General features: G+C 36.8%; 1 protein-coding gene across 1 annotated transcript; it reads left to right on the top strand.

Annotated features, from left to right (window-relative positions):
- The first annotated feature begins 44,346 nt into the window (after positions 1-44,346).
- On the top strand, positions 44,347-45,511 carry LOC145117159 (CASP-like protein 1). Its single transcript, XM_079053463.1, has 3 exons — positions 44,347-44,877; positions 44,967-45,096; positions 45,248-45,511. The coding sequence occupies exons 1-3, from the start codon at positions 44,510-44,512 to the stop codon at positions 45,446-45,448; spliced, it is 699 nt and encodes a 232-aa protein (XP_078909589.1). The 5' UTR covers positions 44,347-44,509; the 3' UTR covers positions 45,449-45,511.
- Positions 45,512-72,089: the final 26,578 nt, after the last annotated feature.

Raw genomic sequence — 72,089 nt, 5'->3', positions numbered from 1 at the left:
AACAACCGAAAACCAAACATCAAATTTTTCCATATTTTTGGTTGTCGATGCTTCATAAAGAACAATAAAGATCACCTTTCAAAATTTGAATCAAGGTCGGACGAAGGAATTTTCCTTGGTTACTCGTTTTCCTCAGCTGCTTATCGAGTACTGAACAAACGTACCAGAGTAATTGAAGAAACTACCGATGTTCATTTCGATGAATTTTATGTCAGGAAATTTGATCGTGAACATTTTGGTTCAAAAATGGTTGAAAATATTTTTCAAAATCCAATTCAACAAACACCTTCTCCTGACATAGACATTAAAATCGATCTTGATTTGCTTTTTGAACAACCAAAAACCGCTTACAATTCTGAACTTCTAACTACTTCAATTGACCCTACATGATCACCCAGTGAAGTTATTCCACAAACAAACCAAAATGATGCAGATTAATTTGAGGGGGAACCACCAACACATACTTCCTCTTTGGAACAAACACCAAATCCTCCTTTGAACACCCCATCCCCAAATAGCCAAAACAATCCCGATGCATCATTTATGGGGGAACCTTCAAACCTATTCCAAGATGAAACACCCGGAGAAGAACAATGGGATATTGAAACTCCAATTATTATAGCGGAAGAGAATCGCTTAATAAAGTGGACCAGAAATCATCCTACAGACCAAATCATCGGAGATCCCAACTCAGGCATTCAGACTAGAGCCGCATGCACAAATGAATGTTTATTTGGAGCCTTCTTATCCATGACTGAACCCAAAACCATACATTCTGCTATAAAAGATCCAGACTGGGTAAAAGCTATGCAAGAAGAGCTAGCAGAATTTGAAAGAAACGACGTATGGAATCTTGTTCCTACTCCACCCGATGTTACTGTTATAGGTTCAAGATGGGTATACAGAAACAAGACTGGCGATCAAGGAATCATTTGTCGAAACAAGGCACGTCTTGTAGTCAAAGGATATTCACAACAAGAAGGAATCGACTACGATGAAACATATGCTCCAGTTGCTAGAATTGAAGCAATTCGCATCTTTCTTGCATATGCTGCACATAAGAATTTCAAAGTATTCCAAATGGACGTTAAATGTGCATTCTTACACTGAGAGATAGATCGCGAAGTAATAATCCAACAACCACCAGGTTTCGAAGATCCCAAATTTCCAGATCATAGCTTTAAATTGTTGAAAGCTGTATATGGCTTGAAACAAGCACCCCGTGCTTGGTATGCCACGTTGTCAACCTTTCTCAAAGAATCAGGTTTTAAAAGAGGTTCAATCGATCAAACCCTCTTTCGTAAAATCTTTAATAAACATCTATTAATCGTACAAATATATGTTGATGACATTAGTTTCGGTTCTACTGATGAATCTTTGAGTGTTAAGTTTGCAGATCTAATGAAGAGAAAATTTGAAATGAGCATGATTGGGGAGATGACTACTTTTCTCGGACTTCAAATCAAACAGTCAACTGATGGCATTTTCATCAACCAAGAGAATTATGTCAAAAACCTACTCACTCGCTTTTCAATGGACAAATCCAATACCGCAAAAACCCCAATGGCCTTTGGATACAAAATTGATGCAGACTTAAATGGCAAACCCGTTGACCAGAAAAGATATCGTGGAATGATTGGATCACTCTTATACCTCATTGCCAGCAGACCTGACATCATGTTTTCTACATGTGTGTGTGCCAGATACCAAGCAAATCATATGGAATCCCATGTAGTTGCTGTGAAACGCATCTTCATATACCTTAAAGGCACCCCCAAACATGGCCTTTGGTATCCAGCTAAATCCGATTTTCAGCTGAACGCTTTCACCGACTCAGACTACGGAGGATGCAAGCTAGATAGGAAGAGTACATCTGGTAGCTGTCAATTCCTAGGAGGTACACTAGTGAGTTGGACTTCAAAGAAACAGACTTGTGTATCCACATCAACAGCAAAAGCTGAATACATCGCTGCCGCCAGCTGTTGTTCACAAGTCATATGGATGCAAACTCAACTGCGTGACTATGGCTTCAAAATCTCACAAACTCCCATATTTTGTGACTCAACCAGTGCAATTGCCATTTCTCACAATCCCGTTCACCATTCCATGACAAAGCACATCGACATTCGATATCACTTTATCAAAGACAACATTCAAAAGGGTCATATCGAACTACACTTCATAAACTCCGAGGATCAAATTGCCGATATCTTCACTAAGGCTCTCAATGAAACAAAGTTTCAATACTTCCTAGGCCGTCTAGGAATGTTAAATCCATATAACATCCATCCTTAAACTTTTACTTTTTGTTTGTATAAAAGTGTGTTTACTTTCATTCAAAAAGAAAATTCAAAAACAATTGAAAAGTGCTTTCTTTTCAAAAATACAAAAAACATTCAAATAACCAATACTTCCAAAAACATTTAGATAAACAAATCTTCAAAAAGATAATAAAAGACTTACCATAATAAGCTTTTATAGAACCTTGTGATTAATCGTCTCTTGACTTAATTTTTAGATGCTTATGCTCGATGAAGATTTTAAGTCATATTGATTCTCAATTGGAGTGAAGGTTCAAATCTCCTACTTTTCATAATGTATATAACTTTATTTCCTTCAGTTTTATTTCATTATTGATGATTTTAAAAAGGTACATAAGGTTAGGAGGTTCAGATGAAAACAAAAACTCATGTGAGAATTTGTGCCTCGTCAATCTGAATCATTGTGGAATTCCTTTCTTGTGAGCTTAGGTGTGTCACTATTGCTTATAAGGTATATCCGATTATACCTTGTCACAGTCTCATTTTGGCTTAGATATCAAAATGATCAGGGACGATAAAATCATTTCTTACATACTAGACAAAGTGTCTTTTATGCCACATATCCCTACCTAGGTAAAAGCCAACCAAAAATGAAGACTTGCGATCCCAGGATCCATCAATAAGAATAGATGAAACGAAAAGGATTTCAAGAATCATCGTTCAAAGACAGCCTCAAAACAAAAAGACTCCAAGCTACGACATATCTTTACAAGAAAACTAGAGGAAAAACAATGATCTATCAACATCCAATCCTCAAAGATGAATCTAGATAAAGACGAATCAACAAGAAAGCCAAATCATTCACCGAAGAAATACCAAACAAAACAAAAATATTCTACATTTGGTATTTTCATACAAACTTTCAACCAAATGGATATTTCAAAAAAAACATCATAAAATCTTGTGATTTGTTTTTAACCATTTTTCACAAAAGAAGATATCTTAATCACTCAAGACGGATACTCTCAAAACCCCAATTTTCTAAAATGTTGCAAATTCTCGATGCTAAAACAAAATATCCTTTTACAGTAAATCGGTATTGATCAACAAACAGGATACTATCAAAAAACAAGCCGCAACAACATTGGATTTCCCGGGATACTGTAGCCTTCATCACTGAAGATTCTTAGATGCAAACTGCACTATGAAAATTGCTAAACCCCTCTACATGTATTTCCCGACGGAGAGAGAGTGAAATTTAATGGCATGAATGAAGAAACCCGCTGAGTAATGCCGAAACCAGTCTTATGTGATTGATTATCTAATAATGAGACTAAGTGACTTTCAGGAAAAGCATAGTTGAACACCTCCAATATGAGTGTGAGTTATCAGAGAGAGATATCACTTATTTTTAGTGATCATTAACTTGTTCTGCTGCCAGAACAACCAAACACCCAAGTGAAGTGTGAGTTATACCTATGAGTGTTCATCTGAATCGACCTGTTAGACCACTTGTCGTTGTTAATAATGCTATAAAATCCTAGGAAATTTCTTTAGATACATATATGGCTACCCTTTGATAACCGAACCCGAGACTTTGATTCGGAAACAAATTTCTGAAAATCTTTTACATAAGATATGTTAAACCAAGTCACAAACTTTCAAAACAATCACTATGTTTTATATATCTTATCTATTGACAAATCTTTTATCTCGAATCTTCAAAAGTTCTAAACTGTCAGTATGATTAAATCATAACTGTCCTTATTCCAGTAATGATCACATAGGGGGAAATTGTTGAAAAATGTTTTTGTATGTGACCTTGTATGTGACCATCACTTAAATAAGACGAGCTATTTTTGTATTATCTAACAAATATTATCAGTTATTTCAGGTTGCATAAATTGGTGATCAAACAGAAAATACGAAAACACGCGAATGACGAAAACGCATAGACGAGAAAATTAGTTGTGCGACTGAACAGTTTCAACAATATATATATATATATATATATATATATATATATATATATATATATATATATATATATATATGTATTATATATGTGTATATGTATTATATATATATATATATATATATATATATATATATATATATATATATATATATATATATATATCATTGTATGAAAAGTCAACAATGTTGAATAGTCAAACCAAGAAAAGTCAACAAAGCAAAGGATAAGAAGCAAAACCCCATCACACGTTTTTTGCTCCTAGACCTCTACCACAACTTGCATCACCAGCCATTACTCTTTCACTAACAAATCAAGTGTTGGAAGATATTTGTTTCTCATATATATACATGTGTATGTAGTGTGTGTTAGTGTTGGTGAGAATAGAAGAGAGTAAGAGAGATTCATATTTTATAGTGAGTTTTCCTTTGTAAAACCACACCATCTCAATCTTCATCCCTGGAGAAAGTGAAGAACACAAAGATCAAACAACAATGAGGTGAAGAACACCAAGATCATCAACAAGCTAAATGAAGAACATCATCAACCATCTTCATATTCTTCATTTAAACTTAAGGTTCTTCATCTTCACCATCTTTGTTCATCACACCATACACCACAAAACACCTCCCTTACATCAAAACACCAAAACACAACCATAAAACACCCTAAAACCTTCTACATCAAGATCAACAACAAAACCCATCGCTATTCATCATCATCTTCATAAAACTTTCACCACCATGACCACCTTATATCAACCTTCTTCCAACCTCTAAACAACCTAGAAAACATCCTCAAAACACCATAACACCATTACCCTAGCCAAAACATCACAAACAAAACTTACCTTCAAATCACAAAAATCCCGAAATTGACTCCTGCGTGAACACGGCCCATGTCCAGCATGCCTTATATCAGACACGACCCGTGTACTCATCTGTTTGCCTCTGGTACTTCAACACGGCCCGTGTTAATCCAAGCCTAAATCCAACACGACCTGTGTTCAGGATTTTGACCTTGAAAACCTTCTAAAACCTCCTACACGACCCGTGTCACTTGTGCCTTATCTTAGACGACCCGTGTGCATGTTTTTACCCAAAAATACCTCAAATACAAATACATAAACTTATGTATTTTGTACTATTATGTAAACACCTTTTTTACATAAAAACCGAGCTTTGAATGAAATTTTTGTTACTTATCAAATACCGGATTGATCTTTGAACAAATATCGACCAGTCGTTCCAAGAGTCCCAATATCGACCAGTCATTCAAAGAGTCCCAATATCGACCAGTCGTTCCAAGAGTCCCAATATCGACCAGTCATTCCAAGAGTCCAAATATCGACCAGTCGTTCCATCAGTCCAGTTCAGTCAATTTATTGACGAACCTACTTGATATATATTTATATACTTATATACTTTATCATAGCTTTATGTCATTTAAATACAGTCATTTATATTATTTATAGCTTTACGTCATTTAAATACAGTCATTTATATTATTATAGCTTTCAGTCATTTATAGCTTTCATATTTATACTTATTCAGCAAGTATTATTCTTTATATATATCTACATCTTATATATCTAAACATATCTGTCACACAGTAACTGGTATCTGAGCCTTTTGTTGTGGTGATCAGATTTTTTATATTTCCAACAATCGGTATCTAAGCTGATATAAAAGGAATAATATACAACATAATGAATCAAATGATGAATCTCAAACTTTGAATTCGTTAGATTTTGATTTTGATTTAATTTTTGGTGTTCCAGATCGAGCTATTGATGCTGAAGTTAATGTTGATGACAATCGAGTGCATGAAGCATCGAAACATTCTGATGACTCCACTCTCACACAGGATAATAATGATAGGCTTTTATTAACAAATTATTCAGGAATTCATGAAAGTCTGCCTGTTAAAAGGAATGTTCAAGTGGAGGGGGACCACTTGAATTTGACTACTCAAGTTGAGGAGGAGCATACTTTCGAGGGGGAGAGAGGAAGAATGAATGTTGGTGTCGAGGGGGAGCATCCTGATAATAATCCAATTATTGAGGGGGAGCAAGTTGGAAATAATACAAATGTTTCAAAGGTTCAGGATGATGAATTTTATAACATGAATGATAATTTGTCAAATGTAGGTGAAGGATCTGAAACTGAGGAAATGTTCGAAGATGCACCTTTGGACTTTGATCCTGCATATCCTCCAATGGATAGATGGACTAGAAGTCATCCAAAGGAACAAGTTCTTGGTGATCCTCATGATGGAGTGTTAACACGAGCTCAACTTTGTGCAAAGAATGAGGTACTTAATGTACACCAAGAATTTTTCATGTTCAATGTTTTTATTTCGAAAATTAAACCTACATCAGTCAAGGCTGCTATGGAACATCCTAATTGGGTTGTTTCTATGCAATCTGAGCTTGCTGAATTCGAAAGAAACCAGGTATGGAGCTTTAATTGTGGGCTTAAAATGGAGCTTTATAAAATAAAAGTGATAAAGATGGTAATGTTGTTCGAAACAAAGTTAGGCTTGTAGTTAAAGGTTATTCGCAACAAGAAGGTATAGACTATGAGGAAACATTCGCCCATGTCGCAAGACTCGAGGCTTTTCGAATATTTTTAGCCTATGCAGCGCACAAGGATTTCGATGTCTACCAGATGGATGTCAAATGTGTGTTTATCAATGGTGAGCTTGAAGAAACGGTGTACATTCAACAACCCCCATGTTTTATTAACGAAGAATTCCCAGATCATTGTTATATTTTAGATAAAGTTGTTTATGGGTTAAAACAAGCACCAAGAGCCTGGTATGCAACTCTTACCAATTTCTTAAAGCAATCAAAATTTAAACAAGGATCAGTTGATCCCAATCTCTTTCAAAAGAACGTTGGGAATCATCTCATGCTTGTTCAAATTTATGTCGATGATATTATTTTTGGCTCTGCTGACCCTGCTTTGTCAAGAGAATTCGAAAATTTAATGAAAAGCCAATTTGAGATGAGCATGATGGGGAAGATAAACAATTTTCTGGGATTAAACATTCGTCAGAGCCGAGAAGGAATATTTATCAACCAAGAGAAGTATACAAGAAATCTGCTTGAAAAGTTCGTAATGACGAATAGCAAAAAGTTGATTGTACCAATGGTTATTGGAATAAGGTTTAGTCCTTCGTTGGAAAAACCAGCTGTTGATCTCACATTGTATCAAAGCATGATAGGTTCGTTACTTTATCTCACAGTAAGTTGACCTGATATTATGTTTTCTGTGTGCAATTGTGCTAGGTACTAATTGAATACCAGGGAACGTCATCTAACTATAGTCAAGAATATATTTCGCTATCTCCAAGGAACAACTTCGTTAGGACTGTGGTATCCATCGAAAACAGGCTTTTTCATTCAAGCATTATTAGATGATGATTTGGGTGGTTGTAATCTTGATCGTAAAAGCACAAGTGGCGGATGTCAACTATTGGATGAGAAGCTCGTAACCTGGCAATCGAAAAAGCAAACCTGTGTTTCGATTTCCATAGAAAAAGCTGAATATGTTGCTGCTGCAGCTTGCACTTCACAAATCATATGGATACAAAGTCAACTGCGTGGTTATGCAATCAACATGAAGAAAATTCCATTTTATTGTGACTCATAAAGTTCCATTCTCATCTGCCATAACCCTGTGAAACATTCGAAAACCAAACACATTGCTCTTCGTTATCATTTTATTAAAGATCACGTTGAAGATGGAAACATAGAAGTTCATTTTGTAAAGACCACTGATCAGCTTGCTGATATCTTTACAAAACCATTAGATGAAAAATCTTTCGTTAGAATTCCGAATGGCTTAGGAATGATCGATGCGAATTTTGTTCCTGGACAGACTTCGTTAAAATGAAAAGTCAATGTGGAGGACAAATGTCGATTCAACGTTTACTGTTCATTATTCAGCGGTTATTGTTCATAACCAACGCTTCGACATGCTTCGCTTTCGACATCATGCACAATGGTTTGAGAAAATCTTCGTTACTTTTGTTATTTTTCAAATTTTTGCTAGTCAGGTACATTTCTTTTGTTGTTTGCTAATTTACTTTAAAAATCAAAAACAACAAAAAGATTTTTGTTTTTGTCTTTCTTTTTCAAAAATCAAAAACAACAAAAAGATTTTCAATTTTGTTTTTCTCTTTCAAAATTCAAAAATATCAAAAAGATTTTCTTATTTTTGTTACTTTCTTTGAAAAATCAATAATCCAAAAATATTGTTTTGTGTTTTGTTAATATTTTCTTGTGTAGCTTTTAGCGAAGATTTAGGTTGGTTCATGCTTGCTGCTTGAGGAAAAGGTATGTTTTCAAAACTTTGTCCTAGTTAGGGTGTCCCTAGAAGCATGTTGCAGCATGTCGACCCAAACCTCTATGACTCAGTGTGTTTTCGAAAGCCTTAATGGACTTTTCATCACAAAAATTCCTTCCCAATTAGGCTGTATACACATTAGTCTGAGCTACATTACTCTTCTCATATGAGTTAAGAGTTAACTGTTTGGTCCAAACATAGCAGAGGTACTTTCGATACTTGAACCAAACTTTTTCATCCTAAAGTTCTTTCACGATCACACGCAAAGACACATACCCAAGACATCTCTGTTCAAAACCAACCAGGTTATAGGTATGTAAACAATCTGAGTTAATGATCTGGATTCATGAAACTGTGATGAAAGTGAAACCCAAAATTTTGCACCATTAAAGGAATTGACGGGGAAATTTGTTCCAAAGTTTAACAAAACTTTAGTTTTCGTACTACTTTTCGATACTCCAAATCATATTCTTTCTCTTTGCGTGGTCTTGCTAAAATGTTCGAAACCCACGACATTTTTACCAAACAATTTCCAGAAATACTTTTGTTTTGTGGAATATGATTTCAGTGTAAGTATCTATCTGATTCTTCGTTACTTCATACATTTTTCCAAAACATACTTGTCCTTGACTACACTGGTCAAAACAGGTAATTTCATTTACAATGTATTACTCTTATGTTTATATGTTATATGTAACGAAATTTCTAGCCAACCCATGAAGCCATATAAAAACATGCCCTTCGATACTTCTCTATAAGTATTCGATTGTAATTCATGGGAAACTACACAAGCATTTAGTCATCTCTCTTGCTGAATAACGAAGCGATCTTTGCATTGGATCTACCTGCATTTGTGTCGAAATATTTTTTACATCACAGAACCAAAATTTTCTTATTTTAATTCTTATCTTCTTCTTTGACACACATTGCACTCACGAAATCCTTGAGGTTCAGAGTAATACCAACTCAGCATGATGATTTCGAAAGTCTGGCACATGACTTCGCTTTAAAACCCAAAAGTAAAAGAGCCCAACCTCCATTCCAAAGGTTTCTAATGATTCTTATCCTCTTGGTACTACCGTACAGACTGATGGATGTGACGTTATAGTTACTGTGCGGGTTTCAAGGAAAAGTGATCATCACTTTTTCAGACGTGACTATCTTTACGGAACTAGGTCCGCTTTTCTTGGTGACACGTGGCTTAGCATTTAATGATGAAACCGCTTCAAATTCAAATTGGGTGTACGTATAAAAGGGGATTTAGGGGTTCAATTCCAATTTTACGCTCAATTAAAATTCTCAAAAGATTTGTGCCCTTTTTCTCTTTGAATTCTTCCCAAGTTCAAAACCCTAACAATAGCAGCCAAGTATGGTGAATCTCAAACAACTGAAGATGTGTCTTCTCACCCAATAATGAAGATTCAAAGCACCAATTATCAAGTTCAATATGATGTTACTGCTTACCCAGAGAGCTTACAGGTGCTGATTGTTGCTCTCCAAAATTTTGTATTATCCAGGACGATGTTTAGTTCTTTTGTTGTTCCGCTTTCTTGGTTATCACTTGATGGTTCTATGGCAACTTAGAGCAAGACGATGAAGACTGTGACATTCCAGCTCGTGAATGACAAGAAGTTCAGCATATCGAAGAAACTTTTTTCTCAAATTCTAAATATCCCCAATGTTGAACCTTTCTACAAGGTAACGAATGCCCAAATCATTCATATGTTCATTGAGATGGGTTATCAACCTACTCTTACAAAGATCAGTGACTTTAAGAAGTCAAGTTTGACTTTTCTTTGGAATTTCTTATTTGGCATATACCTTCGTTTCGGGAAGAATTGTGGGGTTAGATAAAGCTCATTTGGAAGTTTATGCTATGGTGGCAGGTATCTACTACGACTTATCGGTGGACTATGCAACTCCACTTTGGGATGAGTTTGTGAAGAGTGTAAGGAATACCAATGTTGTTGATGGAATTTCGTGTGCTCGTTACTAGAGCCTAATTTTGCGGTTTGCCTATGAGAAGGAATGCATAGTGGTTCCTGAAAACGAAGAAAGAGTTGAATTCTCGCTGTATCATTATCCCAAGACCGTGGAAGATGACATTCATGTTTTTTCGACTGTGGCTCGTATTCCAGATGCGACGCTTAATAAATTTGATCCAGCCAATCCCATATTGGTCGAATATTTGAAGACTATCAATCCATCCCTTGAAACTAGGGTGTTGTTAGAAAAGTCTGTTGAAGGTCCTTCGAAGAAGCATAGAGGATCGAAGAAGAATGTTCATGCTAGTCCTTCGAAAGCTAGTCCTAAACCAATTGAAAAGTTGTCTAAGTCTCCAAAGAAATCTGATAAAGGAGAAAAATCTTCAAAGAAAATTCCTAAACCTGTTGTTGAAGAAACTGCACCACCTTCGAAGCAGGTGATACCTACTCAAACAGGTGTGTTGAAAAGGTTGAAGAAAATGGCTCATAAACCACGACATTCACCTGAACGATCAACAAGTTTTTCACCAAAACTTACTTACAAGCATCAAGTTAATCGAAAGGGAGTTGTATTTCGTGAAATTCAAATACCAGTTTCTCCAGGTTTGAAGAAAAGGCGCGCTCAAGACATGGCCAAACATATTTCGAAGAAACAGAAAAAACAGAGGAAGTTGATTTTGAATGAAGACTCAGTGAATGATGAAGTTGTTCCTTAATCTCCATTGACAAATGATCAAACGGGCAATTCTTCGCCTGTGAGGGGTTCTCTAGTTAATTTGAATCTCGAGGCGACTGGAAATGCTGGTGGCAATGTGGAAACTTCTAAAGTGGGCACAACCATCGATCAAGGTGAACAACCGAAGACTTCTACTCCTAAGAAGACCATAGTCACACCACTCGGAGTGTCGACATCCGAATCAATTTTTGAGGAGGTTCGCACTTCAGGCATCACTACAAACGTTTCTGATACGGATTCAAATGTCAACAAGGGTGAAGGAGTATTGACCGAAGATGCCCAAGGTAATCCTTCTATTATTATCTCTTCTACTTTCGAAACTTCTGGTGTCGATCCTACAGTCTCTTTACCTCCTTTCCATATTCCTACTACCACCAAAGTAGCTTCATTCACAAATTCACCTACTTTCGAAATTTTTTTGCAACAACCCATCACTTTATTATTTCCATCCCAATCCACCGAGCCTCCCAAAACAGTTAATGATGATGAAACTGATGATGGCGGATTCGTGGGTTCATTTGCTGACATAGAATTTGATTCTGAAGTAGAGAACATTCCCGATCACATGTTGATGTCTGGGAAGCAATTTAAGATTATGAATAGGAAGCTTAATTCATTGCTCCAATTACAAGCAGACGGAGGGGGTAAACATTCGGTGTCTGGCATAGAGGTGGATGTCATGTTGAAAGCTCAAGAGCATCATATTCAAGATAAACTTGATCAGATGAATAGGGATATTGAGTCAAGGTTCAAAACTCAATCTGATTCCTTTAATGGCGAACTTAAATAATTGAAGGTGGTTGCGAAGCAAATACATGTTATTTTCGTTCAATATGTTAAAAAGGTTCGAGAAGATGTCAACTTAAAAATAGAGGAGCTTCGTGCAGATATGGCGAAAGAAGTTGCAGCCTTAGATCACAGTTATTCTACTCTTCACAAGAAGGTGGATACTCTTGCTAATGTGGTAACGAAATTTGTTGAATGGTATACAACTCTAGTTCCGAAGGTATATAAGATGGCAGAAGCAGAAGTCAAAGGTTTTGGAAATGTTGATAAGTTGTTTGGTGAATTGAAGGATCTCATGTCAAAATCTGATTCCTTTAGGAATTGTGTTTGTTGGCAAAAATAAGAAGGGTAACAACTCAAAATTTTTGTTTCAAGTGTGTGATGTCGAATGGTATACCACGCCTCATTACACAAATCTCATGGTTCAGATGAATAGCTGTACCAAGAACAATGATAAGGAGAAGGCTGAAATTCGGAAGATTGTCAACTAGTATGCTGAGATTCGAAGGGTTATCCATCAATCCATGAAGATTTTGATGACCTGATTCGTCACTGCTGACAAAGGGGGAGAATGTAGATGTCGAACATTGTTGTGAGGTGTCGAAGGTCATAGTTAGTTTCAATAGTTTATAACTTTATTACATGGGCATTTTATGTTTCGAAGTTTACAGTGTCTAGTCCCTTGTATTTTTTGTTTGCTTTCATGTTCCCTATAAATATGGGAAGTGTACTAGAGATAGAGAAGAAGTTTTTGTCATATTGTCTAAACTATCTGTACTCACTGAAAGCATAATTGAGCCAAACAGATATTATTTAGATCTTGTGTTCATCATTCATACTTGACTCTGATCTCGTAACTCGTACTCGATTTCATTGCAACTACACCTAATCCCCCATCATCTACCCAATCATGGGTAAAAGCATACAATCTAACCGAAGAAGAGATCTAAGCAACTAATAAGCAAAATGAGAACTTGATACCTCAAAGACACTACAACAAGTGGGGAGATTATAGATCTAAAGCCTTCCATCCAAGCTACACACCTTCAAAATTTAAATCTCCTCCAATAGTGTACTAAAATCAACACTCAAGGCTCTCCAAAAGCTCACGCACTCAACTATGTAGGATGATATTCAACTTTAGGGTTTCTGGACAGAGGAGGCTGGTAAGGAGGCCATCCAAGGGACTTAAGGCCTTTAATTAGGGTGCAACACCCTAAAATATAGGGTTTCCTTCCCAGCTGTCAACTCACCGAGTTGACTCATTAATCTTCATGGCCAAAAACAACTCGACACGTCGTTTTGAGGCTTCTAACACGCCGATTCCCCAAGTAAATATAAATAATTTAAAAAAAAGGTTCATACCGGAAACCAAGTGTTACATAAAGTAAGTTCAACAAATATTAGCACCATAAGATAGCGCTCTTGTCATTTCTCTTGGCAAATAAGACTTGCATTTATCATAAGGCTTGTGGTCAAATGAATTCCAAAATCCTATCCAATTGAATATTTGGTAATGTAATTCTCATTTCCAAAACATGATTCCACAATAATACACTTTATTCAATTATTTGAATCAGCTTTGAACTATTGTTGCTAAACTAGATTCAAAGATTTCACGACTTTCTTTTAACATGTTAGAATGTTCTACATTTAAATTAGTTAGAAAGATCTCATGAATCATAGTATAAACAGCTTAAATTATATGGCCATAGACTAAACATTCTGAAAAGAGTTGCCTTTTGATCCTACAAATAGTAGCAAGGTCTTGGCATTCATCATCACATTATCTTCTCCATGTTTCAATCTTCTTACTTCATTTCAGTCACTACATATTCTTGTAAATGTTAGTGTTTAATCTATAGTAAAATACTCAAAGTAAGTATATGAGAGTATTTGAAGTTTGATTTTCTATGATTATCTATATTACTTCCAAAAAGGAAGCCTCAACACGCTACACAACTCCTCTATGAACATTTTAATGTTTTTCATATCAAAATCAGAGTCAACTAATCATATATACATCCTAACTAGTTGACTAACCCTAATCAACTCCTAACTTAATGAAATTCATTTTTTCTTCAATATGTCGATTTATAATGTATAGTTGATAACTTCTCTTTCTAATATATTAGGATCCATTGGTTGGAGGAACCTCAAGAAGAACTTTGTTTAAGATATGATGTTTCTTTTTTTATGAGAACTATTCCCAAATTAGAAGTTTGGACAAGATTAATCAACCTAATAGCTAAACCTTTAACAAGTTTTGAAGCAGTAGAATTTAGTGGATAAGGTTATAGACATCATTCAATATTACTTTACATTATATTTTTTTATTAATCCATATAACATAATTATCCTAAACGAAAAAATTATTTAGGAAGGCTAGAATCCATATTTGGCTCCATGATGTGTGTAGGTGGCCATAAACACGCCATAAAGTTATTTGGGTAGGCAAAATCCTTTGCCAATTTCGATCACTACAAAATTGCTAGGTCTTTGAGATTCATTGACTATCAATGGCATGTTAATCTCTAATTATGGTCATCTCAAATTCTATGACGGGGTCGCTGGGGATCATAGAACATATGGTGAATCAACCATACAAAATTATGTGGTCCCCGACTCATGTTAGGCTTGAGACTCATGAGTTCCATATCATTCTATACTTATACTCTCAAATTGACATGTCGGTTAACCACACAAGCTACATCAATAAGTTGAAAAGAGAATGTACAACTTTCATGGATAACAAATTTAATTAATAAAATAGAATTTTGTTTTATACTTTTAATGTTTATACTTTTAACATGACCATTATCACTATCAAACCCTTTCGGTAACTCCACTCTAAAGATGCAACAAAACGGCGAGGAGGTAAGCACGAAGCATATCAAAAACAGAATTCATTAAGAATAATAGAGACCTCCTTAAACCTCTATATTATAGTGGGTGGACCTAGTCATGGTATGACTGATAATGTCAATATTTAAACATGTGAGGACACATGTTGTAAATTTCTTATACATATAATAGATATTGTTCTAACACACACATACACACACATACACACACACACACACACACACATATATATATATATATATATATATATATATATATATATATATATATATATATATATATATATATGCAAGGGTTATATGGAAAACAAAAAAAGCCTACAAATCATAAAAATGCATAAAAAAATACTTAGAGATCACAAATATTTTTTTTGACATTTTTTACCTAAAAATCGCAGTTTTATTTACAAAATCGCTGGAAAAAAAATCGATTGTTTTTTTTGGTTTTTTTTCAAAAAACATTTCATTGAAAATAAAGAAAAAACTGAGAAAATTCATAATATAAAATAAAAAAAATATATGTGATGTCTAAGTATTTTTTTTATGTATTTTTATGATTTTTAGGGTTTTTTTTAGGGTTTCTTGTTTTCCATAGAACCTAAACCTATATATATATATATATATATATATATATATATATATATATATATATATATATATATATATATATATATATATATATATAAGGATAAATTTAAAGCTCTTTAAATTTGATTGTCTTTAATTAGTTCTAATCAAATTGCAAGGACATAATATAGCAATTAACAATTCATAAGGGTTTCATACGCAATTTCATAAATTTCAGTTATAAACAATATTAAATTCAAATATTTAAATCTCATTTAAATAATTGTAACAAATATTCAAATTTAAATATCTTATTTAAATAATATTTATCCCATTCCAGATTTAAAAAAATTTAAATTAGATAATGTCACACCCCCAAACCGGAACGACGAAAACGTTCGGGGGCGGAGGACGTCATGTTTAGTATCACAACACATGCATCATAGTAATCAAAGTAACAAACAACCATTGTATTAATATTGAAGTGTTTATATGTACTTGATTCACAAAAGATTTACTCCAAAAGTAAATAACAAAACAAGATATGAAGCTATATGCTCCATCTTCTGAATCCCAGTGCGCGTACCTGTCTACTAGTTCCCTGAGAATACAAGTTATTTTGAAAGAGTTGATCAGCATTTAAGCTGATGAGTTCATAAGTAATTTAGTGATGTAAATTAAGTTGTAAGTTGTTTTTAGAAAAATTCGCCTGTTCCTCCAGAAAATCCTATATCTTCTGATGTGATGAAAGGTAAGGAAAATGACTCTACAATTCCTTCTATGAGTACTAAATGGGTACAAGTTATATAAAACCCAGAGTAAACAGACAATCGGTTGTATGAATCTGCCCTAAGCCCACAACCAAACAAGGAACAGGAAATGAGGCAGAAGTCACACATCCCATAGTTTGTTAGACCTTCATTGTATATAACCCTGGTGTATTCATTTGGTACATACGGAGTTAACTGTAATAGTTCCTTATATTTGATGAAAACATTCTTTAAGAAAATCATATATTTCCTTTAGTAAAAATGGTAACCACAATAGTTCCTTCTATAATCACTTAGTTTATACAAGCTATATATAATCTAATATCGAACGGACAGTTAAATGGGTGAATTTGCCCTAACCCCACAACCAAACAAGGAACAGGAAGTAAGGCGGAAAGCACACATCCAACTGCCTATAGGATATTAATTATATATAACCCTGATGTATAAACTAAGGTATTATAGAATTAACCACTAAAGGTCCTTTCTGTTATACTGGTTTAATGAATTAAACCTTTTTACTGATAAGTTTCTAGTTTAGTTTACTAAATGTCTTATCTGAAAAGTATGTTTTGTACTAGAAAACGGTTTATTGAATTTGTATGCTATGACCTGACCCATACCTGTTACTCCCTATGATTTCTTGATGTATACAGAATATATATAAAGCTAAGATCGAATAGATAGTAGATTGTGTGAATCTGCTCTAAGCCCACAACCAAACAAGGAACAGGAAATGAAGCAGAAAGCACACATCCTACTGCCTGTCGGATCCGATTAACATATATCCCTGATGTACCTACCGAGCAATCATAAAGTTAGCATTATAGGCCCCCTTCTAACTGAATGTACTAAGACTCGACTGTTATGTTTGTCTTTTGTAATGATGTAAGTTTTCCCATGTTTAAGACTATCTTTACTAGAAAATAGTTTGCATTACCTTTTATGTGAGAAGATCACGATAAAAATGTAATGGGAAAATGAAAGTATTCAGTAATGTTGTATAAAGTGACTAATGAAGCACTAACTACCTTAAAAACCAGTTTGTTAATTAAGGTTAAAATGTGATGTGGTTATAACCATGCTGATTGACGAGTGTTTAACACGATGACCTTCTGGCGTTGAAAGTGATGTGACATTTATCACCCCTTGGTCTGCCGGCCAAACTGTAGCGAATAGTCGGGATGCGTGATTGCCAGTCCCGTATAGATCTATACACACAATGCCCGCTCTCCCTCCAGGAGACTCTGGTTACAAAACCCGAAAAAACAAGTGTATTGCTATGTCGTGAAGTAGTGGTTTCACATTATTGTTATCTTGTTCTTGTTATAGTATGTTCCTCCATGTACTAGTTATAGTATGTTCCTCCCTGTACTAGTTATAGTATGTTCCTCCCTGTACTAGTTATAGTATGTTCCTCCCTATACTAGTTATATTATGAACTGAACCCCTAAACTATACCTATTATAGTTTACTAGTATGTTTATTTGAACTGTTACTAATATGTAGAAAAGACTCATTTATCTACTGAGTTATGTTTGTACTTTAAAAAACAGTGTTTATAGACAACAAAGTAACATAACTTTAAAACAGTTTTTGAATTGATTTGATTACTTATAAAAGCATAAAAATCCTTTAATGTGATAGATATCACACATAAACATTTACATAATAACATTGTGTTCAACTTGTATCCCCCCCCCCCTTAAAAGCATTTAAAACATTTGAAAGATTGATTATACGGGTATGAAATCACCTTATGTGGGTAATTTAATTGAAGATTCGCGTAAGGATGAGAAGTTCCACGAATGAATTTCCTAGGCACAAACGAGTCCTAAATGACATATAATGGCATATATAGGCATGTAATTAGTGTTAAAAACAACTAACATGCAAGGAAACAACCTTAGGGACTAGGAAACACTTGGAATGAAGTGTTACAATCACATGTGATTGACTAAAGGGTGTTTACGGCCAAAGGAAGGTGTGTTCACGGCCACACTTGAGTTTACGGCCAAGGGAGATGAGTTTACGGCCAAGGGAGATGAGTTTACCGCAAAGGGAGATGATTAGGGTCGTAAACACTCCAAAATGATGCATTTTGGATCTTGATTCATGATTATAAGGTGTTGGTCTTATGAGGATACAAGAGCTTCTAATGGATATCAAGATGATAGAAGAGATACTCACACTTTGGAGGTCTTTAGGGTGTTTACGGCCCAAGAACAAGTAGGTGTTCTTGGTGTTCTTGGTGAAAAGATGAAGATTTGAAGATCTTGAAGCAAAAGTGATGAATTCAAGGATGTTATTCATAGGATTCATATGATTAAGAAGATTAACTAGCAAAATGGATGAATTACTTACGTTTTTAAAGAGAAATGATGGATTCCCTTGATGATACTTGAGAAAGTTTGAGTGTTCTTGATTGAAAGACGTTAGAAATGAAGAACAAATGAAGGAAAACTATACTTCTCATGTGGAGTTCACGGCTACCAAGAGTTTACGGCCATAAACTCTAGTTTGCGGTCGTAAACTCCTTGTGATGGAGTTTCCGGCTTAATTTCAACTCAATGAACTTAAGCTGACACAACCCTACACGCAATCCTTAAGTGTACTAGTGTTTAGAAAACTCAAATAGACCCCTATCAATGCTAAAATATACTAGAAACAAGTCTCACATTTGATTGGATTGATTGGCTTTACCAGATAGAAATTTCGGATTGCCACATCATCGCCCCGTTAGATGGAATTTTGTCCCGAAATTAGCTTTCCTAGCAGTACTCCTAGGTTTGTGCTTCTCTGAATGGCAGAATACCTGCTCGTAGACCTGGGCAACTTTGCCCTGACGCTCATGATAAGATTCATACTTGGTCCATCTATCATTACCTCGTGTATACAAGTCGTATATAACTAAGATTAGTAAGACGGTCGGATGTGTGACTCTGCCCCAGGTCCACAACCAAACAAGGAACAGGAGATAGGGCGGAAACACACATACTAAATCTGCATAATCATAATTATATACCACTTTCGCGTATACACTTAATAGTGATAGGTGGGTTGTATTCGTCCTTAGACTCTAACATACACGTTCTGTTATCGTGTTATGTAATTATTAAAAGTGAATAATATTATGAAATATTTTATAATACTGAGTGTTGAGTTCTAACAAATAGTTTTTACTAGAAATGAACTAAAACTATGTTTAGAATCACTCAGAAAAAATTGGAAGTCTTATGAGATTCCAATTAAAAGTCAAATAGTGAAATTTAGCGAAAATATAGAATTTGAAATAAGTAAAATTTATTACTGAAAGCTGTAAAGAATCTCATTAGAAGCATTTAGGCGAAAACGTCATCGAAATCCGAGTTATAACGAAGAAGTTATGACCAATCGAAGATCCGCGACAAAACCGGCCCGGCGCCGAATGACGTAAAAAGTGAGTTTTTGATAAACTACTTTTTAGCCTTGGTGATCTAAAAGAAAGTCGTAGTAATTGTTAAACCGAGAATTTTGATAAAAAGAACGCCCAAATCTGACTTCGTATGAGGAAGTTATGATTTTTCTAAGTTTCAGCTTAGCAGTAAACAACTAAAAACTCGAATTTTAGATCGAGTGATTTTTAGCCGATAAAAACTAAACGAGAATCGAAGGTCTCGTCAATAGTAGTACAACGCTAAAAAAAGACAGACTAAAACGGACATCAGATGAAGAAGTTATGAATTTTTAACGGATTTTCCAGTCCCGGTCTGTTAAAAATAATAATATTAAAAATAAAGTCAAAACTAGCCCTCGAAGTCTAAACGAAAGTTGTATAGAATAATTTTCCCTACGCGTGCATATAAAAAACGTCAAAAACGGAGCTCGTATGCGAAAGTTATGGATTTTAGAAGTTTTTGGCACAAAAAATCGAGAATAATTGCTAAAACCGAGAAAAATCGCATGAACAGTACCCGGACACGTCACCCGGATTCTCGCATGCGTGCCCCGTGTCAGATTGTGATACGATCGAAGGGAGGCCCAACCGAAGCATGCGGCGTGGTGCCCCGTGTTCGAGCCGAAGAGCAGCCGATGACGCGTCCGACGCGTGCTAGGTCTGGAGTTCCGAAGCACGTGTATTGCCGCCTCCTCGCATCCGAAGCTCGCTCCAGCCGCCGCGTGTCCCTCCTTCCTTGCTCCGGATCCGAGCCTCGCATGTATATATAGGGGCTGTGAGACTTACCGGGTAATGTTTGATTTTTGCCCATTTTCACCTCTTATTCCATATTTTGGCTAATTCCACTTCCCCCGAAGCCCCGGTATTATTTTTAACACCCGAAACACGCCCCGAAGTGCCCGAAGACCCCGAGAAATTTATCTTTTCGGTTTGAAGCTCTACCTTCGCAGAGCCCGGTTTTCAATAAATCTCCCGATTTTGAACGACGGAAGTTATATTTAGAGCCGAAGTGCTGCCCAATTTACTATTTTAACCCCCATATTTCACGGTGAGTTTAATATATAGGAACAATTGGATGTTATGTGTTATATGTGCTATGTGCTTTTCATTGTTATTATTCCGGGTTGTTTTCCCGTGTTATTTTTATTCCTGCTATTTATGATAGCAAAGCTATACCTTTGACCATGTGATCAGTGAAAGGACTTAGATTCACGGTGGTACTGGTACGTAGCCTCTGGCCATGTAGAACATGTCTCCGTAAGAGAATGACTTCTATTCTATGGCATTGGAAGATGGTTAGACAGGGCTATAAGCCTGAAATATACCGAAACGTTTAAATCGAAAGTGTATGTCTTCTGTGCCATTTGGGCCGAAGCTTTATTGATGTATATCAAGTATAGAAATTGTCATGTCTCATTGATCGTATATCTTTGAATCAAATCATTGATTGATATGGAAAGTTTGTCTCATGATTCATATACGCCTTTGTTGTTCCTTGTTCCTCTTTGCTTCTGCCATATTGAAGTATATATATGGCATAACGTTATATTGTATCTATTATTGAAGTCACTAAGCGTCACCGCTTACCCCTCTCAGTGTTTAACAATTGCAGGTAATAAGAATCCAGTATAGTCATATACTGTTGGAAGATGTAGAATAGTTTTTATTATTACTTTTGTATTTCGGTTTATGTTTGTATAAAATTACAATATCCTGGGTAGTTATGTAAAATATTAAAACATAGTCGGTTTGTATCCAATCTTTTGTAATCACTTTATCAATGTAAGATATTGTTTTATAAATATGCATGTAGCATGTTTTGGAGTAACAATTGTCAAGTATGAAAGTTTTGGTCTTTCAGAAATACGAAAGGTTAGAAAGGGGTTCTTTCAATCATGGTATCAGAGCAGTGGTTTAAGTGAACTAAATTCCACAGATTGGTATTTAGACATAAACTATTGGAAGTTCAATATATGAACTGAATCATTGTAAATATATGGATACAAACCATAGGAAATACTTAAGTGGGGTATTGGGTAGTGATAAACCCTAGTATTCTAAGATATTAAGTTACTTCAAAATTTTCAGCGAATTAGTTTATGTAAACTACGAATTTTGAGAATTACTAGACTTAAACACGAATTGTTAAGTGAAGATGATACGATATGAATCTAGTATACTTTAGGTTGAATACCTAATGGGGGCAAGCACTAGAATATTAAGAGGAGATATGCCTTATATTATATTAAGTGCTAAATGATAAGTAAATATAGCATGCTTTAGGTTTCATACCTATATTGCTATTATTTGAGAAAGTTTAAGGTTTGTTGCCGACCTTGGTTTAGAAAATTTTATGTTCAGAATTCTAAGAATTTCCGTAATAGAATTTACATGAAACTTTTCGAATTGATAAAGAGACTTATGATAGTTGACATCGATAAGTTTATAAATAAACGATCGCGGGATATCGTAAAATAATAAATATGAAGTGTGTTGGATTAATGTCTAAGTCCATAACTATAATTGGTAAGACTTGACCCGACCCGGCATGGTCCATTTGGGTTGCATGGCATCATGCATTTGGATAGACTAAAATGAGAGAAATAACACTTAAGGTTTATTAATATATTATAAGTTCTAATATATTAATAAGGTTATTTAATTAGTATTGATCAAGAATTAATTTGGAATTAATTAAGTGATCAATAGGAGACTAATTAAATATATGGGTTGATTGTGTAAATCATTCATTCTTATATATGTGGGCTTGTGATCCAAGATTCCTTATGTTGGACTAAGTCCATGGGGTGACCCATGGATACTCCATGGAGGTTAAAATCCATGGAGCATAAGGATTGGGTAAAGTTATGAGTTACATGGTGTAACCCTAATAGCCACCATATAAAAGAATCCCATGGCTCAAGAAATCATGCACTAATGTGTGAATATGATGGCTAGACAATTTCAAGGAGTGTTCCATTTCTCTCAAGTCATTCCATGTGCATTTGGTGTTGTGTGAACCATTTGAGGTGTCACACTTGGGGCACTAGGCACTCAAGCTTCATGAAGACAATCTACATCAAAGAGGTATGTAATTCTAACTTGATATGTTCATATGAATCAATGTTATTATGCTAGTTAGGATGAATACCTTAGAAAGTTCATATTTGCATGTATAATAGAGAAAACATAGATCCAAGGTATTTAGGGTTGCATGTACACTTAGGAGTGTTAGAATGCTCAAAATCCATCAGTGGTATCAGAGCCAAGGCTTGTTTTCTTGTTATACTTGCAAAATTAGCTGAAAAATCGAATTGTATTAGTTTAAAAGTTATGCTAATTACTTGAAAAAAAAAATTTGATGTGAATTATCTTTGTTCATATGAGTTTATTAGATTAATAGAAAAGTTAATTGATTATGTGTTTTCAATCCATTTTAATCTAAGAGTTGATTCTAAAATGTGTTTTTGTAACTTATCCTCAAGTTATATGAAAAGTCACATTTAAGTTTCATAAAACTCATAAAAAGTTGGCAATGGTTACAAAAATGAAGAGTCTTGTCCTCATTAAATGGTTTTATGACTCCATAACTTGTCCTCAAGTTATGGAGGTTCAAGAGTCACTTCATTAAATGATAAAATGTGTAACCTTAATTAGTTCCATAAGTTACAAAAATAAAGAAAAGTTACATTCTTTTATTAGTTTAAAGTCTTCCATAACTTGTCCTCAAGTTATGGAACTTGAAGAGTTTTTTTTAATTAAAACTACTTTAAACACATAAGTTATGGAATTAATTAGTTTTGAATATTTTCAAAACTTGCCCTCAAGTTTTAGAATTTGTAAAGTTTTCCCCATGAATACTTTAATTCCAAGTTAGCCCTTAGAATTTTAAAAGTTAAAATTCAACCCTTATACTTTATAGTATTATAAGTTAATAATAAATATATGTATAAGAGCAAGTCAGTCTTACCGTTAGTAGGCCTCATTCACGAAGCCGGTCTATAAGGGGGGTATAAGGTTAATGCCTATAAAATGGCAGTTTAATGGGTGTCCACTCTCACCCACCACTTCCTTGACTGGTGGACGGTCGTTAGCCGAACAGGTAGGACAAGGACTAGAAATCTCCCTTCATTAAAAGTATTAATGATAACTACTAAGTAACTAAACATTTATAAATTCCCAATCTTAGTTACTTAGGAAAATGTGAATTTGGTGCTAACCCATGAAATTACACTTTGCACTTTGTTTAAGTCGGTTAGTGGAGCGTGTGTGGTTAACCGGCACACTAACTCGTATTTAACAAGGTAGGCAAAGGGTAACTTAATGTTTATCATAGTATCGATGGAGCGTGTGTGGTTAACCGACACATCGATTGAGGGGTAAACACTTAAGGGTACCAAGTATATTTGCATGGTTATTTACACCTTGTTTTGTCATCCTCGGCATCCCAGTCACAAAACCTGAAGGGCACACTCGAGATTGAAACATGCCATTGAACAGTTCAATGAATCTCAAAAGAATCTAGGAGTTTCAAAACCAATTAAAACCTAATAATACATTTCGTTTATCCTGGTGGAAATTGGTGAATCGTCATTCACCTACCTTCAAATATTTTATAGCTTGGATTACGACATCCCTCTTCCAAGTTATAAAAGTATTGTGTTGGGTCCTAGCCTTAATATTTCATATTGGGTGTTATATTAAGGACTTTAAATCAACTATCTTGAATATCTCCCAAAAGATGATCTTCCAAAATCTCTTGAAACAAGTTTTCCTAAAAATGAAGATGATGTCCCATGGAAATCATACTTCTTTCACCTCCTCCAATTATTCTCCCTAACCCGCAAGTTCCTGAAAAGTTTAAGGTCACTCAAGCCCTATTGGCAAGCAAAGGTCTATATGTGATCACATCTTAGAGATGTAGTCAGATATTGACAAGCCGGGAGAGTTGGGTGTCAAAGTCTTGAGAAAGTTGGTGACTCAACTATTTTCTAAGTCACATAGTGAGTTCCTTTGGGACTCCTATGAAACAGACTATGACAAGACCCTTAATAATCTTATCTATTTGCTAAGATCAACTTTCTAAAACTTTATGGACATTGACAATGATGACATTGGATATCTAGTAAAGCTCTCTCTTCCCAATGGGAAGGGATCGGCCATAGTCAACTCGGTTGACCAAATGGTAAAGAGAGGCTAAGTCTGAGATAGTCCCATTATCAAGGGTCCATTGCCAAAGAAAGGGGCATTGGTTGCGAAGCTGCCAAATTTACCTAAGGATGTTAAAGTCAATAAGTTTGACTCTACTTCAGGTAAAGTCCACTATCTAACTCTGCTAAGTTTCTATTCTGAGATTCTTGATACATGATGTGACTGGGTCATATGGTGATGTTTTAAGAATCAAAGAAAAAGTGAAGAAACTTAAAGAAAGAATATGTTGAATCTGATCGCGTAGATGGATTTCTATCACATAGTTTGAAGATCGGATTCTTGAGCTACTTCTTAAGAGTTATGATATATTGCTTAGGAATAAATAACAACAAAGTTTTCATGTGCTTTTGCATTGTAAGGATAGTTTTTCCGCAAAGTTTTAAAATAAAAGGAAAAATTTTTGAAAACTTTTGTTGCTTATAAGATTCCATTAAGAGCAAGAGTGGAAATATGAATTTGATTCTTTCATTTGTGGTAGTGTCTAAATTTACCAAATAATGAAAGATTCGCATCACCTAAGTTTCAGTTGGATAGAAACTTGGAATCATGCAAGTTGTATAGCATGATGAATAAGAACTTTCAAGCATTGGAAAAATTAAGACTAACTACTTGTTCACATGGATGTGTGAGTCAAGTAAAGGATCGAGTACACATTCTTGTGCACTGATCAAGCCCACCACAAATAATCGTTAAGACTATTCGTCATTATTTACTAAAGTTCAGTAAATATGGTTATACTTACAAGCTTAGGTGTAATTCTGAGACATTGGAAAAGGTTTCAATGTATGGCAGAGCGAATAAGAAGAATCAACTTAGGCAGAAAGATAAAAGTTTCTCAAATCTGAAAAGATGGGAGAGTACTTTAGTATCATGTTATATAATCATCTTAATGATTAAGAGACCTTATCACAATTCACCCTCTAAGTGCATTCTGGTAGCTAAGAAGAGGAGCTATGAATTGTTGAAGTGGTTAAATCAAGAAGATGATTTATACTTCGTTCCAAAAACAATTCTTAGAGTTATACTCTAAGATTGTAACTTGAGTGACATGTCTTAAAGAAGTTTTAAAACACTTGTCAAATGTAAGAGTAAAAGTTTTCTACTCTTGTACATTTGAAATTGGTAAGTTGTGATGTTTTGGATAAAACAAAGACCAACTAAGGCCAATTGTGTGAAGTGTTTGTCTTGATTAGAATCCACACTATCTCTTGAATATCTGATAAGAAAGTCTTATATGTCAAGAGGACAGTGGGAGTCTTAAAGGTCTTGAAAGTCTCAAGAACTAATCAAGAATAAAACCTGAAGTTCTTCACTAGCACACGACTTGAGGTTTATAACCTATCGTGTCGACATGTCTGTGCCTATTCAAGTTGGCTTTGCATAGGAGTTCTAATACTTCTCAATTGGTTGCACAGCTACTTGGAAGCAATGGCAGACCCTTGAGCTACCAGATGGCAAGAAATTAAGATTGAGTTCAGTCCATATGAGTTTGAATTTGTCATTATCCTTGTCTTGTGACTATGGTTTTGACAATTCATGTGGATAAGAACACATACACCATTAAATCTAAGTGTAATAAGGTTTCTCTCCGATTCATGAAAATGATGATGAGGAAACACTTTCACTAAGTAGATTTTAGCTAGATAGCAATTGTGATATTTGCATTCTTAAAGTCGTTAGTGGAGCATGTGTGGTTAACCAACACACTAACATGGACTTGTGAGAAGTGGCAAAGGTCTAAACAATTGAGACTATGATTACGGCATCCCTTTTTCATAGTTCTTAAAATTGTTTAGACACACAAGTGTGCTATCTAAGGCAAGGTGTATGATTTTGATAAAGTTTTATCAAAGCAATCTAGTATCAGAAATCTGAACTTTGGTAAGAAAGTCAATAAAGTATTGATTTCTAGAAGTCCAGCTGATTTCTGATTACATGTCAAAGCTAGTGGGAGCATGAATGTTATGCTAATAATCATCATGTTAGTGGGAGCATGATAATTATGATAAAGGTTGCAAGTGAGAGATGTTAATTATAGAAAACAAAAGTTTCAATTCGTGAGGCTGCAGGGGTTGAAAAAGTTGTTTTGCTATAATTAAGGGAGAGGAAATTATACTTCATTTCAATTCTAAAAGCTTAGATTGAGATTTTAATCGTATTTAGTCAAGGATATATATATATATATATATATATATATATATATATATATATATATATATATATATATATATATATATATATGAATTTCATGTTGGAATGGCTCAACATAAGGAAATTCTATATATGGGTCCATTATTTGCGTTCTAAAATTCGATTATGATTACGGCATCCCTTTTCATAATCTGAATTATGAGAACTTGGCAAATAGAAATGGAAATGTTATAGCAAAAGACTGGTTTAGTCTTTATGTGAGACATCATGACTCGTGTCCCATATGCTTCAGATATAGGATCGATTACATGTGCTATATTTATCCTTTCTAAAATTTTCCAAATGCCTGGGGCATTAAGAAGGGAAAAGGTCTAGAATTGGATATGACTAAAATGATTAAGCAATTGTCGAGGACAATCTAAGGATGACCAAAGATTGGTTGCTCAAGGACGGTTGGAAGTATAATGTTAATTCTGGAAGGACCATATTGACATAATCTGTAAGGAGGCAACTCTTTTTCAGAAGTGATAGTCAAAATGGAATATGGAAATGTTTCAAAGTTAGAAATTGTTCAATAAATCTGTGTAAGATTAGGAAACTTAATGCAAGAAGGATGTTTCCAAGGAGTTGATCTCCTTTGGAATGCTCTGTAATGTTTGTTGTCAAGTCTTTCTGACTTTGTGCATAATCATTACAAGAGGATCAATGCATATAAGTTTAGAATCTAATAGATTTTAGTAAATGGCATGAATTTGGAATTCTTGCATTTGCAGTAAGGAATTGGGAATGTGAAATGAGAATCGTTGGAGTTATGTTAAATTGATCTATTTCACAAAGTAAAGATCATAGGCAAACATAGTATGCATACTTGGTGTATGGCATGACTGGTGTTTAGAAAACATAGTGTACATGCTTGGAGCATGGGACAACTATTGTTTTAAATTCAAGAATAAAGTTGATAGCTGAAACAGTATACAATGAATAATGTGTAATCATATGGTGATAAATAAAAGGTGTTTTATTTATATTCATAAGTTCTGAGACCATATTGGATTCGATTATTATTGTGTTTCACTTTGCATGTTTTGACTTCCAGAATAACCAGGTCATTGTTCTGATGGACTAAGTTATTCAAACCATCCACAGTCGGTCATATGTTGGAAGTAGATATGAATCAACACTGTCATGGGTTGGCTTGTAGAGGTCTAAGATGTTGGACAAAGGGCTACAACACTCATGAGTGCTCATAAGTTCTGAGTATTGGATTCAACCCGCGCTCATTGGAATCACTTCATGGATTTTATCACGAGTGTTCATGAGACGATAATATCTTATATTCTTCAAACCTAGAGATATGAGTTGTTACTATGAGTTGGTTATACATTGATTGCACGAAAATGCATTGGTAACTCGATGTTATAAAACGTGCCTTTGTGTACGATTCAACAAGTAGTAGAACAAGCCATATGAGTCGAAGTTTATCCATTCCTTTTACCTTCGGGATAAAAGCGATATCTGTGGGCCCCTCGATGATTTGGTGATGACAAATGTAAGTGCTCGGCCGGGCCAGGACTGATTTGATTTGTTCAATTAGTCAGTCGTCATAAATCGGAAATCGGGAAACAACAAATGGACAGAGAGAATGATTATAATCCATGTCTCAGTCCATATGATATCTAGAATGGAGGAATATATGATCCCTTATCTAATGGACAAGTCATTGACAAAGGTCAGAGATCATCGACAAGGTCAGAGTTCGACAGAAGCTTTTGGGAGCTACGATTGCCAGTCGGTTTTTGAAGTCGTACGCAATAATAGTTTTAGACTTATCCAAGTGGGAGACTGTTGGATTAATGTCTAAGTCCATAACTATAATTGGTAAGACTTGACCCGACCCGGCATGGTCCATTTGGGTTGCATGGCATCATGCATTTGGATAGACTAAAATGAGAGAAATAACACTTAAGGGTTATTAATATATTATAAGTTCTAATATATTAATAAGGTTATTTAATTAGTATTGATCAAGAATTAATTTGGAATTAATTAAGTGATCAATAGGAGACTAATTAAATATATGGGTTGATTGTGTAAATCATTCATTCTTATATATGTGGGCTTGTGATCGAAGATTCCTTATGTTGGACTAAGTCCATGGGGTGACCCATGGATACTCCATGGAGGTTAAAATCCATGGAGCATAAGGAATGGGTAAAGTTATGAGTTACATGGTGTAACACTAATAGCCACCATATAAAAGAATCCCATGGCTCAAGAAATCGTGCACTAATGTGTGAATATGAGGGCTAGACGATTTCAAGGAGTGTTCCATTTCTCTCAAGTCATTCCATGTGCATTTGGTGTTGTGTGAACCATTTGAGGTGTCACACTTGGGGCACTAGGCACTCAAGCTTCATGAAGACAATCTACATCAAAGAGGTATGTAATTCTAACTTGATATGTTCATATGAATCAGTGTTATTATGCTAGTTAGGATGAATACCTTGGAAAGTTCATATTTGCATGTATAATAGAGAAAACATAGATCCAAGGTATTTAGGGTTGCATGTACACTTAGGAGTGTTAGAATGCTCAAAACCCATCAAAGTGTTATCGTAAATAGTGTATTAATACCAATAGAGTGGTATTATACATTTAAAGTATGTTTGATATATAATAAAATCTTTGGAAGAAAGATGTGTGTTTGAAACACGTTTGGGCAAGATAAATGTGTTGGTACAAATCCATGAAGTTGTTTCACCGCTGTCCAGATTGAAGCAGTGATTTTTTATGGAGTCGGAAGAACCGAAGATGGTGATAAATACTTCGATAGTATTGAAATTAATGTGGTACAAGATTTAGAAGAATTAATTGAAGATCAAAGGAAAGGCTAATAAAGTTTTCCCTACGCGTGCATATAAAGAACGTCAAAAACGGAGCTCGTATGCGAAAGTTATGGATTTTAGAAGTTTTTGGCACAAAAAATCTAGAATAATTGCTAAAACCGATAAAAATCGCATGAACAGTACCCGGACACGTCACCCGGATTCTCGCATGCGTGCCCCTTGTCGGATTGTGATACGACCGAAGGGAGGCCCAACCGAAGCATGCGGTGTGGCGCCCCGTGTCCGAGCCGAAGAGCAGCCGATGACGCGTCCGACGCGTGCCAGGTCTGGAGTTCCGAAGCGCGTGTGCTATCCACCTCCTCGCATCCGAAGCTCGCTCCAGCCGCCGCGTGTCCCTCCTTCCTTGCTCCGGATCCGAGCCTCGCATGTATATATAGGGGCTGCGAGACTTGTCAGGTAATGTTTGATTTTTGCACATTTTTCACCTCTTATTCCATATTTTGGCTAATTCCACTTCCCCCGATGCCCCGGTATTATTTTTAACACCCGAAACACGCCCCCGAAGTGCCCGAAGACCCCGATAAATTTATCTTTTCTGTTTGAAGCTCTACCTTCGCAGAGCCCGGTTTTCAACGAAGGAAGTTATATTTAGAGCCGAAGTGCTGCCCAATTTACTATTTTAACCCCCGGTTATTTCACGGTGAGTTTAATATATAGGAACAATTGTATGTTATGTGTTATATGTGCTATGTGCTTTTCATTGTTATTATTTCGGGTTATTTTCCTGTGTTATTTTTATTCCGGCTATTTATGATAGCAAAGCTATACCTTTGACGATGTGATCAGTGAAAGGACTTAGATTCATGGTGGTACTGGTACGTAGCCTCTGGCCATGTAGAACATGTCTCCGTAAGAGAATGACTTCTATTCTATGGCATTGGCAGATGGTTAGACAGGGCTTTAAGCCTGAAATCTACCGAAATGTTTAAATCGGAAAGTGTATGTCTTCTGTGCCATTTGGGCCGAAGCTTTATTGATGTATATCAAGTATAGAAATTGTCATGTCTCATTGATCGTATATCTTTGAATCAAATCATTGATTGATATGGAAAGTTTGTCTCATGATTCATATACGCCTTTGTTGTTCCTTGTTCCTCTTTGCTTCTGCCATATTGAAGTATATATATATATGGCATAACGTTATATTGTATCTATTATTGAACTCACTAAGCGTCACCGCTTACCCCTCTCAGTGTTTAACAATTGCAGGTAATAAGAATCCAGTATAGTCATATACTGTTGGAAGATGTAGAATAGTTTTTATTATTACTTTTGTATTTCGGTTTATGTTTGTATAAATTACAATATCCTAGGTAGTTATGTAAAATATTAAAACATAGTCGATTTGTATCCAATCTTTTGTAATCACTTTATCAATGTAAGATATTGTTTTATAAATATGCATGTAGCATGCTTTGGAGTAACAATTGTCAAGTATGAAAGTTTGGGTCTTTTAGAAATACGAAAGTTTTGAAAGGGGTTCTTTCATAGACTATGTGCCTGAACTTGATCTGTTGGACGAGTGGTAGTTCGGTAATGTCTGTTGAGTATACGGTGGCAAGGTTTCGGAGGGAAAAGTACTCTTTGCATGAGTACATCGGGGTTTAGAAGACAAGAGACTATACTGAGGTCTAGTTCGGGTTGTCATTACGAATGACGAGGGTTTCGTAAATTTGACGGTCAAGGCGATGGGATATCGAAACATTTGAACTTAGTATGGAGAGGACCACGCCAATCCATGACGAATGATGACAACGGACTCTTTATAGAAACAAAATTTTGGCCGATTTGAAAGAAATATTTGTTATACGATGGTGTATTTCGAGTGTGCTCGACAATGTACTCTGTGTCGACTTTCTAGTGCTTTCTGTTTTCTCCTTGATATTAGCACTGCCACAAATCGTACCGCGATGAGCGAGTACTAACAGTGCAAGTGTTTTGATAACTAGTGTGGATTCTCTATATTATGATCCTCCTTGGTACCTCTATGATCGCCTGGCATATACAAGTTCTGTATAATTAAGATGAATAAGACGGTCGACTGAGTGGCTATGCCCTAAATCCACAACCAAACAAGGAACAGGAATTAAGGCGGAATCACTCACTCTAAGTCTGCAAAATCTTAGCTATGCACAACCCTGATGTACATTCTAAGCCATCATAGTTCACCTGTACGGATCTTTAGTTCTTTTATGAATGTTGTGATTTGCTCAGATGAGTGAGTTATTATAATTGCTTTTAAATTTTCCCTACAGTTTAATCTTATATAAATATAAATTAAATTTTAAAGTAATTGTTTTATTTCAAAGACGTATCGCTGCTCGCGGGTGATTCTGGGTTAGTTTCTCCTGCGGTGATCATCAGAATTCGTCCATCCGCTCCTGAGTTATTCGCTATCGGGCAGTCCCCCTTGTAGTGCCCTGTCTCACCACAGCCATAACAGGCTTGGTTTACTTCTACTCCAGGGACGTGGGAGATCGGTTGTGCTGGTGCCCTGCAGAACCGGGCAGTGTGCCTCGTCCTGTGGAAATTCAGGCATTGCATTTCCCGACATACTCTGGTGTGGTGGTAGTTACACCCATCACACTTCAGGAGAGTTCCAGCATATCGAATGGCAGGTGCTGGAGTAGCAGGTGTTGTGGCGGCGTATATAGTACCCATTTGTTGCTCCTGCGGGGTTTCCTGTGTTGTTTTTTTCTTCCTCTTGTTCCCCAACTTTTGTTTATAGTCCCCTCCCTTTGATGGATCGGGAATGGAGACTACCAGACCATGGCGGACTTCGTGGTCAATAAGTCAATGGGCTAGGCATTTGGCACTATCGAATATAGTTGGGTTAGAAGACAGTACGTCCCCTTGAATCGGGGTAGATAAACCCCAGATGTACCTTTCTATCTTCTTACCTTTCGGGGTAACCATCTCAGGGCATAGTGTTGCCAGGTCGCTAAACCTGTTAGTGTAGGTCACTATGTCTGAGCCGACCATGGTATGCTCCCATAGTTCTTGTTCCAGTTTTTGAACTTCGCCTCTTGGGCAGTATTCTTCCAAAATTATCTCTTTTAGGTTCTCCCAACCTATTGAGTTAGCCACTGATAGGGTCAGTGACTTAACATGGCTATTCCACCATGTTAGGGCTCTATCGGGAGAAGGTGCAGGCAGCAAACTTAACTTTGCTCCCTTCTGGACATAGACAGATTGCAAAGACCGAATCTGTTTTCTCGAACCATCGCATCAGAGCAATGACTCCCCCATTTCCATTAAAGGATTTCGGTTTGCAGTTCATGAAGTCCTTGTACGAACACTCCCGTGAGTGTCCGTGGGTAAATTTGGGGTTAGTTAAGTGGGTACCTCTACCAGTTCCGTTGGTACCACTTTCGCTGATGTGAGTTAAAGTAGCTGCTATTGTGGCTGATATCGCTGCTTGGAGAGCAGCAGGATCGAATTATGGAGGAGGTGGTGGAGTTTGAGCTGGAGTGATCGGAGTAGTGCGCCTATTCGATCTACGAGGAGGCATCTTGCTAAAAATAATACAAAGATGAGATGGAAATAAGTCTATAGTAGTGGTTATACACCGAAAGTTGAATGACTAAGTTATCCTAGTTCTGTGTGTATCTGGTTCTGACTTTCGTAGGGTTCTAGAAAACAATTCATAAAGGGAGTCTATACAAAATAAACTCTATGAATCAGAAGTGGCTATCCTCGAATGAATATCTGTGAATTGAATAATTGATACCAGTTACATGAAAAGAAATAATCCTAACACATAATGCGAGTAGTGTATCCACTAGCTCACTAAGTCAATCAAGGTTATCATTTATTAGTGTGACGCATAGGACGTTTTAGTTTCTTCGGCTGATCCCTCCTTGGAAAACTCTTCTTGAATCTATTTTTGTTCCTCCTTCACTCCTTTGCTGACTTTCATGATGGACTGGTTACACTTATTTGGGTTTGTCGTGCAAGAATGGAAGTGTCTAAAGAATCTATGAGATTACGTGAATCATTATGGGGTGATCCTTACTGGGTCCTTCTATAATTGCGTAGTGTATACAAGTTGTATATAATTTAAGATTAAATAGACCTTCGAATAAGTGATCCTGCTCCAAAACCACAACCAGACAAGGAACAAGAAGTAAAGAATAGATCACAAATTCTAAGTCTATAAAATCTCAATTATATAAAACCTTAGGAGTATACACTTCGGAATCATAGACCTACCAGAAGGGTCTTTTAATTTTCACATATGTTATTTATAGTGCCTAAAATACTCCTATAGTATTTTAATGTATGGAACTTGGTATGTTTTAAACTTGTTGTTGTCTTATAGTATCATAAAATACTCCTATAGTATTTTAACTTTATTTTCTGATCTAAAAATCCCTTGAATAGAATTTGGTAAGTTTTAAGACTGTTGCAACACCACATCACTCCCAAACACATGTCGGTCACATCTCAAATGAATATAGTTGATCAGGCTATATTGATCCCAGATATGATTACATAATTGTCCAGGTTTGACCACAGTGTTCAACCTTTAAATACTTCTGTTCTTTTCTTCTTGTGATACTTGTTCTAGTATGTATATATGTATTAAAGTATGTATATTCTTATAAGAATATTGTTATATTTCAAAATATACCTTTATTCAGAGCACTTCGGCCCCATTGCATTTATAGTTGTATATCTTTTATAGGTTGATATACTTAGTTCACTATAAACAATGCTCTAATACCAATCTATCACACCCCCAAACCGGAACAGCGGAAACGTTCGGGGGCGGAGGACTTCATGTTTAGTATCACAACACATGCATCATAGTAATCAAAGTAACAAACGACCATTGTATTAATATTAAAGTGTTTACATCTATTTGATTCAAAAAAATATTTACTCCAAAAGTAAATAACAAAACAAGACATGAAGCTATATGCTCAATCTTCTGAATCCCAGTGTGCGTACCTGTCTACTAGTTCCCTGAGAATACAAGTTATTTTGAAAGTGAAGAGTAGCATTTAAGCTGGTGAGTTCATAAGTAATTTAGTGATGTAAAGTAAGTTGTAAGTTCTTTTTAGAAAAGTTCTCCTGTTCCTCCAGAAAATCCTATATCTTTGATGTGATGAAAGGTAAGTAAAATGACTCTACAATTCCTTCTATGAGTACTAAATGGGTACAAGTTATATAAAACCCATAGTAAACAGACAATCGGTTGTATGAATCTTCCCTGAGCCCACAACCAAACAAGGAACAGGAAATGAGGCGGAGGTCACACAACCCATTGTTTGTTAGATCTTCATTGTATATAAACCTGGTGTATTTATTTGGTACTTACGGAGTTAACTGTAATAGTTCCTTATATTTGATGAAAACATTCTTTAAGAAAATAATATATTTCCTTTAGTAAAAATGGTAACCACAATAGTTCCTTCTATAATCACTTAGTTTATACAAGCTATATATAATCTAATATCGAACGGACAGTTAAATGGGTGAATCTGCCCTAAGCCCACAACCAAACAAGGAATAGGAAGTAAGGCAGAAAGCACACATCCAACTGCCTATCGGATATTAATTATATATAACCCTGATGTATACACTAAGGTATTATAGAATTAACCACTAAAGATCCTTTATGTTATACCGGTTTAATGAATTAAACCCTTTTACTGATAAGTTTCTAGTTTAGTTTACTAAATATCTTATCTGAAAAGTATGTTTTGTACTAGAAAATGGTTTACTGAATTTGTATGCTATGACCTGACCCATACCTGTTACTCCCTATGATTTCTTGGTGTATACAGAATATATATATAGCTAAGATCGAATAGATAGTAGATTGTGTGAATCTGCTCTAAGCCCACAACCAAACAAGGAACAGGAAATGAAGCAAAAAGTGCACATCCTACTGCCTGTCGGACCCGATTAACATATATCCCTGATGTATCTACCGAGGAATCATAAAGTTAGCATTATAGGCCCCCTTCTAACTGAATGTACTAAGACTCGACTGTTATGTTTGTCTTTTGTAATGATGTAAGTTTTCCCAAGTTTAAGACTATCTTTACTAGAAAATTGTTTGCATTACCTTTTATGTGAGAAAATCACGATAAGAATGTAATGGGAAAATGAAAGTATTAAATAATGTTGTATAAAGTGACTACTGAAGCACTAACTACCTTAAAAACCAGTTTGTTAATTAAGGTTAAAATGTGATGTGGTTATAACCATGCTGATTGACGAGTGTTTAACACGACGACCTTCTGGCGTTGAAACTGATGTGGCATTTGTCACCCATTGGTCTGCCGGCCAAACTATAGGGAACAATCGGGATGTAGGATTGTCAGTCCCGTATAGATCTATACACACAATGCCCGCTCTCTCTCGAGGAGACTCTGGTTACAAAACATGACATAACAAGTGTATTGCTATGCCGTGAAGTAGTGGTTTCACATTATTGTTATCTTGTTCTTGTTATAGTATGTTCCTCCCTGTACTAGTTATAGTATGTTCCTCCTTGTACTAGTTGTAGTATGTTCCTCCCTGTACTACTTATAGTATGTTCCTCCATGTACTAGTTATAGTATGAACTGAACCCCTAAACTATACATATTATAGTTTACTAGTATGTTTATTTGAACTGTTACTGATTTGTAGAAAAGACTCATTTATCTACTGAGTTATGTTTGTACTTTAAAAACAGAGTTTATAGACAACAAAGTAACATAACTTTAAAAGAGTTTTTGAATTGATTTGATTACTTATAAAAGCATAAAAAATCCTTTAATGTCATAGTTATCACAGATAAACATTTACACAATAACATTGTCTTCAACTTGTATTCCCCCCCCCCCCCCCCCGTAAAAGCATTTAAAACATTTGAAAGATTGATTATAGGGGTATGAACTCACCTTATGTCGGTGATTCAATTGAAGATTTACGTAAGGATGAGAAGTTCCACGAATGAATTTCTGAGGCACAAACGAGTCCTAAATGACATATAATGGCATATATAAGCATGTAATTAATGTTTAAAACAACTAACATGCAAGGAAACAACTTTAGGGACAAGGAAACACTTGGAATGAAGTGTTACAATCACATGTGATTGACTAAAGGGAGTTTACGACCAAAGGAATGTGTGTTCACGACCACACTTGAGTTTATGGGCAAGGGAGATGAGTTTACATCCAAGGGAGATGATTACGGTTGTAAACACTCCAAAATGATGCATTTTGGATCTTGATTCATGCTTATAAGGTGTCGGTCTTATGAGGATACAAGAGCTTCTAATGGATATCAAGATGATAGAAGAGATACTCACACTTTGGAGGTCTTTAGGGTGTTTACGGCCCAAGAACAAGTGGGTGTTCTTGGTGAAAAGATGAAGATTTGAAGATCTTGAAGCAAAAGTGATGAATTCAAGGATTTGATTCATAGGATTCATATGATTAAGAAGATTAACTAGCAAAATGGATGAATTACTTACGTTTTTGAAGAGAAATGATGGATTCCCTTGATGATACTTGAGAGAGTTTGAGTGTTCTTGATTGAAAGAGGTGAGAAATGAAGAACAAATGAAGGAAAACTATACTTATCATGTGGAGTTCACGACCACCAAGAGTTTACGACCGTAAACTCTAGTTTGCGGTCGTAAACTCCTTGTGATGGAGTTTCCGCCTCGATTGCAACTCAGTGAACATAAGCTGACACAACCCTACACCCAATCCTTAAGTGTACTAGTGCTTAGAACACTCAAACAGACCTCTATCAATGCTAAAAGCTACCAGAAACAAGTATGACATTTGATTGGATTGATTGGCTTTACCATATAGATATTTCGGGTTGTCACAGATAAGTATCCATATTTGAAAACCTTCTAATTTGAAATTTAGAAAGGAAACAAGAAACCTTAATCTGACATGACACGTCGTGCCATGAGGGAGTCGGGACGCGCCTTCGATTAGCAAGTTTCTTTAGTTTTAAATGTTTACTTTTTTTTCCAATTCCAAACAAGTTTTAACAAATCAATAAGATTAAAGGGTGCTAGTAATTATGAACAATGACTCTTATACCACTGTTGGGAGTTTTATGCATCTAAACACACAATCATGCGTGGCGATAACATAAAAATAATCTTATGTGTTCATGCACCCTAAGGATCTCAGTTTCATGCTATTACTGCTACTCTACTAAAACATAAAACGTAAGGAAGATTAACATACCTCTTATGTATTTAATGATCTGCATGCTTGAGACTTGTCCTCCTCGAGGTTGTGTGTATGAGAGGACCCAAAATAGAATCCTTTTAATCATATCACACCTAATGACACCAAATAGTGGAATAAAATAACTAGGAGAAAGGCCAGTTTTACAAACACTAAGAGGTTTACAAATCGTCGCTATAGAGAAAGGAAGAAAGGTGGCGAAAAATTCAAGCCAGGGTGCAAGAAAAAATGAAATTCCTAAGGCCCTATTTATAGTCTTGGATTCCTTCCTAGGTTTTATACTCCATCCCATGTGGGATGGGATAGAAAATTCAAAATTCTCTCTTTTCCAAGACATATTTTGTTCAACCCTAATCCCATAAGGGTTGGAATATTCCTAATCAACCAACTATTGATTAATGAATATTCAACCCTTTAATTAATTAAATTGTTTAATTAATTCCCAAAATATTTTCCAGCTAGTTTCAAATTAATTACTAAACCATAATAATTAATAAACTAATGTATCCTTTCTTTATTCTACACAATTTAGGTCTTGAGGGCAACCCAAAAACACATTGTTACTGTTATAAATATTACCAATAGTTAGTGACCTTGGACACTCTTTCCAATATAGTCGCAGGCTACGACTGAACTGGGATTGGCCTTTTCTCTTTCCTCCGTGTCTCTATCTCAATCACTCTTCTCCTAGCATTTGACTACAGCTCGGCCAAGGTCCGATACTAGGTGTTTACTATGAACTCCCTAATCTTAGTCTTGAGCATACTTAAGTAACGGGTCATCTGCACCTTCTCTGATGTTGCGTACTCAGGGCAACATAGAGCCCTCTCGGTGAACATCTTGGTGATCTCAGTCACCGACTCTCTCGTCTGCTTGAGTGACAGTACTCCAGTTCCAGCGGCCCCCTCTCTACAAGTGGGACATACTTTGTCCAGAACATCTCCGATAATGGCTTCCAAGTCAATGCCACTCACTTCGTAGGAGAAAAGGTATGAGTCTCAAACTTTCACTAATCCTTCGCTCCCAAGCGTAGAAGGTTCAATGCAAATATGACATTCATGTTCTCCGGACTAGAACATGTATAGAAACATCCCTCCACATAAATGATCCACCTCATAGCAACAATCGGGTGCTTGAGCCCGTCGAACTCTAGGGGTTTCACGTTACTAAACTCCCATTATTACATCGATCCACTCCTAGCGGTCTTACAACAATAACAACGACATCAACAATGACGATGGTAGCAAGTGACAACATCATAGAGCTCATCAAACATGACTATCAGTTGGGTCTTGATAGACCCAAACATCTCTTGAATCACCTCTCGGGTGTCTACCGCCACCTTAATGGCAATCACGCTATGGATCTACTCATCACTCAGACCCGGTTCATCATGGTTGATGGCGCCCGAACCGGAACCTCTAGTCATCACCATACTGAAATATACAAAACATTGGGTCAAAATAGGTCGCAATGCTAATACATACTAAGAACTCATCTACTAGTTCCTTGGTAACCTTGCGACCTTTCCTGGACCTTATATGGGTCTTATGCTTTCAGTAGTAATAGCCCATACTATGTTCTACAACTATGTGGTATTTGACTCAAGAAACATCTGAATGCTACAAGTCACCATGCTCGACCACTACTAATTGTAGTAAGACACACTTATACACTCCGAAGAGCCATAATTAAACTTCCTAGATACTCCTACTAGGATTCTTCTCGAAAATGCTCCTCCGCTGCTAGAACTTTCCACTAACCTCATTAATTGCTTCACATATACGAGTCGTATATAATTCAAGATCTAATAGACGGTCGAATAAAATGATTCCACCCCAAGTCCAAATCCAAAAAAGGAACATGAAATAAGGCTAAATTAGGCATTGTAGGGCTATAAATTCTTAATTGTGTATAACTATAAAGCATACACATTGCAGTTAATGATATTAGTTTAATCTCTAAGTAGTGCAAGACAAGCAATCTCTTAGGCTACAAGGTGTCACAAAATCATGAAACTTTATCATGCAATTCTGAGGGGATCCTTAGTATATGAAGTAACATGCATTTCTAACAGTTCATATATCAATATATATATGTATATATATATATATATATATATATATATATATATATATATATATATATATAACAAGTATGTATGTTTTGGGGGATCACTTTCCTTTGATTTTCAACTGACTGTACACATCACATATTCTTCATCATATTTTGAGTTTGGAATCACACGAGTGTTCATCAAATCCCTTAAACCATGACTATGATACAAACTTGTAACGTTCCAAAACCATATTAAAAAATTTCGAATTTTTAAAGATAATAAAAGCCATTTTAATAAAACCAACGATCACCAAATATCTGTTCCACAACATAAATCCAAAATCAGAGTCTCATATTGAAACATCTCTCAAAAATACTAAACACAACTGAAGAGTGTGTACAATCACGCATTTACTTTTCCCCGATCCTCTAAAGTTCTTGAAAAATGTAAATCCATATGCCAATACATAGTGAGCTCTCCAAAAATACCACATACAATAATATACAGACAGATATACATGTAACGAGTCTGTACCAACCCAGCAAGTATCTAGGCTCACAACACTTTAGTTGATCTTGCCATCAAATCGACCCTCGTGAATTTCTTGACTCACAACACTTAATGTTGATCATGTCATCAACTCATCCTATGGGTTTCAGCATAAAGTTGGTCCGCCCGCATCTTGGCCATCCATACAAAGTTGAACGCCTCAGCCTACACATATATTTCAACATATGCATAATACAGATAAACAGACAACTCAACATTACAAACAACGGTCTACAAGTCTACCTACATAACAACATACCAAAGTCAAACCATATCCTAGCGGACTAGGATATATACTGCAATATATAGTATAGTGAGGAAACCCACGATACAGTCGAGCAGCCAAAACTCGCAGAAAAGTAAATGTTGGTACTACGAAACACCTAAAAATTAAATAGAGATCACACCTCAGTTTAGTACCTAAAAACCTCAAGTTGACCAAAAGTCAACCTCGTCAAAAGTCAATGTTCAACAATTAAAGTCAACAGTCAAGTCATCGCGTCACGGCCAACGCCATGGTTGTGTCATGGTGGCTAAATGACAAAATATTGGCGATTAAACCCACCACCACGTCGTCGTCTACACATGACTATATAGTGACCAGAGACCAAAACAACTTAATAGGTTAAGTACTTAACCATTAATCACCAGTGCTTAAAAGCTTAGATATTATTCGTCTAAAGGTCTAAATGGATAAAGTTTCTAACTTTATATATTAAGACATCTTACTAAGTCAATATCTAAAACCCTAAGTCGAAAATGAGTATACCAATTGCATGGACTCAAGGCTAGCACATACAAACACCTTTGTTACAATCAAACAAGTCCTGATGCTAATAAATGCACTAAGATTATTGAGTTCACTCCAACTCGAAGAACATAGAGTTTTGGGGACAAAAAGCTCATAAAATTACCATAAATTACATTTAACGAAATGATGATCAAGTTGGGAGTTTTATACCTTAAATGGGCCAGAAAATTATTGAAAATGTTGGATCTAAGTTTCGCCTTTGCTTCCTTTCTCCAAGAGGAAGCTTCTTGTACACTAAGCTTCACAAAACAAGGTCAAAAGCTCAAAACTCAATAATGGAGGCTAGGATTTAATGAGAATCTTTCTGGAGGAGATGGAGGCAGGGGTTAGGAGAAACCTTAGCCCCATCTTCTTTAAATAGAGCTTAAGATATGATGAGCACATTTTGGCGCCGTATTGCGATCTTTAATGTGGTGACATCGCATTGACACAATAAGCCACCGACCACGCCGCGAGAAGGGCTAAAATACCAAACCCATCCTTTAAACTTAAACATACAAAGCATAAACTCATACATGGATTCGGTGTTACAATACTATGTTTAATATGTGGTTGGTCAGGGTATTATGACTTTATAAATACATTTGAAGAAATAATAAAAATAAATGTTTCTAGCTCACGTGGTAAGGTGTATGGTTTGGGAGTGGGAGGTTAAGAGTTCGAGTCCACCTCCTCATCTTTTGTCCAAAAAAAACAAACTTTTTAATTTGTAAAGGAAGGGCATGCCACATCAGCTGCAACGTTCGACCAACAGTCCATTTGGTGCGCCAACTCACCTGGTAACCTACTAAAAAGGTAAAAAAAAAAATTGTTAGTCATAACAACAACCAGTTTCATGTCCTTTTACGTTAATGAAATTTAATTTAGAACTAGCTCATAAACTGACCCAAAACTTTTGGACTTTTTCTTCAGATTTCCTAAAAAATAAATATTAATAATTCTATGATATTTCCAAAAATCGACCCAAGTATGTTCGGGATCGATTTACACCTAGGTACGATCGTAGGATCATTAGATCCTACGACCATGATCGTGATCGCGATTTAATAGCCATATTCTTTAACTCCTTAAAAGATAGGATGCATTTTTTTGTCGTGTAATCATTTTGACACATAAATGCTTGCATTCACCTCCTAAAACAATTCCAAAGTTTTCTAAAGACGTGAATTGCTCTACAGTCAAAAATATGAAATGCTCAAAAATTAAAAACAACGAAAGATCGAATTCACATAACCTAATTTTGTATAAAGATAGAACTTATGTAATGCATCCAACCATAGTACTAGCAAAGAAAGAACAAAATGTGCTTTGTTGCAATTTGCATCCATGAAACCATTGCATCCAATGACTCGAATATTCGTCAACAGTAATCGCATAACTTCTAATGACTTTCATGTGAACTTCTTTCCGATATATTCAAATACTCATCTAACGCGTCTAGTGTGTTCTCGTATGCTAGTTGACGTATTGTTGAGGTTCATTATGTAAAGCACTTAAACTTCTTTGAATCCTTACATTTCATTTTGTTTGAAAATAGGGATAGTTCATCCCCAAATCACTAACAATATGCATAAGCAAATGTTTGATCATCAAAAACCTTATGCAGATTGCTTGTCACCAAGGGTTGCATTATTTGCATAATATTGCATAATAATGTCAGGTCCTTAGTTTTTTCTATTTGTTCACGATCTTTGTAGACCATACGCTTGGCCGTGTTGGAGCTTGTATTATTCTAAACAAGTGTTTGTGCAATTCAAGATAATGCATAGAAAATATGAAGCTCATGTCATTCCTCATCGGATGAAGATGAATAATAAGGATTTTATTCAATTAAATATTTCATGACAGATGGATTCATTTTTTGTTTTGAAAAGAGTTATAATGGAATTGAAAAATGTTGGAATGGAATCAAAGATTGTTGGAAAGGAATTGGAATGAATTAGTGGTGGTTGATGGTTGTAGTTTATATAGTTGAGTAAAAAGATTAATTTTTATTTTTTTTTTAAAAAAGAGCCATTGAACGTTTATAAGGAGAGAGGGAAAATTTTCTAGCATTTAGGCAACATGCAATTTCTTCCATTTGACGGTTCCACATGGCCACGAGACGGTGGAGCCAGCGGTACCGCCTTGAAACCACCGGCTTAAACGGACGACTCCATCCACCTAAAAGAGTTTTAGCTTTAAATAGGCAATAAATTTAATATACTAAGACAGTCTTAACTTTTAATAGGCATAAAATTAATATAATATTTGCATCAATAATTGATAACATATAATAGTTATGCTTTTGTCCATTTTGCTAATTATATGTTAATTATAAGATTAGTTATATGTTAATTATAAGATTGTAGTAACTATTAAATCAACGAACTAATATTTGAACTCTAGTGATAGATTTTTAGAATATTATTTTGAACTTTTAGATAGTGACATTTCCATTATGTGTTGTTCAATGATAATATTACCTGCTTTTTTTTTTTTCATTTTGATGAATTTATTTTAATATTTATACTTTTTCCGTGAACCGCCCTCATAAAACTCATTTAATTACAAAACATGGTTAATTAGATACTCTTAACTCTTTACTAGATATGACGCATTTTTTTTTTGTCTTGTAATCGGTTTGACATAAAGGCTTGCGTTCACCTTCCAAAACTCTTTAGTAGATATGACGCATGTTTTTTCTTGTAATCGATTGACATATAATTATATAAAGGCTTGCGTTCACCTTCCAAAGCACTTTCAATACTTTCCAAAACCATGAATTGCTCTATAGTCAAAAAGATCAAACGTTTTCGAAAGTCAAGAAACGACGAAAGATCAAATGCTCGATCAGGACCTAATATTGCTGTATAAAAGTAGAATCCTGCCTATATGCCCATACATGCATCCACCCACAGTACTAGCTTGAAAAGAAAGAACAAACTGTGCTTTGCTGTAATCTGCATCTCCGAAACCATGGTATCCAATGACTCCACTATTCCTCAACATGCCCATGCCGCCGTTAGTATGGAGGTACCACTAAAGACATCAGCATCACCACCGGAGTACAGTTGTACTAGACGCGGAGGTGGTTCCAAGAAGCATGCAGTTATTAATTTGTTCTCTAGGGCGGTGATATTTGCATCTGCCGTGGCTGGGATAATTCTTCTGATAACTTCTAAACAAACGAAGCTTATTACGATTGCACCTGGGGTGGCAATATCCAAGGATGCAAAATTCAGTCACTCCGATGCTCACAGGTAAAAACATCATACTTCCACCACTATAACTATTGCCACAAATGGGATTTATTGTGGAACACGATATTTACAATCTTGTTATGATGCAGATACCTTCTGGCAGCGCTATGTACGGCTGCTTTGTACAGCATCATCACTGGTTTATTATCAGTTTTGGCGCTCATGAAGCAAGGAGGAATCTCATCAAAGCAAAAATTTCATTTTTTGATACTCCATTCGGTAAGCTCTTGCACCAGACTAATTTGTTTAATTAATTATGCGTCTTTGCTTCATCCAAATATCAGCAATGCAAAATAAATTTAGGTGAACAATAGATTTTTTTATCTATGAAAAGGATACTAACTTATAATTCAAAACGCATATGGCACAGCTGCTATTAGGTATCATGGCTGCAGCAACTGGAGCATCTGGAGGTGTATCGTACATTGGATTCAAAGGAAACTCTCATAGCAGATGGAACAAGATCTGTAATATGTACAATTCTTACTGCATGCACGTCGGAGCCTCTATTTTTTTTATCATTCATATCCTCCATAACACTTCTACTGTTGGTTTGGATCAACGTTTATGAAATTTCCAAGAAGATCGCCAGGCGATAGTTTGCTTGATATCAGAAATATTTTCGAAGTACAAGTTTCATGTTATTCATATTTTTAGTGTAAGTTTTCTATGCACGTGTTTTACTTCGTGTTTGTGCTTGTGACATTTGTGATTGATAAAGATAACATTAAAGTTATAGTTGATTTTGTAATATTTCAAATCATTGGGTGTCATACACATGTGAACGTACCGAGCTTAACTATTACGGTACAATTTAATTAAAGCTTATGTGAACGTCATCTTTTAATGTCTAGACAGGACGATTAATTTGTAATGGTGCTAAATGGAGCCTATTTAAGTATTAAATGGACATATGCGTGGGTTACAAACAATGTGTAAGGAGTTGTATATTATCATGTCATCATTCTTGTGTCATGCAACTTTGGTATTCAATAAGTTTAATTGATTACCACATCTTTACGACAATTAGACAAATCTGATACGTAATTTTGTTTGTTTGTATATTAAGCATCTCCAATGCATTCAAGTTCAATGAATTGTCACATAAACATTCCACTAACTATACCACTTTATATATTAAACTTTACATTTCATTAAATTCTTAAAAATTCACTAGATTGCCACATCCACGTTTTATTATATTTTTTTATAAATAATATTAATAAATAAAACTAGAGTATCACATTAATTAAAAATTCAAAGTTACAATTACGACCGAAATCAAGGATTTCGGTGAAAGCTAAACCGAAAACCCTCATCAACATTTCAAATCATTCTCGGTAATAATTCCTTATATAAATTAAGTGTTGTCTAATACTTTAAGTAATTATTATCGCTAAATAATATTAGGATACCGTTCCTTCCACGTACGCTAGCCCGAGGATCATCTCTACAAGTTCCACTATCCATATTCGAACAAACACTAGAGGTGAGTTCATACCCCTATGTTTTCACTATTTTTCTATGTTTTTAGGTGGGGGGGGGGGGAATACAAGTAAAACACAAGGACTTTTGTGTTAATACTCAAACGATTTCAAAACCTTTGCAATTGTTTCAAAACGATTTATCACTGCAACTATTAAAATATATTTACATATATTTTAGCCCTTTCGTAATATGTCGAGCAAAAAGGGAACTTCACTCAACTTTTATTACTACTTTATGCACACAGATAAATCACAAAGGTTTTCAATACATTACAGAACATTACATTTAAACTATAATAGGTATGGTTTGGAACACACTATACTATTTTACAAGTTCAAGAACACTACTCTATTACATCGATTCAAGGATACACTACTAAATAATTATTTAAGTATAATTATTTACATTACAAAGTACACTACTATGAGTTGATACATACAATTTTCAAGTACAAGAGAACACTATTACACTACACGTAAACTAGTAAATACAGGGTTGTGAGGCACTACTTCGGGGTACCCATCTGGGTACCGGTTCTAAATCCTTTACAGTATAACCAGAGTCTCCTGGAGGGAGAGCATGAGTTTGTGTATAGATCAATACGGGACTGACAATCTCACACCTGAACTGCTAACTACAGTTAGTCCGGCAGGCCTGGGGTGACAAACGTCATAACATTCTGACGCATGAAGAACGTCGTAGAGGTCAGTAGGTCATATCAAGCATGGTTATATGAAACTCACAACAGTATAACTAAAACATTTGCTTACGGGATTAACACTACTTCAAGGGTTTTATTCTAATTAATGAAACTACAGTACACTACTTTACATTACAGGTGGTGGTAACCAGACATTCATACCAAGGTTTTCATACAAACACTATTCCAGTACACTAATTTACATTATTGTTGGTGGTATCCAGGCATTCATACAAAGGCTTTCATACAAAACTAGTTATAGTACACTATTTTCTAGTACTGAGTACACTAATTCAGTATACATTTACAAGGAACATACATGACTACATTACATTCACTAAAGAAAATATTGGACTTCTGGAAGTACACTATAACGATCTTCAAGTAACAAGAACAAGCCTTTTTAATCTCAAAAACATACTTATGAACTCACCGTCTTAAATGTTGATACACATTCAAAATCACTTGTGTTCTCAGGGAACCGGTAAGACAGGTACACCCGCAGGTTTTGAGAAGACGGAGCTTTTAGAGTGGCGTCTTTTATACTTTTGTTATACATTTTGATGTCATACAAACTATATATCGAACAGATTTAAATACTTTACTTTATCAATGTAATGGTTATGTTTTCTTTGATTACTATTATACAACTGTTGTGATATTGTACATGACGTCCTCCGCTCCCGAACGTTTCCGTCGTTCCGGTTTGGGGGTGTGACAGATTGGTATCAGAGCATTGTTTATAGTGAACTAAGTATATCAAACCATACATGATATACAACTATAAACACTATGGGGCCAAAGCGCTCTGAAATAAAAGTATACTTTTAAAATCTAAGTATTTTATAGGAAGTACACAAGTATATGTACATACCACAAACAGTATCGCAAGAAGAACAAAACAAAAGTATTTAGATGTTGTATACTACGGTTAAACCTGAATAGTTATGTAATCATATCTGAGATAAATATAGCCTGATCAACTATGTTTATTTGAGATACGACCAACATGTGTTTGGCAATGATAGTGGTGTTACAACAAGTCTAAAACTTACCAAACTCTATACAAAGGAAACAATAGAACCGGACATACAATTAAAATACAATAGGAGTATTTTATAGCACTATAACACTAGAGCCAAACACGTGAAAACAAAGAACTCTTACTGATAGATCTATAATTGCTAAGTGTATACATATAAGTTATATATAAGTAAGATTTTATAGACTCGGAATAGGTGGTTTAGCTTTACTTCCTGTTAACTTGTTTGGTTGTGAACTTAGAGTAAGATCACTTAATCGAAGGTCTATTTGGTTTTAGTTAGATATAATTTTTGTACACTATGTGATTATAAGGGGGATCAGGCACAAAACACATTATACAAATTCATTCCAAGTGTTGCTATTAATTTCATGGCGATTGTTTACTTGTATTAGTAGACTTCCACTGTAAATCGCTTAATAGAACACTATAACTGTCAGGATAAGATATACCTTGTTCAGTATCACCTGATTCATGACCACTATAGAGGACTTATCAACATTCTCTTAAATCATTTTAGAGAAAGATGGCTCCAAAGAAGTCCAACAGGAAGAAAAACAACACTTCGACGAATCCACCACCGCCACCACCTCCTCAATACGACCCTGTTGTCTTCCAAGCAGCAGTAACCACCGTTGTGGCTGCCGCCATATCGCAGATCAATGCAAGAGGCACTAGCGGATCGGGTAGTGGTGCCAATCCTCTTAACCTCGGAGATAGCCAAGAACACCCGAGAGAGTGTTCCTATAAGGATTTCACGAACGCTAAAGCCAAATCTTTCAATGGAACTGGAGGTGTCATTGCCTTAACCTGTTGGTTTGAGAAGACCGAATCAATATTCGAAATTTGTGCGTGTCCTGAACCCAGCAAAGTGAAATTTGCATCGTACACTTTCACAGATCGAGCCCTCACTTAGTGGAACAGCCAAATCAAATCCCTGACTCTCCCGATAGCCAATGCTAGGAGTTAGGACGATTTGAAGGAACTAATGTTAGTTGAATACTTCCCGCAGGGTGAAATGCAAAAACTAAAGCAGGAGCTCTTGAATCTGAAGATGAAGGACTCTGATTTCGCTGCTTACATTGCTAGGTTCAGTAACCTGGCTCTTCTGTGTCCCGGGATGGTCACCCCGGAGAGCAAGAAGGTTGAAAGATACATATGGGGATTGACACCCCAACTCAAGGGAATGTCTTAGCTGCCAAACCACTCACTTTTGATAGTGTCAAGCGTCAGGCACAGACCTTGGTGGATCATGGGGATCGCCACAACCCCATGACTGTCATCCCTGAACAACCCAAAGAGGGTGGAAATAAGAAGAAGTTCTGGAACAATCGGAAAGGCCAATCTTCGCAAGAGCCCTCCAAGAAACATCAAACAGTGGCAGTCCATGCTGCTACCATTCCTGCTGCTGTTCCCACTACTCAAACACTTACCAGTCGATATGCTGGAACCCTCCCGAGCTGTGACAAATGCAATTTCCATCATCATGGACCTTGTCGGGAAGTGCAATGCACTAGCTGTAACAGAAAAGGGCATACAACCCGTTTCTCCAAAACACCTGCGCAACCTAATGCTCAGACTCCCAGAGCTGGAGTAAGCCAAGCCTGTTATGGGTGTGGTGAAAATGAGCACTACAAGAGGAATTTCCCTAAGGCAAGAAATGCTTGTAACACAGGGAGAGTGCTAGCAATGGGCCATGAGGAAGCAGTAGCAGATCCCACCGTAGTCACGGGTACATTCCTCCTCGACAACTCTTATGCATGCATTCTCTTTGATATTGGTGCGGAGAGGAGTTTTGTTAGTCATAATTTCAAACACTTACTCAAACACAAACCACAAACACTAAATGAAACATTCACCGTGGAGATGGCTAACGGGAAGAAAGAAAGCACTACCGACATATTCATAGACTGTACCCTCACTCTAAACGACCACTCTTTCTCAATTGACCTTATGCCGGTCTCCATAAAAATCTTTGACGTCATTATCGGCATGGATTGGTTAAGTCCTAACCATGATGATATCCTTTGCTATGAAAAAGCCATTCGTCTCAATCTGCCAAATGGCGAAGCCCTCGTTATCTACGATGACAAACTCAGCACGAATCTTCGCATCATCTCGTGCATCAAAGCCCAAATGTACCTAGGAAAGGAGCGTCACGCATTCCTAGCTCATGTAGTTAATGAAAAACAAGAATTCAAAGACCTCGAGAGCATCCCCGAAGTCTGTAATTTCCCTGATATCTTCCCTGAAGATCTTCCACGAGTTCCTCCTGAACGCCAAGTCGAGTTCTGAATCGAATTGATTCCTGGAGCTACCCCCACAGCCAAATCCCCGTATCGTCTAGTGCCAGCTGAGATGCAGGAACTATCCATCCAATTAAATGAACTGCTCAGTAAGGGATTCATAAGACCGATCTCTTCACCTTGGGAAGCACCGGTCTTATTTGTGAAAAAGAAAGACGGATCGTTTCGCATGTGCATAGAATACTGCGAGCTGAACAAGCTCACTATTAAAAACCGATACCCTCTCCCGCGAACAGATGACCTCTTCGATCAACTCCAAGGAGCCAGCTACTTTTCAAAGATAGACCTGAGATCGAGGTATCACCAGTTATGAGTCTATGAGGATGATGTTCCCAAAACATCATTTCGAACTCGTTATGGTCACTACGAGTTTGTAGTGATGCCCTTGGGTCTAACCAACGCACCCGCCGTGGTCATGGACTTAATGAATCGGGTGTGTCGTCCTTTTCTAGACAAATTTGTGATAGTATTCATAGATGATATACGTATCTATTCACGAAGCGAGGAAGAACATAATCAGCACTTGAGACAAGTTCTAGAAACATTACGGGCGGAGAAGCTGTTGGATATAGTGTCTAAGTCCATAACTTTATTTGGTATGTACTTGACCCGACCCGGCATGGTCCATTTGGGTTGCATGGCATTGCAATACTTGGATAGACTAAATGAGAGAATAAGGCACTTATGATTATTAATATATTATAAGTTCTAATATATTAATAATAGTATTATTTAATTAGTATTGATCAAGTATTAATCTAGTATTAATTTGGTGATCAAAGTGAGACTAATTAAATATATAGGGTTGATTATGACAATCATCAATTCTTTTATGATGGATTAATGATCCATGGTTTATGGGTTTGGTTATTACCATATGGAGCTCCATGGATAGTCCATGGGAGTTACAAACCCATGGGTCATGAGAAATTAAGAGTCATGACAATTAAGGGCATTCATGTGTAAACCCTAATTATGACAACACTATAAAAGGAACCCTATGGCTAGCAAAATCATGACCTAGTGTTACTAGAGAGGGCATAACCGATTTTGAGGCTAAGTGACATTCTCTCAAGTTATTCCAAGTCTTGTGGTGTTGTGTGAAGCATTTGAGGCACAACATTTGGGGTGCTAGGCTCACAAAGTCTTGTAGGAATCCAAGCAACAACAAGGTATGTATTTCTACTAGTTTTTATGTTTTATGTAATCCCCATGCCATGCTAGTTAGGAAATAACCTTGAAAAGGAAATTTGCATGTATATAGAGAAAACTTAGATTCAAGGTTATTAGGGTTGCATGTACACTTAGGAAGTGTTAGAATTCTCAAAACCCATCAGTGGTATCAGAGCCTAGGATTGTTTTCTGTATACTTGATGCAAAACTGCTTAAAAATCGAAAATTCTGCACTCTGACGACTGGACTCGCCGAGTCCATGGGGAGGACTCGCCGAGTCCATGAACAAATTCATTCTACTCGCCGAGTAGAATAATGCACTCGGCGAGTAGGAGCGTGCTGGGCAGTTTTTTCGAGTTTTGTTGCTGGAAATGGACTAAGATCATTATCCCAATCTGTTTTGGACTTGTAAAATCTGTTTTTCAAAATGATAATGATTATGTTAACCCATTTTACATGACTTTTATCAATTTTCAAGTATTGTATATGTTTATATGATTTTCTTGAAATTGCTTGACATGAATTTGTGTTCTTATGAGTTTTGAGAAGATCATAGGAATTATGTGTAACCTCCATGTGTGTTTAATTCATGATCTTAATGGCTATGATGGTGTCCATAACTTGTCCTCAAGTTATGGATAACCAAGAGTCACTTCTTTTAATTATGATTAAAGAACTAAAGAGGTTTCATAAAATGAAGAGTCTTCATTTTTATGAACCATTAAAACTCATAAGTTACAAATTGAAGAGACTTGGAATAGTTTCAAATCTTGCCCTCAAGTTTTGGAATTTGAAAAGTCTTACACTTTAGTACTTTAATTCCAAATTAAACCTTAGATTTTTAAAAAGTTTAAAAATCAACACTTATACTATTATTATAATTTTATGATATAGATATGTATAAGAATATGTCATTCTTACCGTTAGTAGGCCTCATTCACGAAGCCGTTCTATAAGGAGGGTATAAGGTTGTTGCCTATAAAATGGTGACTTAATGGGTGTCCACTCTCACCCACCGCTTCCTTGATCGGTGGAGGGTCGTTAGCCGAACGGGTAGGATATGACTTTAAATACTCGTTAAAAGTATAATGAATTATAAAGTAACTATACATTATAAATTCCCAATCTTAGTTACTTTAGGAAAATGTGAAATTGGTGCTAGCCCATAAAATTACACTTTGTACCTTACCAAGTCGTTAGTGGAGCGTGTGTGGTTAACTGGCACACTAACATGGACTAGTAAGAGTGGCAAAGGGTAACTTGACCTTATTATAGATCGGTGGAGCGTGTGTGGTTAACCGGCACATCGATTAGGTAATATTGTTGAGGGTACCAAGTCAATTTGTATGGTTATTCACACCTTGTTTGTGATCCTCGGCATCCCAGTCACAAACTTGAGAGGGCACAATCGAGATTCAAACATGCCATTGAAAAGTTGAATGTATCTCAAAAGATCTAGGAGTTTCAAAACCAATAAAACCTAATAATAAAATATTTCGTTCTTATGGTGGAAATTGGTAAATCGTCATTTACCTACCTTCAAATATTTTATAGTATGGATTACGGCATCCCTCTTCCAACTATAAATAGTTTGTTGGATCCTAGCCTTAATATTTCATCTGGGTGAATTATTAAGGATTCCTAATCTAATGAAACTTGTCTTTCTTTCCTTTCAGATGTCTTCCAACAATGCTTCTGGCTCAAAACCCAACAGGCTCCTTTTCCCTTATGAACTTGTGTGGTAAGGTCATCTTTGATGGATCCAATTTCAATGAGTGGATCAGAAACATCAGAATGATTACCCGCTATGAGGACAAAGAATATGTCTTCGATAGGGAGCTTAAGGTTGTGAATGAAGCCACTGCTACTCCTGAAGAGTTTGCGGAGTTTGTTGCACATGAAAAGGATGCTACTAAAGTAGCATGCATCATGATGGCCACCATGACTCCTGAACTTCAAAAATCCTATGAAGATTTCTACCCCTATGAGATGCACCTGGATCTGATGGAAAGGTACCATCAGAGCGCGCGTCAAGAGAGGTATGAAATCATCTCCTCCATGATAACCGCAAGGATGAAGGATGGTGAACCCATCACCGGTCACTTGCAGAAGATGCAAAGGTTCGTTGACCGGTTGCTGAAGCTAAATGTTGACTTTCCTGAGGAAATGGCGATTGACATCATTCTCCATTCCTTACCTCCAAGTTATGATCAGTTTCGTATGACTTATAATATGAACAAGGAGGAAGTCACACTTAGCAAACTTCAAGGACTCTTAAGGACAGCTGAAAATGGCCTTAAGGGTAAAGCGGTTGCTACTTCTACTCCTTCAACAGCCCCTGTTCTGGCTATTGGGCAGGGAAAGGGTAAGAAGAGGAAAAGCCCTTCGAAGGGTACCAAGGGTAAGACTCTTGATGGTTCCTCTTCAAGTGGGACAAAGAAAGGTCCCATTACTCCTTCTTAAAACCCAAAGGAAGCGCAGTGCTTCTATTGTCAGGATAAGGGACACTTCAAGCGAAGCTGCCCTAAATATCTGCAAGATGTAAAGGATGGGAAGGTTAAACCCACCCATACAGGTATTTACACAATATTGTCTAACAACTCATCTAATGCTAATTCTTGGGTGCTTGATACAGGGTGTGGTATTCACATTTGTACTGATTTGCAGGCACTAAGAAGAAGTGAGCAAGTGGAGCACGGGAAGATAAACTTAGTCATGGGCAACATGAAAGCATCACCTGTTACCAAGATAGGAGTTTATTCTTTTCATGGCTTGTACAAACAAGGTTTTTCATTTTCATTTGATAATAAAAATGGTGCTATTAATGTTTATTACAATGATGTATTTTACTTTAAAGCATTACCTTGTGATGGTGTATATGAAGCCGTGAATGTTGTAGACAATCTAGGAAATAATGTGTTGTATATTGATTCTTCAGATAGCTTGGATAAAGCATCCTTGTGGCATTGTCGTCTTGGACATGTTAACAAGAAGCGCATAGGCCAACTCCAAAAGGTTGGAGTCTTGGAATCATTTGACCTCAAGTCAGATGATAGTTGCGAGTCTTGTTTACTTGGAAAAATGACAAAGTAACCCTTCACAGGTACTTGTGATAGGGGTGAAGGTTTGTTGGACCTTGTACACACGGATGTGTGTGGGCCCTTCAGAGTTGCTACAAGGGATGCTAATCGCTATTATGTGACTTTTACTGATGATTACAGTAGATATGGATATATTTACTTAATCAAGCATAAGTTAGAAACCTTTGAAAAGTTCAAAGAGTTTAAGCAGGAAGTGGAGAATCAATTGGGCAGGAACATCAAGATGCTCCGATCCGATCGGGGAGGAGAGTATCTTAGCATTGAGTTCCTTGACTATCTTAAGGAATGTGGGATTGTCTCACAATTGACACCTCCCAGAACACCACAGTTGAATGGTGTAGCTGAGAGGCGCAATCGAACCTTGTTGGATATGGTTCGTTCCATGATGAGTCGAGCTTCGTTACCAATCTCTTTCTGGGGGTATGCCTTAGAGACTGCCGCCCATATCCTTAATCTAGTCCCTACTAAAAAGGTTGCCAAAACACCTCACGAGATGTGGACTGGGAAAGTTCCCAATTTGGACCACATCAAAATTTGGGGTTGTGAAGCTTTCGTGAGGCGTGAGACTCATGATAAGCTTGAACCTCGAAGTGAGAGGTGTATTTTCATCGGCTACCCACAGAGATCCTTTGGTTACCTCTTCTATAGACCCAGTGATAATGTGGTCTTTGTAGCAAGAAGAGGAGTCTTTCGTGAGAGAGAATTCATATGCCAAGGGGACAGTGGGAGGCAAATTGACCTTGAAGAGCTTCAAGAGTCAAGTGGTGAAGGAACCTCAAATGCTATCGACCAACCTGAGGAGGAAACTCCTGTTGATCCGATAGATGAGTCTGTACCTCCAAGACGTTCCACTAGGGTGAGGAACACACCTGATTTTTATTATGGTTATCACATCACCACTGAAGGTGATACATTTATTAGTGATAGTACACTAATAGATTTGGATGAACCTAATAATTACAGGGAAGCCATGGCAGGCCCTGAGTCTGCTAAATGGAAGGAGGCTATGGACAGCGAGATTCAGTCCATGTATGACAATCAAGTTTGGAACTTGATTGACAATGTACCAGGTCGTAAGACAGTTGGGTGCAAATGGATCTTCAAGAAGAAGACCGACATGGATGGGAAGGTACATACTTACAAAGCGCGACTGGTTGCGAAGGGCTCTACTCAAACTCCGGGAGTTGACTATGATGAGACCTTCTCACCAGTAGCTAAAATTAAGTCTATTAGAGTATTGTTAGCCATAGCTGCATTTCATGATTATGAAATATGGCAAATGGATGTCAAAACCGCTTTCCTTAATGGAAAGTTGGCTGAGGATGTTTACATGGCTCAACCAGAGGGTTTTGTCGATACAAGATACCCTAATAGAGTGTGTAAGCTTGATAAATCCATTTACGGATTGAAACAAGCATCTCGCAGATGGAATCTTTGCTTTGATGAGAAAGTCAAAGAGTTTGGCTTTTCTAGGAGTGAGGATGAGTCTTGTGTGTATGTCAGGGCTAGTGGGAGCATAATTAGCTTCTTGGTGTTGTATGTGGATGACATACTTCGCATAGGAAACGACGTCCCAACCTTGCAGGAGGTTAAGTCCTGGCTTGCGAAGTGTTTCGCTATGAAGGACCTTGGGGAAGCTGCTTATATCCTAGGGATAAGGATATTGAGAGATAGGAGTAAGAGACTAATTGGACTTAGTCAGAGTAATTATGTGGATAAGGTACTGAAGAGGTTCAATATGCAAGATTCCAAGAAAGGAGAATTACCAATCCAGAGTAATGCCAAGCTAAGTAAGACTCAGAGTCCGAATACAGAGGCTGAGATAGCTGAGATGAGTCATATACCATATGCTTCCGCGGTGGGCTCAATCATGTATGCTATGACCTGTACTCGCCCTGATATGGCCTTTGCTTTGAGCATGGTCAGTAGATATCAAGGGAACCCTGGCAAGGCACACTGGACAGCGGTAAAGAACATTCTCAAGTATCTGCGGAGGACTAAGGATTGGGTCCTTACCCTCGGAGGCAGTAATGACTTGAGAGTGGAAGGATATAGCGATGCTAGCTTCCAGACTGATAGGGATAATTTCCGATCTCAGTCAGGCTGGATCTTTATCCTAAATGGAGGGGCAATTACTTGGAAAAGTTCCAAGCAGGAGACAATAGCCGATTCTACTTGTGAATCAGAGTACATAGCAGCAAGTGAAGCAGCTAAGGAGGCGATATGGCTAAAGAACTTCATCGGAGACCTTGGAGTTGTACCAGCTATAAAGGAGACAATGGAAATTTTCTGTGACAATGAAAGTGCGGTTGCTTTGGCTAAGGAACCGAGAGATCACGGGAGATCTAGAAACATTGACAGAAAATACCATTTCATCAGACATCAAATAGAAGAAGGACTCCTCGTGGCAAAGAGGGTATCATCAAATGAGAACCCGGCAGATCCCCTCACGAAGGGACTGGGCAGGGTTAAGCATTTACAGCATGCGAGGCGCATTGGGCTGAAGGATGATATTAGTTTCAATAATTAGATTCCTGAAACTTGTAAAATGTAATTGACATTTGATGATAAATAAAAGTTGTTATTTATTTATGAGTAAGGTGTTACTATCTTGTGTTGATTGTTTACTATGTTTCAATTTTGCATGTTTTTACTTCCAGAATAATTATGTTATTATTCAAACCATCCACAGTCAGTCAAACTTTGGAAGTAAGTATTGATTTAAGACTGTCATGAATTTGGCTTGTATGATTTGTCTGAAAGTGCTTTGGACAATGCAATGGTTGTTACAACATTCATGAGTACTCATAAGGGCTGAGTATTGGATCCAACCCACGCTCACTTGCATCACTTCATGGAATTTATCTCGAGTGATCGTGAGACGGTAATATCATATAAATCTTCAAACCTAGAGATATGAGTTGTTGACTATGAGTTGGTTATTCATTGATTGCACGAAAACGCATTAGTAACTCGATGTCATAAAACGTGCCTTTGTGAATAATTCAACAAGTAGTTAGTACAAGCATATCAGTCGAAGTTTATCTGTTCCTTCTAGAAATAGAAGCGATATCTGGGCCCCTCGATGATTTGGTTTTGACTTATGTACCGGGCCCGGTCAGAACCTAATTGATGTGTTCAATTTAGTTCTATGTCGAAACAAATCAGAGATCGAGAAACAAATGCTGGACAATAAGTAAGACCATGTTCCATGTGTTTGTCCGGCTGATATCATGAGAACAGAGGATTATATGATCACTTATCATAAATGGTGTCTCATCATCATCTCAGTTCCGAGAGACTTTGAAAGAGCTACGATTGCTAGTCGGATTTTGAAGTCATATTTGCAAATATAGTTATTAGACTTATCCAAGTGGGAGACTGTTGGATATAGTGTCTAAGTCCATAACTTTATTTGGTATGTACTTGACCCGACCCGGCATGGTCCATTTGGGTTGCATGGCATTGCAATACTTGGATAGACTAAATGAGAGAATAAGGCACTTATGATTATTAATATATTATAAGTTCTAATATATTAATAATAGTATTATTTAATTAGTATTGATCAAGTATTAATCTAGTATTAATTTGGTGATCAAAGTGAGACTAATTAAATATATAGGGTTGATTATGACAATCATCAATTCTTTTATGGTAGATTAATGATCCATGGTTTATGGGTTTGGTTATAACCATATGGAGCTCCATGGATAGTCCATGGGAGTTACAAACCCATGGGTCATGAGAAATCAAGAGTCATGACAATTAAGGGCATTCATGTGTAAACCCTAATTGTGACAACACTATAAAAGGAACCATATGGCTAGCAAAATCATGACCTAGTGTTACTTAACCGATTTTGAGGCTAAGTGACATTCTCTCAAGTTATTCCAAGTCTTGTGGTGTTGTGTGAAGCATTTGAGGCACAACATTTGGGGTGCTAGGCTCACAAAGTCTTGCAGGAATCCAAGCAACAACAAGGTATGTATTTCTACTAGTTTTTATGTTTTATGTAATCCCCATGTCATGCTAGTTAGGAAATAACCTTGAAAAGGAAATTTGCATGTATATAGAGAAAACTTAGATTCAAGGTTATTAGGGTTGCATGTACACTTAGGAAGTGTTAGAATGCTCAAAACCCATCAGAAGCTATATGCGAAATTATCAAAGTGCGAGTTTTAGATTAGGAAGGTAACTTTCCTTGGTCACATGATTAGCGAAGAAGGCATACACGTGGACCCTTCCAGAATAAAGGCAATCGAGAACTGGTCAGCACCAAGAACGCCCACAGAAATCTGTCAATTCTTGGGTCTTGTTGGCTATTACCGTAGATTCATACAAAACTTCTCCAAAAATGCTAAGCCGTTTACTACCCTGACTCAGAAGGGTGTAACTTTTAGTTGGGGAGAAAAACAAGACACTGCGTTCCAGACACTGAAGCAAGCCCTGTGCAGCGCACCTATCTTGTCTCTTCCAGAAGGGACAGAGGATTTCGTTGTATACTGCGATGCATCCAATCAGGGGCTAGGTTGTGTGCTTATGCAGTGAGGAAAAGTTATTGCTTATGCCTCGAGACAGCTTAAGGCACACGAATTCAACTACACTACTCACGATCTTGAGTTGGGAGCAGTGGTCTTTGCACTAAAAATAAGAGACATTACCTTTACGGTACCAAGTGCACCATCTTCACTGACCACAAAAGCCTTCAACACATCTTTGATCAGAAGGAACTTAATATTAGACAACGACAATGGGTAGAGTTACTCAATGATTACGAATACAAAATTCGCTATCATCCCGGTAAAGCCAATGTAGTAGCGCATGCCCTTAGTCGAAAGGAGTACTCAGGTCGTAGGGTGAAGGCACTAACCATGACAATCCATTCACATCTGTCCACACAAATTAAGGAGGCTCAGTTAGAAGCCTTGAAGCCGGATAATGTGGCAGATGAAGCTTTAAAAGGAATGGAGAAGAACTTAGAAATCAAGGGTGACGGAGTTCGTTACTTCATGAATCGGATCTGGACACTGAAGTTTGGTGGCTATAGAGACATTGTCATGAATGAAGCCTATAAGATTCGATATTCTGTTCATCCAGGTTCAGATAAGATGTATCTGGATCTAAAGAAACTCAATTGGTGGCCAAACATGAAAGCAGAGGTTGCTACCTACGTGGGCAAGTGCCTAACTTGTGCCAAAGTCAAGGTAGAATATCAAAAGCCCTCGGGTTTACTTCAACAGCCCGAGATACCTGAGTGGAAGTAGGAGCGAATTACTATGGATTTCATAACCAAATTACCCAAGACATCGGGTGGTCATGACACCATTTGGGTAATCGTCGATAGATTAACCAAATCCGCTAACTTCCTACCAATTAAGGAAATAGACAATATGGAGAAATTAACCAGAACTAACATCAAAGAGATTGTACGACTGCATGGTGTGCCAGTCTCTATTATCTCTGATAGAGACAGTAGATTCACCTCAATATTTTGGCAGTCGCTACAGAAATCTTTGGGGACTAGGTTGGACATGAGTACAGCCTACCATCTACAAACCGACGGGCAGAGTGAGAGAACCATACAAACACTAGAAGGCATGCTGAGATCCTGTGTGATCGACTTTGGTAAAGCATGGGATACCCATTTTCCACTTGTCGAGTTTTCATGTAACAATAGCTACCACTCTAGCATCAAGGCTGCCCCATTCGAAGCCCTATATGGCCGCAAGTGCAGATCCCCTCTGTGCTGGGCTGAAGTGGGTGACATGCAGCTAGCTAAGGGACAAGTCCCTGGTAGCACTCTCACTGGTCCGGAAATCATTTGAGAAATCACAGAAAAGATAGTACAAATCCAAGAACGACTAAAAGCCTCTAGAGATAGACAAAAGAACTACACAGATAAGAGACGAAAACCCTTGGAATTCCAGGTTGGTTACCGCGTTCTATTGAAGGTCTCTCCCTGGAAAGGCATGATACGCTTCGGAAAGCATGGAAAGCTAAATCCAAGATACATTGGACCATTCGAGATCCTCGCTAGAATTAGCCCAGTAGCCTACAAACTCCGTCTACCACAAGAGCTCAACAACGTATATCCTGTCCTCCACGTGTCAAATCTAAAAAAGTGTCTATCCGACGAAACTCTTGTGATTCCATGCAAAGAAATTGAGATAAACGAGAGTCTTAAATTTGTGGAAGAACCAGTAGAAATCATGGATAGGGAAGTCAAGCGAACGAAACAAAGTCGCATACCAATAGTGAAGGTTCGCTGGAATGCCAAGCGGGGACCAGAATTCACTTGGGAGCACGATGATCAAATGAAACGAAAGTACCGGCATCTTTGTCGGTTTTGGTGTCTAAGCCCATAACTATAACTAGTATGTACTTGACCCGATAGTAGCATGGTCCTTTTAGATTGCCTTCACCAGTGCAATTTGATAGAATGGACTTTTGAGAATAAGGTTATTGTGATGGGTTTTGAGCATTCTAACACTTCCTAAGTGTACATGCAACCCTAATAACCTTGAATCTAAGTTTTCTCTATATACATGCAAATTTCCTTTTCAAGGTTATTTCCTAACTAGCATGGCATGGGGATTACATAAAACATAAAAACTAGTAGAAATACATACCTTGTTGTTGCTTGGATTCCTGCAAGACTTTGTGAGCCTAGCACCCCAAATGTTGTTCCTCAAATGCTTCACACAACACCACAAGACTTGGAATAACTTGAGAGAATGTCACTTAGCCTCAAAATCGGTTATGCCCTCTCTAGTAACACTAGGTCATGATTTTGCTAGCCATAGGGTTCCTTTTATAGTGTTGTCACAATTAGGGTTTACACATGAATGCCCTTAATTGTCATGACTCTTGATTTCTCATGACCCATGGGTTTGTAACTCCCATGGACTATCCATGGAGCTCCATATGGTTACAACCAAACCCATAAACCATGGATCATTAATCCACCATAAAAGAATTGATGATTGTCATAATCAACCCTATATATTTAATTAGTCTTACTTTGATCACTAGATTAATACTAGATTAATACTTGATCAATACTAATTAAATAATATATTAGAACTTATAATATATTAATAATCATAAGTGCCTTATTCTCTCATTTAGTTTATCCAAGTATTGCAATGCCATGCAACCCAAATGGACCATGCCGGGTCGGGTCAAGTACATACCAAATAAAGTTATGGACTTAGACACTATATCCAACAGTCTCCCACTTGGATATGTCTAATAACTATATTTGCAAATATGACTTCAAAATCCGACTAGCAATCGTAGCTCTTTCAAAGTCTCTCGGAACTGAGATGATGATGATACCCCATTTAAGATAAGTGATCATATAATCCTCTGTTCTCATGATATCAGCCGGACAAACACATGGAACATGGTCTTACTTATTGTCCAGCATTTGTTTCTCGATCTCTGATTTGTTTCGACATAGAACTAAATTGAACACATCAATTAGGTTCTGATCGGGCCCGGTACATAAGTCAAAACCAAATCATCGAGGGGCCCAGATATCGCTTCTATTTCTAGAAGGAACAGATAAACTTCGACTGATATGCTTGTACTAACTACTTGTTGAATTATTCACAAAGGCACGTTTTATGACATCGATTTACCAATGCGTTTTCGTGCAATCAATGAATAACCAACTCATAGTCAACAACTCATATCTCTAGGTTTGAAGATTTATATGATATTACCGTCTCACGATCACTCGAGATAAATTCCATGAAGTGATGCAAGTGAGCGTGGGTTGGATCCAATACTCAGCCCTTATGAGTACTCATGAATGTTGTAGCAACCATTGCATTGTCCAAAGCACTTTCAGACAAATCATACAAGCCAAATTCATGACAGTCTTAAATCAATACTTACTTCCAAAGTTTGACTGACTGTGGATGGTTTGAATAATAACATAATTATTCTGGAAGTAAAAACATGCAAAATTGAAACATAGTAAACAATCAACACAAGATAGTAACACCTTACTCATAAATAAATAACAACTTTTATTTATCATCAAATGTCAATTACATTTTACAAGTTTCAGGAATCTAATTATTGAAACTAATATCATTCTTCAACCCAATGCGCCTCGCATGCTGTAAATGCTTAACCCTGCCCAGTCCCTTCGTGAGGGGATCTGCCGGGTTCTCATCTGATGATACCCTCTTAGCCACGAGGAGTCCTTCTTCTATTCGATGTCTGATGAAATGGTATTTTCTATCAATGTGCCTAGATCTCCCGTGATCTCTCGGTTCCTTAGCCAAAGCAACCGCACTTTCATTGTCACAGAAAATTTCCATTGGCTCCTTTATAGCTGGTACAACTCCAAGGTCTCCGATGAAGTTCTTTAGCCATATCGCCTCCTTAGCTGCTTCACTTGCTGCTATGTACTCTGATTCACAAGTAGAATCGACTATTGTCCCTCCATTTAGGATAAAGATCCAGCCTGACTGAGAGCGGAAATTATCCCTATCAGTCTGGAAGCTAGCATCGCTATATCCTTCCACTCTCAAGTCATTACTGACTCCGAGGGTAAGGACCCAATCCTTAGTCCTCCGCAGATACTTGAGAATGTTCTTTACCGATCTCCAGTGTGCCTTGCCAGGGTTCCCTTGATATCTACTGACCATGCTCAAAGCAAAGGCCATATCAGGGCGAGTACAGGTCATAGCATACATGATTGAGCCCACCGCGGAAGCATATGGTATATGACTCATCTCAGCTATCTCAGCCTCTGTATTCGAACTCTGAGTCTTACTTAGCTTGGCATTACTCTGGATTGGTAATTCTCCTTGCTTGGAATCTTGCATACTGAACCTCTTCAGTACCTTATCCACATAAGTACTCTGACTAAGTCCAATTAGTCTCTTACTCCTGTCTCTTAATATCCTTATCCCTAGGATATAGGCAGCTTCCCCAAGGTCCTTCATAGCGAAACACTTCCCAAGCCAAGACTTAACCTCCTGCAAGGTTGGGACGTCGTTTCCTATGAGAAGTATGTCATCCACATACAACACCAAGAAGCTAACTATTCTCCCACTAGCCCTAACATACACACAAGACTCATCCTCACTCCTAGAAAAGCTAAACTCTTTGACTTTCTCATCAAAGTAAAGATTCCATCTGCGAGATGCTTGTTTCAATCCATAAATGGGTTTATAAAGCTTACACACTCTATTAGGGTATCTTGTATCGACAAAACCCTCTGGTTGAGCCATGTAAACATCCTCAGCCAACTTTCCATTAAGGAAAGCGGTTTTGACATCCATTTGCCATATTTCATAATCATGAAATACAGCTATGGCTAACAATACTCTAATAGACTTAATCTTAGCTACTGGTGAGAAGGTCTCATCATAGTCAACTCCCGGAGTTTGAGTAAAGCCCTTCGCAACCAGTCGCGCTTTGTAAGTATGTATCTTCTCATCCATGTCGGTCTTCTTCTTGAAGATCCATTTGCACCCAACTGTCTTACGACTTGGTACATTGTCAACCAAGTTCCAAACTTGATTGTCATACATGGACTGAATCTCGATGTCCATAGCCTCCTTCCATTTAGCAGACTCAGGGCCTGCCATGGCTTCCCTGTAATTATTAGGTTCATCCAAATCTATTAGTGTACTATCACTAATAAATGTATCACCTTCAGTGGTGATGTGATAACCATAATAAAAATTAGGTGTGTTCCTCACCCTAGTGGAACGTCTTGGAGGTACAGACTCATCTATCGGATCAACATGAGTTTCCTCCTCAGGTTGGTCGATAGCATTTGAGGTTCCTTCACCACTTGACTCTTGAAGCTCTTCAAGGTCAATTTGCCTCCCACTGTCCCCTTGGCATATGAATTCTCTCTCACGAAAGACTCCTCTTCTTGCTACAAAGACCACGTTATCACTGGGTCTATAGAAGAGGTAACCAAAGGATCTCTGTGGGTAGCCGATGAAAATACACCTCTCACTTCGAGGTTCAAGCTTATCATGAGTCTCACGCCTCACGAAAGCTTCACAACCCCAAATTTTGATGTGGTCCAAATTGGGAACTTTCCCAGTCCACATCTCGTGAGGTGTTTTGGCAACCTTTTTAGTAGGGACTAGATTAAGGATATGGGCGGCAGTCTCTAAGGCATACCCCCAGAAAGAGATTGGTAACGAAGCTCGACTCATCATGGAACGAACCATATCCAACAAGGTTCGATTGCGCCTCTCAGCTACACCATTCAACTGTGGTGTTCTGGGAGGTGTCAATTGTGAGACAATCCCACATTCCTTAAGATAGTCAAGGAACTCAATGCTAAGATACTCTCCTCCCCGATCGGATCGGAGCATCTTGATGTTCCTGCCCAATTGATTCTCCACTTCCTGCTTAAACTCTTTGAACTTTTCAAAGGTTTCTGACTTATGCTTGATTAAGTAAATATATCCATATCTACTGTAATCATCAGTAAAAGTCACATAATAGCGATTAGCATCCCTTGTAGCAACTCTGAAGGGCCCACACACATCAGTGTGTACAAGGTCCAACAAACCTTCACCCCTATCACAAGTACCTGTGAAGGGTGACTTTGTCATTTTTCCAAGTAAACAAGACTTGCAACTATCATCTGACTTGAGGTCAAATGATTCCAAGACTCCAGCCTTTTGGAGTTGGCCTATGCGCTTCTTGTTAACATGTCCAAGACGACAATGCCACAAGGATGCTTTATCCAAGCTATCTGAAGAATCAATATACAACACATTATTTCCTAGATTGTCTACAACATTCGCGGCTTCATATACACCATCACAAGGTAATGCTTTAAAGTAAAATATATCATTGTAATAAACATTAATAGCACCATTTTTATTATCAAATGAAAATGAAAAACCTTGTTTGTACAAGCCATGAAAAGAAATAATATTTCTCGCCATTTCGGGCGAGTAACAACACTTATTCAAATCTAACATTAACCCATTATTAAGCAATAAAGAATAAACTCCTATCTTGGTAACAGGTGATGCTTTCCTGTTGCCCATGACTAAGTTTATCTTCTCGTGCTCCACTTGCTCACTTCTTCTTAGTGCCTGCAAATCAGTACAAATGTGAATACCACACCCTGTATCAAGCACCCAAGAATTAGCATTAGATGAGTTGTCAGACAATATTGTGTAAATACCTGCATGGGTGGGTTTAACCTTCCCATCCTTTAGATCTTGCAGATATTTGGGGCAGCTTCGCTTGAAGTGTCCCTTATCCTGGCAATAGAAGCACTGTGCTTCCTTTGGGTTTAAGGAAGGAGTAATGGGACCTTTCTTTGTCCCACTTGAAGAGGAACCATCAAGAGTCTTACCCTTGGTACCCTTCGAAGGGCTTTTCCTCTTCTTACCCTTTCCCTGCCCAATAGCCAGAACAGGGGATGTTGAAGGAGTAGAAGTAGCAACCGCTTTACCCTTAAGGCCATTTTCAGCTGTCCTTAAGAGTCCTTGAAGTTTGCTACGTGTGACTTCCTCGTTGTTCATATGATAAGTCATACGAAACTGATCATAACTTGGAGGTAAGGAATGGAGAATGATGTCAATCGCCATTTCCTCAGGAAAGTCAACATTTAGCTTCAGCAACCGGTCAACGAACCTTTGCATCTTCTCCAAGTGACCGGTGATGGGTTCACCATCCTTCATCCTTGCGGTTATCATGGAGGAGATGATTTCATACCTCTCCTGACGCGCGCTCTGATGGTACCTTTCCATCAGATCCAGGTGCATCTCATAGGGGTAGAAATCTTCATAGGATTTTTGAAGTTCAGGAGTCATGGTGGCCATCATGATGCATGCTACTTTAGTAGCATCCTTTTCATGTGCAACAAACTCCGCAAACTCTTCAGGAGTAGCAGTGGCTTCATTCACAACCTTAAGCTCCCTATCGAGGACATATTTTTTGTCCTCATAGCGGGTAATCATTCTGATGTTTCTGATCCACTCATTGAAATTGGATCCATCAAAGATGACCTTACCACACAAGTTCATAAGGGAAAAGGAGCCTGTTGGGTTTGAGCCAGAAGCATTGTTGGAAGACATCTGAAAGGAAAGAAAGACAAGTTTCATTAGATTAGGAATCCTTAATAATTCACCCAAATGAAATATTAAGGCTAGGATCCAACAAACTATTTATAGTTGGAAGAGGGATGCCGTAATCCATACTATAAAATATTTGAAGGTAGGTAAATGACGATTTACCAATTTCCACCATAAGAACGAAATATTTTATTATTAGGTTTTATTGGTTTTGAAACTCCTAGATCTTTTGAGATACATTGAACTTTTCAATGGCATGTTTGAATCTCGATTGTGCCCTCTCAAGTTTGTGACTGGGATGCCGAGGATCACAAACAAGGTGTGAATAACCATACAAATTGACTTGGTACCCTCAACAATATGACCTAATCGATGTGCCGGTTAACCACACACGCTCCACCGATCTATAATAAGGTCAAGTTACCCTTTGCCACTCTTACTAGTCCATGTTAGTGTGCCGGTTAACCACACACGCTCCACTAACGACTTGGTAAGGTACAAAGTGTAATTTTATGGGCTAGCACCAATTTCACATTTTCCTAAAGTAACTAAGATTGGGAATTTATAATGTATAGTTACTTTATAATTCATTATACTTTTAACGAGTATTTAAAGTCGTATCCTACCCGTTCGGCTAACGACCCTCCACCGATCAAGGAAGCGGTGGGTGAGAGTGGACACCCATTAAGTCACCATTTTATAGGCAACAACCTTATACCCCCCTTATAGACCGGCTTCATGAATGAGGCCTACTAACGGTAAGAATGACATATTCTTATACATATCTATATAATAAAATTATAATAATAGTATAAGTGTTGATTTTTTAAACTTTTTAAAAATCTAAGGTTTAATTTGGAATTAAAGTATTAAAGTGTAAGACTTTTCAAATTCCAAAACTTGAGGGCAAGATTTGAAACTATTCCAAGTCTCTTCAATTTGTAACTTATGAGTTTTAATGGTTCATAAAAATGAAGACTCTTCATTTTATGAAACCTGTTTAGTTCTTTAATCATAATTAAAAGAAGTGACTCTTGGTTATCCATAACTTGAGGACAAGTTATGGACACCATCATAGCCATTAAGATCATGAATTAAACACACATGGAGGTTACACATAATTCCTATGATCTTCTAAAACTCATAAGAACACAAATTCATGTCAAGCAATTTCAAGAAAATCATATAAACATATACAATACTTGAAAATTGATAAAAGTCATGTAAAATGGGTTAACATAATCATTATCATTTTGAAAAACAGATTTTACAAGTCCAAAACAGATTGGGATAATGATCTTAATCCATTTCCAGCAACAAAACTCGAAAAAAACTGCCCAGCACGCTCCTACTCGCCGAGTGCATTATTCTACTCGGCGAGTAGAATGAATTTGTTCATGGACTCGGCGAGTCCTCCCCATGGACTCGGCGAGTCCAATCGTCAGAGTGCAGAATTTTCGATTTTTAAGCAGTTTTGCATCAAGTATACAGAAAACAATCCTAGGCTCTGATACCACTGATGGGTTTTGAGCATTCTAACACTTCCTAAGTGTACATGCAACCCTAATAACCTTGAATCTAAGTTTTCTCTATATACATGCAAATTTCCTTTTCAAGGTTATTTCCTAACTAGCATGGCATGGGGATTACATAAAACATAAAAACTAGTAGAAATACATACCTTGTTGTTGCTTGGATTCCTACAAGACTTTGTGAGCCTAGCACCCCAAATGTTGTGCCTTAAATGCTTCACACAACACCACAAGACTTGGAATAACTTGAGAGAATGTCACTTAGCCTCAAAATTGGTTATGCCCTCTCTAGTAACACTAGGTCATGATTTTGCTAGCCATAGGGTTTCTTTTATAGTGTTGTCACAATTAGGGTTTACACATGAATGCCCTTAATTGTCATGACTCTTGATTTCTTATGACCCATGGGTTTGTAACTCCCATGGACTATCCATGGAGCTCCATATGGTTATAACCAAACCCATAAACCATGGATCATTAATCCACCATAAAAGAATTGATGATTGTCATAATCAACCCTATATATTTAATTAGTCTTACTTTGATCACTAGATTAATACTAGATTAATACTTGATCAATACTATTTAAATAATATATTAGAACTTATAATATATTAATAATCATAAGTGCCTGATTCTCTCATTTAGTCTATCCAAGTATTGCAATGCCATGCAACCCAAATGGACCATGTCGGGTCGGGTCAAGTACATACCAAATAAAGTTATGGACTTAGACACTATATCCAACATATTGGTGATTTATTAATATATTATAAGTATAATATATTAATTGAGAAATCATATTATTTAATTAGTATTGGTCAAGAATTAATTTGGAATTAATTTAGTGATCAAAAGAGACTAATTAAATATAAGGGGTTGATTATGTAAATCAATCATTCTTGTAGTGTGGGCCAATGATCCATTAGGATGGGCTAAATAGTTCATGGATAGTCCATGGAGCTTTATCCCATGGAGCCTAAGGGATATGGAAGGTCATAGAGCTTTAGGGTTTCATGGATGAAACCCTAACCTTTGCAACACTATATAAAGACCCCTCTAGAGCCAAAATCGTTGCCTAAGGCATTCCCAGTGAGTAAGAAACGATTTTGTACAAGATAACTTATTCTCTCAAGGCTCCTCTTGCATATGGTGTTTGTGACACGTTAGAGGCATCACACTTGAGGTGCTAAAGCTTTCAATGGCCAAGAACTACAAGTCCTAATAAGAGTTAAGTCATCTAACTAGTTGAATTGTTCAAATTGTCATATTGTATGCTAGTTGTAGGCTTAAAGCTTTGGAAACATTATTGCATGTATAATTAGAGAAAACATAGATCCAAAGCTTTTAGGGTTGTATGTGCACCATAGGATGTTATAGTATACAAAACCCAACAGTGGTATCAGAGCCTAGGATTGCTTTCTATTATACTTGATGCACACTAGTTTTCAAAGCTGAAAAATCGACTTTTTTGCACTCTGACAGATGAACTCGCCGATTCCCATGAACAGACTCGCCGAGTCCACTCAGTAAGGTGCCAACTCGGCGAGTCCAGTTCATGTACTCGGCGAGTTGATGCTCCTGTGTGCAGAAAATTCGAGTTCTTGGCTAAAATGGATAAAGTCATTACCATAAACTGTTTTTGTAATCATAAAAATTGTATTTTCTGAATTGGTAATGATTGTTTTCATCCATTTAAAAGGAAATTATCAAATGTTTAGATAATAAAGTGATTATTTGTAGTATTTGATATGAATTGTCTTGTTATGAGTTAGTTTAGATCAATAGGAAGAATTATATGATAATTATGTTTGATCCAAAATTTTGATCTAATTATTCATGTTACGTGCCATTGTAACTTGTCCTCAAGTTATATGAAAAGTCACATTCATGAGTATTAAAACTCATAATTGTTCATAAGTTATGAATGTGAAAGGTCTTGAAAGGTTTCAAAACTTGCCATCAAGTTTTGGAATTTGTAAAGTCACACTAATGAGCATTTTAATTCCAAACCCTAGAGTTTTAAAAGTTAAAATTCAAACCTTATGGATTTTATTAAATTAATTGAAGTGTTTAATTAAAGGAGAATTAATAATTTCATAATGACATGGTTTAAGTTTAATTAAATTAAGAGTATAGTTTAATTAATAGATTAAACCTCTAAATATTTTAAATGTGTAAAATACACCCTTATACTATTATAATAATAAAAGTTAATACTTATATATATATATATATATATATATATATATATATATATATATATATATATATATATATATATATATATATATATAAGAATAAGTCAGTCTTACCGTTAGTAGGCCTCATTCACGAAGCCAGTCTATTAGGGGGTATAAGGTTACTGCCTATAAAATGGTAGTTTAATGGGTGTCCACTCTCACCCACCACTTCCTTGACTGGTGGAGGGTCGTTAGCCGAACGGGTAGGATAGGACATTAATCTTCATTAAAAGTATAATGTAATACAAAGTAACTAAATTTTATTAAATTCTCAATCTTAGTTACTTTAGGAAAAATGTGGAAAATGGTGCTACCCCATGAAATTGCACTTAGCACCTTGTTAAGTCGTTAGTGGAGCGTGTGTTTGGTTAACCGACACACTAATATGGGCTGACAGTGCGTGGCTAAGGGTAGCTTGATGTTAATCATAGATCAATGGAGCGTGTGTGGTTAACCGGCACATTGATTAGGTAATTTGTAACATTCGGTGTACCGAGCTAATTTGTATGGTTATTCACACCTTGTTTGTGATCCTCGACATCCCAGTCATAAACTTGAGAGGGCACAATCGAGATTTAAACATGCCATTGAAAAGTTCAATGAGTCTCAAAGGATCTAGGAATTTCAAATCCAATTAAAACTTAATTATCAATTTCATTTTTCATGGTGGAAATTGGTAAATCGTCATTTACCTACCTTCAAATATTTTACAATTGGATTACGGCATCCCTTTTCGCAATTGTAGAATATTGTGTTGGTTCCTAGCCTTACTATTTCAGTTCAGGTGTTATATTAAGGACTTAAATCAACTAACTTGGATTTCTCCCTCATAGATGTCTAGTTCTGACAACTATGGTCTTCCTTATCCTTTTGGAAAGGAATTTCCTAATGAAGATGATGTCCCACATGGCAATCAAGGTGAAAGATTAATCCATCTGTCGTGCATTAGTTGGACTACAAATCATAATTCACTTCCTCCACCTCCTCCAATTAATCTCCGTAACCCACAAGTTTATAGACTTGAAAAGTTCAAGGTCACTCAATCCCTATTGGCAAACAAATCCAAGGATGGAGAGTCGACATATGCTGGGAGAGTTGGGTGTCGAAGTCTTGAGGAAGTTGGCTGTTGACTGGGTTCTTCAGTCACTCCCTGAGTCATATAGTGAGTTTTAAAGGACTACTATATGACAGACCATGACATGACCCTTATTGATCTTACCTATTTGCTTGTTGCTGCTGAATCAAAAATGATTTGGCGCACTGGTAAAGAGAAGTTGATTGGAAGATCTACTTCCCGAAGCCATTTGTTTCTATTTCCATTTGAAGGGACATTAGAAGCGAAGCTGCCCTGACTACCTGAGAGATCTAAGAGATGGTAAAGTCAAAATGTTTGACTCTACTTCATAATCAAAAGAAGCTTAAAGGAAGAGTATGCTGAGTCTAATCACGAAGAAATGAATTTCGATTGCATGGTTCGGTGATCAGATTTATGAGCTGCTGCTCATAGAGTTTTGATAACAACATAGTTTTCACTTGTATTTGCA

This window comes from Lactuca virosa, chromosome 5, assembly GCF_052849685.1.
Source record: "Lactuca virosa cultivar CGN04683 chromosome 5, Lactuca_virosa_CGN04683_v6, whole genome shotgun sequence".
NCBI lineage: Eukaryota > Viridiplantae > Streptophyta > Magnoliopsida > Asterales > Asteraceae > Lactuca > Lactuca virosa.
The sequence above is the reverse complement of the archived record's forward strand: the minus strand, read 5'-3'. Positions and strand labels throughout refer to the sequence as shown.

Coding starts and splice junctions, on each gene's coding strand:
- LOC145117159 (XM_079053463.1), top strand. CDS start 44,510: ATGCCCATACATGCATCCACCCACAGTACTAGCTTGAAAAGAAAGAAC. Junction 44,878..44,966: donor AGTCACTCCGATGCTCACAG/GTAAAAACATCA, acceptor GTTATGATGCAG/ATACCTTCTGGCAGCGCTAT. Junction 45,097..45,247: donor ATTTTTTGATACTCCATTCG/GTAAGCTCTTGC, acceptor CATATGGCACAG/CTGCTATTAGGTATCATGGC.